Source organism: Coregonus clupeaformis, chromosome 1 (genome assembly GCF_020615455.1).
Source record: "Coregonus clupeaformis isolate EN_2021a chromosome 1, ASM2061545v1, whole genome shotgun sequence".
NCBI classification, from domain to species: domain Eukaryota; kingdom Metazoa; phylum Chordata; class Actinopteri; order Salmoniformes; family Salmonidae; genus Coregonus; species Coregonus clupeaformis.
This window is the reverse complement of record NC_059192.1, coordinates 1,571,155-1,643,243: the sequence shown is the minus strand read 5'-3', so window position 1 is coordinate 1,643,243 and position 72,089 is coordinate 1,571,155. Positions and strand designations below refer to the sequence as shown.

The 72,089-nt window shown below is 42.2% G+C and overlaps 1 protein-coding gene across 8 annotated transcripts; it reads right to left on the bottom strand.

The window, feature by feature from the left end:
- Nucleotides 1-17,137: 17,137 nt before the first annotated feature.
- On the bottom strand, nucleotides 17,138-65,455 carry LOC121568161 (kinesin light chain 1). Of its 8 annotated transcripts, none has more exons than XR_006001206.2 (16): nucleotides 65,377-65,455; nucleotides 50,156-50,427; nucleotides 49,492-49,722; nucleotides 46,698-46,779; nucleotides 43,888-44,116; nucleotides 40,180-40,267; nucleotides 39,177-39,278; nucleotides 36,967-37,140; nucleotides 33,536-33,635; nucleotides 29,028-29,080; nucleotides 28,788-28,855; nucleotides 28,237-28,345; nucleotides 27,372-27,380; nucleotides 26,645-26,803; nucleotides 25,948-26,017; nucleotides 17,138-19,373 (listed from the first exon to the last, which is right to left on the bottom strand). XR_006001206.2 is itself a non-coding variant. In XM_041878748.2 (15 exons), the coding sequence occupies exons 2-15, from the start codon at nucleotides 50,402-50,404 to the stop codon at nucleotides 19,368-19,370; spliced, it is 1,659 nt and encodes a 552-aa protein (XP_041734682.1). In that variant the 5' UTR covers nucleotides 50,405-50,427; nucleotides 65,377-65,455; the 3' UTR covers nucleotides 17,138-19,367. The 8 variants fall into 8 exon arrangements, 2 of the variants coding, with proteins under 2 accessions (XP_041734682.1, XP_041734691.1); XR_006001207.2 differs by having other exon boundaries at nucleotides 26,672-26,803; XR_006001203.2 differs by adding an exon at nucleotides 63,963-64,040 and having other exon boundaries at nucleotides 25,948-26,803; nucleotides 65,377-65,445.
- Nucleotides 65,456-72,089: the final 6,634 nt, after the last annotated feature.

Genomic DNA, 72,089 nt, shown 5'->3' with positions numbered 1-72,089 from the left:
AGGCGGGCCTCCCAAGAAAGGAAGAGGAAACATTAGCGCGTTCTGAGAGAAACGGGGGTGCCGATACGTTGGTTAAACTCGTAACCTCGATATCCCAGCCCTCTGTGAACGCAGCACGGGTCTGAACTGCACTGACTGAGGCATTAGCCGGAGACAGAGCGCAGTCCCCGAATAACGATTGCGTCATCATTCCATTACCTGGCTGTGACTACAGTCTGCTATGTTAGACCTTCACTACAGCACTCCTAGAAGTCTGTAATGTGAGGTCTTTATGAGGTAAAGCAAGACGGCGCCTTGTTACCTTTTCAACACCCGCCTCGTGTGTGTTCAACTACGCACCCTTGATGGGATGGGCTACACTCAGAGTGGTGAGAGAGAGAGTGAAGGAGCTTGAACGTTCTCGGATGTATCATGGAAAAGGTGCTCTCTTGTGACAAAGTCAATTGTCAACTCTTTATTCAACACATCAATAACAACAGTTCCCTCCATACCCTCAACAGAAGGGTGGGGGGGAATAGTGGGCACAGTCGTACCAGCTGCTGTGCCATCTCCCATTCTCGCCCCCTCGCCAGGTCATAGGCGCCGTCTCTTCTGGCCACCCTTCGGGTGCTTCCAAGAAGACGCTCTGACGACCTCTCTCGTCAACGGCACGGTCGGGACCTCTGGCTCCGCAGGAGGGGCGGGCCCACATCTCTGCTGCTGGAAGTCGCTGCATGGCGCCGGGCACGACGCCTCTCTGTAGACCCCTGTCTACTTGAGGCGGTGGAGCTTAACGGTCATTTCGGTGCAGGGCCGAGTCTTCCTGCCAGCGGCAGGTGTCTGGCCAGCTGCTTTCTCTCCTCGTCAAGCGTCATAAAACGCTCTGTCGCATCTTTGACGGCGACCCTAAGCAGGCCGTCGTCAGAGATGGGGGCGTTCAGTAACGCGGCTCTGTCTGTCTCTTTCATGGCTGTCATAGACAGCCAAAGGTGTCGTTCCACCACCACCAAAGTGGCCATGGACCTCCCCGCACACACAGCTGATGCCTGCGTTAAGTGGAGAATAGCGCCAGAAATTCTGGACGCCTCTTCCACTTCCTCCCCAGTGAGCTCAGACTTACCCGTTGTTAGGCGGGACAGAGAGGCTGCTAGGAGGGCAATATTATTCGCCGCTGCAACGGCCTGGGCTCCCAACACAAAGGACTTCTCAACCAGCTGTGCTGTGAGTCGGTCCTTCTGTGTGGGTAGAACGGCTTTCTTGGACGAGGGCCAGGGACTCGAACCCGGCACGAGATACGCAGCCAGGGCGCTCTCGAGCCTAGGGATTCCCCTTGAAAAGCCCTGCTGTCTGCCTTCTACTCTGGTGAATGGGAGGTACGCCTTAGCCAGTGAATGCGCCGCTAAAGGTGCCTCCCATGAGCCCACCACATACTTACCAAGCGAGGGCATGGTCGGTGCCAGAAGCTCCACCGCCCTCCTGGGCCTGGAATAAGGACCGCCCTCCATCATATCCACTGCCGGGTTGGAGGGAATCTGCAGGCGCTCGGCAGCCCTCTCGATGAGCCCTGGAAAGTCAGAGCGCAGAGAGGCTGTGGCATATGATGTGGCTGCTGAATTCTCAGAGCCCGCATCATCATCGCCCAGGGATGAAAAAGACCTCGCCCTTTCCAATGGAAATGGGGTCTTAAAATCATGAGTCAGAGGGATGGATTGTTCCGCTGGAATATCCATCGCTTCCTCAATATCCCTGTCATCTCCTGAGTCAGCGCCCTCAGATGATGCCTCATAACCTGAGGCTAACACTGATAGCACATCCTCAAGAGGAATATCCTCCCTAAAAAATGCCCAATGCTGCTTCCTCTCTTTCAATGAAAGGAGGGCGCAGCTGGCACATAGTGGAGGATCTATGAGGCCGTCCCTGGCGTGCTGTGACCCTAGACACACGAAACATAAGTCGTGGGGGTCAGCAGCCACCATAGAGGAACAGCGACATTGAGCTCTGAAAATAGCTTTGAGACGTCGATGATCTGGAAAATCGACGGCGTTTTCTCCGTCCTGAGTCTTCGTCTTCTTATCGGCTTCTTCATTCCAGTCCAGTCGCTGAAGATAATGGGAGGTTGATTGAGGGGAAGCGTCCCCTCTTATAGGGACACCTGTACTCCTATTGGCTGCAGGTGTGTGCATAATTTTGTCTCAGGCTGTTCGCTGCCTAGGCAGCGGGGTAAACAAATAGGAGCAGAGCTCCCCTATGGAGCGGAGCTCCATGATATAGAACTTGAAGATTTGAAATAGTTTATCTCCTGCTTCTCTCTTCAATACAGTTTTTAGTTGGCCATTCAACTGACTTGGCTACTCTTATGCAATTCCAAATAGCCAACATACAAAAAACACAATTTGTAAAAATATATTAATTATCATCTCATTGCATAGATACATTTTCATCATGTAATTGTCAAAATATTCCTAAAAACAGCAAGTTACAACGTTTCCCTTTGTTTACACTCCGTGTGAATGTTCGTTGGTCCTGTCGTCATCATGAGGACAGGCTAGCTTGACTGGAGCTAACTTTAGCCAACGTTAGCTTCTATGCTAACAGACTTTTAGAAATGTTTTAAACTATTAAAACGTCATCAACAAATAACAACAATTATATAATTACACTCCGCTTAACTTGGTGTTTCATATCTTATGCTTTATAACTCGCTCACCGTGATGATAACATTTAAAATATTTTGTTTATCTGGTGCTCTCTCTTCAGTTTTCAGGCTAGTGGGCGGCACCGCAGGGTGAAACACAGCTTCCCATTCATTTTCATTGGAAGGATAGCTACTCTAATGCCTCATGTACACTAGCACTCAGGGTGAAACACAGCTTCCCATTCATTTTCAATGGAAGGAAAGCGGTGAGAAGTGGAGAGGGCGGGGGACCTTTGGGCGGCATGAAGGTGGCGTGGGAGGCGGTGAAAAAGTGAAACTTTTCCCAACTTTATGCAAATCACCAGCGGTGACTGCTGGGTGATGACCAATCATATCCAGTGGTTCCCATGACGAACTTGACACTATGTGACCCAAGGCTGGAGACTTTCTTCAGCAAAGATGGCTGACAAAAATACTAGGATGGAAGCAAATGTAAGTAATTATAATGTCATAACTAATCATGCAAAAAATGTACAGTTGAGAGGGATATGTTAGTTAATGTAGAGACAAAAGATTATGCATATTTAGCAAGCTAGCTGACTAGCTAACATTAGCCAGCTAGCTGGCTAGCTTTATTGGCGTTGTGACATGAGTATGAAATTGTAATTCTGGTTGTTTAATGTTTTAGGGACTCCAGAAACAACCAGCAAACCAGGCTGTCCTCTTGTGAAACAGTGGATGTAAAGAATCTAGCTAGCTAAAGCATTTACTGCAAATTGAATGTACAATTTTGTAAGCTTGCCTTGCTGATATTTGCTATGCAATGCAGCTGAAGTAACGTAGTAAGGTAACTATTTTCTTGCTTATTGTGCAGTGGAGGATAAAAATACCTGTATGCCTATGGATGTGTAGCTAGCTATGTAGCCGATCGGTGTATGGACTCTAAAACTTTGGTATAAATATTAGTTCAGAACCTAGCTGTGAACCTCAGCTATCAGAGCAGGTTGTATCAACTTCAAAACAGTATGAATGACATTAATGAAGCCTATGGATTAGTAGAATATAATATAATGTTGTGCCAAGGATGCAATCGTATATACATGTAGTTATTACCATGCATGAGATCCCCACATTGTAGCCTGTACATTGAATATATTCACTGATCATGTACTCTACCTTGGCAAATAAAGGTGCAGTTCAGGTATGAATGTCTGTGAGATATTCTTTTTCAGTCATATCCAATACCAGGAGTATTAAACTCCAGTCTTTTAATTAACACTTTGTCTGCATGTATGTATTACAATTATACACTTCAACAGTGTTTACCAATCCTGGTACTGGAATCTAAAACAAAAATCCAGAAAATCACATTGTATGATTTTAAAGTAATTAATTTGCATTTTATTGCATGACATAAGTATTTGATACATCAGAAAAGCAGAACTTAATATTTGGTACAGATACCTTTGTTTGCAATTACAGAGATCATACGTTTCCTGTAGGTCTTGACCAGGTTTGCACACACTGCAGCAGGGATTTTGTCCCACTCCTCCATACAGACCTTCTCCAGATCCTTCAGGTTTCGGGGCTGTCACTGGGCTTTCAGCTCCCTCCAAAGATGTTCTATTGGGTTCAGGTCTGGAGACTGGCTAGGTGGCAGGGCTTGCAAACTATTACAGACTACAAAGGGAAGCACTGCCGCGAGCTGCCCAGTGACACGAGCCTACCAGACGAGCTAAATCACTTCAATGCTCGCTTCGAGGCAAGCAACACTGAAGCATGCATGAGAGCATCAGCTGTTCCGGATGACTATGTGATCACGCTCACCTTAGCCGATGTGAGTAAGACTTTTAAGCAGGTCAACATTCATAAGGCCGCAGGGCCAGACGGATTACCAGGACGCGTACTCCGAGCATGCGCTGACCAACTGGCAAGTGTCTTCACTGACATTTTCAACATGTCCCTGACTGAGTCTGTAATACGAACATGTTTCAAGCAGACCACCATAGTCACTGTGCCCAAGAACACTAAAATAACCTGCCTAAATGACTACCGACCCACAGCACTCACGTCTGTAGCCTTGAAGTGCTTTGAAAGGCTGGTCATGGCACACATCAACAACATTATCCCAGAAACCTTAGACCCACTCCAATTTGCATACCACCCCAACAGATGATGCAATCTCTATTGCACTCCACACTGCCCTTTCCCAACTGGACAAGAGGAACACCTACGTGAGAATGCTATTCATTGACTACAGCTCAGCGTTTAACACCATAGTGCCCTCAAAGCTCATCACTAAGCTAAGGACCCTGGGACTAAACACCTCCCTCTGCAACTGGATCCTGGACTTCCTGACGGGCCGCCCCCAGGTGGTAAGGGTAGGTAACAACACATCTGCCTCACTGATCCTCAACACGGGGGCCCCTCAGGGGTGCGTGCTCAGTCCCCTCCTGTACTCCCTGTTCACCCATGACTGCATGGCCAGGCACGACTCCAACACCATCATTAAGTTTGCCGATGACACAACAGTGGTAGGCCTGATCACCGACAACGATGAGACAGCCTATAGGGAGCAGGTCAGAGACCTGGCCGTGTGGTGCCAGGATAACAACCTCTCCCTCAACGTGATCAAGAAAAGGAGATGACTGTGGACTACAGGAAGAAAAAAAAAGAGGACTGAGCACGCCCCCATTCTCATCGATGGGGCTGTAGTGGAACAGGTTGAGAGCTTCAAGTTCCTTGGTGTCCACATCACCAACAAACTATCATGGTCCAAACACACCAAGACAGTCGTGAAGAGGGCACGACAAAGCCTATTCCCCCTCAGGAGACTGAAAAGATTTGGCATGGGTCCTCAGATCCTCAAAAAGTTATACAGCTGCACCATCGAGAGCATCCTGACTGGTTGCATCACTGCCTGGTATGGCAACTGCTCTGCCTCCAACCGCAAGGCACTACAGAGGGTAGTGCGTACGGCCTAGTACATCACTGGGGCCATCCAGGACCTCTATACCAGGCGGTGTCAGAGGAAGACCCTAAAAATTGTCAAAGACTCCAGCCACCCTAGTCATAAGCTGTTCTCTCTGCTACCGCATGGCAAGCGGTACCGGAGCGCCAGGTCTAGGTCCAAAAGGATTCTTAACAGCTTCTACCCCCAAGCCATAAGACTCCTGAACAGCTAATCATTGCTACCCTGATTATTTGGTATGATTTGATCTAACCAGAATTGTCATTACAAAAGTTACATTTTTGGCAAGCAATTATTATTTTAGCAATCAATTATTGTGATTCATCCTACATTATCCCTAACATCTTTACTCCCTAGCAACAGTTGTGGGAAACATACACATTCAACCCCTTTCCCCCACAAACAACCATAAACTCAGATGCTCAACAGTTGTTCCATCCCAGAGCCCAACTCAAGAAAGGACATGATTTACGAATGTATATACAGCTGTTTGAGAAGGCATGCAAAATTTAGCAAAAACTGGCAAAAACGGGGAGATTTCATTAACATTTTACATTTACATTTTAGCCTTTACATTTTAGCCTTTACATTTTAGCCTTTACATTAACCATTGTCAAATCCTAGATGATGGAGATCAAATACACACCCTTCCCCTGAAATACACACACACTGCCACTACCTGGGTGGGGGCACCCCACCGGAATCCCCACTGGCTAGGTACAAAGTCGTCAAGGTTCTCATTTGCAGCTTTGAGAATTTCCTTGTATATTTTGCTCTCCCATCAGGGGGATTTGGCTTTGTAGGACCAACCCTGCCAGGCAGGCTCAGAATCTTGAGGGGGCAGTGCTGCTTTAGTAGGTCTCTGACCGCATTAATCTTTCTGATTTGTCTGCGTATAGGCTACTTACAGTAGGCCCACAAAACAGATAAGGACTTCTCCTTACTGTATGGGTCGCTCAGGTGGGTGTATAGGGTTGGGGACCATTCCATCATGATAGGACAATAAATAAATAAACTATGTTTATAATTTATTTTAAAATGTATATCCCATATCTGCACAAAATTGAAAGCTCTCTCACAACCCCTGCTCACAAACACTCATGGGCTCTGGGATTTGCAACCATTATCCTTTTTCACTCACTTAACTCCACACTTTTCCAAACACAAAAACACACACCCCACCTTCCATCACAATACATCCGCACATAACCACATACTGTGCCTTCTGTGTCCTCTGTTTGCTGTGTTTTTATCTCTACTATGTATTATTTAGCTAATTATCCTTTCTTCTAATGCTGTCTTATCAATTCATGAAATTCTATAAATGGAAAGTCTAATACTAATTATTTTCCAACATTCCCTATCTAGAATGGTGTAGTGTAGTTATTTCTTTAACAATTGTTGTATTTTATTGCTTTTCTATAAAATAAAATATTACAATCCCTACCATGGCTAGTATTGGGTGTCCCATTATTCGACTCCTCTTTGGGAACTTTGTAATATTTAGAATAGCCATTGAGTAGTCTATGTGTCTCAGAACATTTGGTTATCAATATACAGTTTATCGACTACGAGAGCTACACGTTTCCCTTTTAATCTATTCTCCTTGAAGATTGGGTACAGAATTTTGCGCCGTTCTGCGATTTCCTTCGGGAACTGATAATTTATGCCTAATTTAGTGCCAGCAAGTCTTTTACCCAGGCTTTTAACCATTATTTTATCTTTAAAGAAAGCAAATTTGGCAACGATTGGGCACTCATATCTCTGTCCTCTCTGTCCCAAACGGTGTACACGTTCGAGTTGGATTTAGTTGACAGCTTCGCGTGGGATCTGAAGCCCTTAAAGAGGAACTCCCTTACTACACCCTCAGGAACTTCTCCTTCTTTCTCTTGGATACCAGTAAGTACCAGATTTTCTCTCATAGATCTAGTCTGTATGTCAAGTAAGGCTTCTCTCAGAAAGATGTTCTCCTTTTTAAGTTAATTAACGTCCGTTTCAATCTTATTGACTGTCCCTTTCAGCTTGTTTGTTTCTTTCTCTATTCACAGCTTTTTCGTCACTCATCTCAAGGCTCGCCTTCAACTCCTTTATATCTTCATTGACTAATTCAAGTATGCCCAGTTTGTCATTTATCGATTTTAACAGATCGGTTTCCACCCTTACCATTCCCAGTGGTGAAAAGCTTAAGTCGTCTGTGTCCGTCGAGGAGTCGCGTTTTCTTTTGGAGATTGGTTCTCTTTGTTTACTCTCCATTTGGGTGTTGCTTGTTTTCATAATATTTGTCGATACATTTCTCTAGCCTTATGATTTGTTTTGTGTTGTTATCCAGATTGAAGGTTATTACCCACCAGTATGTGAAGTGCTAATATTTAGTCAAATTTACAGATATTGAATATTAAGTTTTTATCTTGAGGTGATCTGCACTGCTGTGTTCAGTCTGCCATCTTGATTTATTTTGCTGAACCAATGTGTTTCTTCTTGATTGTGAATGTATTTGACTCTTGCAGTCAGGAATGAAAAAAGTTTTATTTCCAAATCCACTGTCATATATTCATGAAAATTCACAAGAGCCAGGGTATGTCCTCTGGTCATATTGAAGAAAGGGTGTGGGTCCAGTCATTACCATCCTAACCATTTGCATATCAGATACTCCTCTCTGATTGCTGCTGAGTTATATTTGTTTATGTTGTCCATTTAAGCTATCAAACAAACAGGTGTGCAGTGCAGGCAAGGCAGGCAGTGATTTGGATCAAGGATTAAGTTGGACACAACAACACAGAGGAACACTACAGTATATAAATCCAGGTATGAAATAATTTTTTCCCAATCAATTCATTTCATGGATTTCTTATCATGTATTTACAATATAATAATTTTTCTTAATACTGTAATTACATACATTCTTTAATATTAAAATCTCACTGTACATGGTTATCCAGTCTTGCGAATACGAGGCCATTAAAGCTCAGTTGTCCAAACTAAGTCCAGTGAAGATATGAACTCTTCTTACCACTCCTCTGTCATCTCTGACTATGAGGCACACACTGTATCCATGACGATTGCTGCCCAAGCAATCAACCTCATCCTGTTTCTTCCCACCAATGTCTACGGCCTGTGGCTGATCGTGACTGGAACGGGAGGGAAGATGGCCTAAGAGTTCTTCGCTCTCAACCCGACTGTGTCTGAGATGCTCTTCTGCCTGTCTGCTATCTTCATCTTTCTCAGCTTTCACGACCCTACAACTGAAGTTATGATTCCTGTTTCATAACTGTATATGTTTTGAACGCTACATGGCAGTGGTCCACCCTGTGGTCTTCCTGAAGTACAAACCCCTGAGATACAAGGTGGCATGTTCTGGGTTAGTCTGGTTGGTTGTGATTGGTGCCTGTTTGTTTCTTGTGCTTTATGGGAGGTGTACATTGAGCCTGAAACAGGATACTTGGGGGTTTGGCCATTGACCCAATTTTATTGCAAGGAATTCTAATTGGTCAGCCACATGCTAGGCTTGAGGCTATAAACTACATCCCGTCTCTTTGTTCAGTGGAGAAACATTGAGGACAGGGAAGAATGAACATCTACCATGTACTTTCCAGCATAACAACTATGATTTGTTCACTTTGAATAAATATATTCTCCCCCTGATTTGCTTTGGGGTCTGTGTTATTGAAGAATAACATCAACTGCTAACACTTGGTGCCGTGACCCGGATTAATTGGTCTTGACCAACAACAAGAAAAAACTAATCAACTGTGTGTTGATCCAGGGGAAATAGAGAGGGCTGTGCTCAACCCACTTCAGGATTCAGTTCTTTATCTCCTGATTGATGGCATATCATATTGCTGGGTGAGTCTAGACCTATATCATCTAAAAGAACGAAATCAGGTTAAAATAAGTGCATGCAATGAGTGATATGTACAGTATATGTGGTGTATCGGGGTTTGAGTCCTCTGTTAAAGGTTTGAGTCCTTTGTAAAAGCCATATCAGTTAAAATAAGCCATAAAGAGAGTGAAACCTTCTTGTTGCATAGAAGTGAGTTGCAAGATGAGTAGCAATTTTGGGTCATGTAAGCCTTGTAAGTCTTTTACAAGCTTTTGAAGTGAACAGACCTTTTAGGAGGTTTGAGTCCTCAACAAGCTTTTGAAGTGAATACAAGTTTAAGGAGGTTCGAGTCCTCAAAAAGCTTTTGAAGTGAACACAAGTTTTAGGAGGTTAAAGTCCTCAAAAATCCAGAAAATCACATTGTATGATTTTTAAGTAATTCATTTGCATTTTATTGCATGACATAAGTATTTGATACATCACAAAAGCAGAACTTAATATTTGGTACAGAAACTTTTGTTTGCAATTACAGAGATCATACGTTTCCTGTAGGTCTTGACCAGGTTTGCATACACTGCAGCAGGGATTTTGGCCCACTCCTCCATACAGACCTTCTCCAGATCCTTCAGGTTTCGGGGTTGTCGCTGGGCAATACGGACTTTCAGCTCCCTCCAAATATTTTATATTGGGTTCAGGTCTGGAGACTGGCTAGGCCACTCCAGGACCTTGAGATGCTTCTTATGGAGCCACTCCTTAGTTGCCCTGGCTGTGTGTTTCGGGTCGTTGTCATGGTTCGGGTTGTACTCATCCTTCTTCTTCCTCCAAACACGGCGAGTGGAGTTTAGACCAAAAAGCTCTATTTTTGTCTCATCAGACCACATGACCTTCTCCCATTCATCATCTGGATCATCCAGATGATCATTGGCAAACTTCATTGGCAAAGCCCCAGACCGAGGGTGATTGACCGTCATCTTGAACTTCTTCCATTTTCTAATAATTGCACCAACAGTTGTTGCCTTCTCACCAAGCTGCTTGCCTATTGTCCTGTAGCCCATCCCAGCCTTGTGCAGGTCTACAATTTTAACCCTGATTTCCTTACACAGTGCTCTGGTCTTGGCCATTGTGGAGAGGTTGGAGTCTGTTTGATTGAGTGTGTGGACAGGTGTCTTTTATACAGGTAACGAGTTCAAACAGGTGCAGTTAATACAGGTAATGAGTGGAGAACAGGAGGGCTTCTTAAAGAAAAACAAACAGGTCTGTGGGAGCCGGAATTCTTACTGGTTGGTAGGTGATCAAATACTTATGTCATGCAATAAAATGCAAATGAATTACTTAAAAATCATACAGATTTGTGTTTTAGATTCCATACACTGGATTTGTGTTTTAGATTCCGTCTCTCACAGTTGAAGTGTACCTATGATAAAAATTACAGACCTCTACATGCTTTGTAAGTAGGAAAACCTGCAAAATCGGCAGTGTATCAAATACTTGTTCTCCCCACTGTATATATACACACATATACACATATACATACATATACACATTTATACACACACATATATACACATAACTTCCGAATTCAACTGTATATGTGTGTATATATATATATATATATATATACAGTTGAAGTCCGAAGTTTATATACACTTAGGTTGGAGTCATTAAAACTAGTTTTAAGTGACCCCAAACTTTTGAACGGCAGTTATATTATACAATATATTATACAACTTTTAAAGTTTGTGTAATGCATCTTCAGTGAAAGAACCGCTTTTAAAAAAGGGCGGGACAGCTTCTCCGGATGTGAACATGAAAAATATATTAAATTCACTGGCTAGTGATATGAAGAACCATTTCAAAGTAGAGAAGTGTAGGCAGGAGATAAATAAATATTATGTCATTGTTGACAAAGATGCAATATGGAATCTGTCTGATATATAAAAAGCTTGGGAAAAAATACAGAGAATGTCTAACTCATTGACTGTCACGCGACGTGTATGCGGTCAGCGAAGTCAAATGCAGGACACAGAGCGGCTGGCAACGTACTTTTACTGAACACAGTAAATATAGTGCAAAAACAACAAACCTCCAAACAGGGAGGAAAACACAATAACCCGTACACCAAAGCAACTGCCGGAATGACAAAGAACAATCACACACAATACCCAATGAGAGACAGGGGGTAATATAGGGAATACAATATAATGGGAAACAGGTGTAAACAATAAAGACCAAACAAGACAAACACCGAAACATCGATCGGCAGTAGCTAGTACTCCGGGGACGACGAACGCCGAAGCCTGCCCGAGCAAGGAGGAGGAGCAGCCTCGGCTTAATCAGTGACAGTACCCCCCCACCCCCTGACGCGCGGCTCCAGCCGTGCGCCGACCCCGGCCTCGGGGACGGCCAGGAGGATGCGGAGCAGGGCGAGTCGGATGACTCCGGTGGAAATCCCTCAACAGGGAGGGATCTAGGATGTCCCTCCTAGGGACCCAGCACCGTTCCTCCGGACTGTACCCTCCCACTCCACGAGATACTGCAGACCCCCATCCGACGCCTCGAATCCAAGATGGACCGAACTGAGTACGCCGGAGCCCCTCGATGTCTAGTGGGGGTGGAGGAGCCTCTCGTACCTCATTCTCCTGGAGTGGACCAGCTACCACCGGCCTGAGGAGAGACACATGGAACGAGGGGTTAATGCGGTAATTAATGGGCAGTTGTAACCTATAACATACTTCGTTCAATCTCCTCAGGACTTTAAATGGCCCCCACAAACCGCCGACCCAGCTTCCCGGCAGGGCAGGCGAAGGGGCAGGTTTCGGGTCGAGAGCCAGACCCGATCTCCCGGTGCATACACCGGAGCCTCACTGCGGTGGCGATCGGTGCTTGCCTTTTGCCGCCTGATAGCCCGCTGCAGATGGACATGCGCAGCGTTCCATGTTTCTTCCGAGCGCCAACACCACTCATCCACCGCAGGGGCTTCGATCTGGCTCTGATGCCAGGGTGCTGAAAAAGGCGTAAGATTAGTGGAGGAGTGGCGGAGTGAGTTTTGGGTTATCTCTGCCCAGGGGATATACCCCCGACCACTCCTCCTGCCAGTCCTGGCAATAGGACCTCAGAAACCTACCCACATCCTGGTTTACTCTCTCCACCTGCCCATTACTCTCAGGGTGAAAACCTGAGGTAAGGCTAATCGAGACCCCCCAGACGTTCCATAAACGCCCTCCAGATTCTAGAGGTGAACTGGGGACCCCGAACAGACACTATATCCTCAGGCACCCCGTAGTGCCGGAAGACGTGAGTAAACAGGGCGTCGGCAGTTTGTAGGGCTGTAGGGAGACCTGGCATAGGGAATGAGACGGCAGGCCTTAGAAAACCGATCCACAACGACCAAGATCGTAGTGTTCCCCTGGGAGGGGGAAGGTCCGTGACAAAATCCACCGATAGGTGAGACCACGGCCGTTGTGGAACGGGTAGGGGTTGTAACTTCCCTCTGGGCAGGTGTCTAGGTGCCTTACACTGGGCGCACACCGAGCAGGAGGAAACGTAAACCCTCACGTCCCTAGCTAAAGTGGGCCACCAGTACTTCCCACTAAGGCAGTGCACTGTCCGACCAATACCAGGATGACCAGAGGAGGGTGTCGTGTGAGCCCATTATATCAATCGATCACGAACCTCGAGCGGCACGTACTTCCATCCCTCTGGACACTGTGGGGGAGTAGGGTCGGCACGTAACGCCCGCTCGATGTCCGCATCGACCTCCCACACCACCGGTGCCACCAGACAAGACTCCGGAAGTATGGGAGTGGGCTCAATGGACCTCTCCTCTGTGTCATATCGTCGGGACAGGGCGTCTGCCTTAGCGTTCTGTGACCCTGGTCTATAGGTAAGCTTAAATACAAATCGGGTAAGAAACATGGCCCACCTTTGTTGGCCCACACTTGTTTTATTTCCTCATCAATCTACACACAATACCCAATAATGATTAAGTAAAAATTTTTTTTTTTTTTTTATGTATAAAAATAAATTAACTGAAATATCACATTTACATAAGTATTCAGACCTTTCACTAAGTACTTTGTTGAAGCACGTTTGGCAGCGATTACAGCCTAGAGTCTTCTTGGGTATGACGCTACAAGCTTGGCACACCTGTATTTGGGGAGTTTCTCCCATTCTTCTCTGCAGATCCTCTCAAGCTCTGGCAGGTTGGATGGAGAGCGTTGCAGCACAGCTATTTTCAGGTCTCTCCAGAGATTTTAGATCGGATTCAAGTCCGGGCTCTGGCTGGGCCACTCAAGGACATTCAGAGACTTGTCCCGAAGCCACTCCTGTGTTGTCTTGGCTGTGTGCTTAGGGTTGTTGTCCTGCTGGAGGGTTCGCCCCAGTCAGAGGTCCTGAGCGCCTTGGAGCAGGTTTTCATCAAGGATCTCTCTGTACTTCGCCGCTGAAAAACATCCCCACAGCATGATGCTGCCACCACCATGTTTCACCGTAGGGATGGTGCCAGGTTTCCTCCAGACGTGACGCTTGGCATTCAGGCCAAAGAGTTCAATTTTGGTTTCATCAGACCAGAGAATCTTGTTGCTCATGGTCAGAGTCCTTTAGGTGCCTTTTGGCAAACTCCAAGCAGGCTGTCATGTGCCTTTTACTAAAGAGTGGCTTCCGTCTGGCCACTCTAGCATAAAGGCCTGATTGGTGGAGTGCTGCAGAGATGGTTGTCCTTCTGGAAGGTTCTCCCTTCTCCACAGAGGAACTCTGAAACTCTGTCAGTGACCATCGGGTTCTTGGTCACCTCCCTGACCAAGACCCTTCTCCCCCGATTGCTCCGTTTGGCCGGGCAGCCAGCACTAGGAAGAGTCTTGGTGGATCCAAACGTCTTCCAATGATGGAGGCCACTGTGTTATTGGGGACTTTCAATGCTGCAGACACAGGTGGACTCCAATCAAGTTGTAGACACATCTCAAGGATGATCAATGGAAACAGGATGGACCTGAGCTCAATTTCGAGTCTCATAGCAAATGGTCTGAATACTTATGTAAATAAGGTATTTTTGTTTTAATTTTTTTATGAATTTTCTAAAAATTATACAAACCTGTTTTCGCTTTGTCATTATGGGGTATTGTGTGTAGATTCATGAGGAAAATGTTTTATTTAATCCATTTTAGAATACGTTTTTAATTTAACAAAATGTGGAAAAAGTAAAGGGGTCTGAATACTTCCCGAATGCACTGTAGGTCAGTGATTCTGTAGTTCTTACCTGGTGCTGGTTCTGGAGGTCCATTGTCCTGTAGTTTCTTCACTAGTAGCTCTTTGCTCCTGCGCAGGACGTCCCTCAGTTTACTCAGGGAACCACTGCGCTGTAGCGCCCCACTGCCATCCTGCAGATACACCCACACATCAGTGACCATGTGGTCCTCTGGGGACCATGTGGTCCCCATGTGGTCCTCTGTAGCTCAATTGGTAGAGCATGGCGCTTGTAACGCCAGGGTAGTGTGTTCGATCCCCGGGACCACCCATAAGTAAAAATGTATGCGCACATGACTGTAAGTCGCTTTGGATAAAATCGTCTGCTAAATGGCATATTATTATTATTATTATTATTATTATATACACACCCTATACACGTATCCAAATTACAGAAATCAGACCTATCGATCAGTAGATCTGCAGACAACCACAGATCACTGAGCTAGCAGGCACTTTCCCAATAAATATGTAATAAATATATGCTATTTAGCAGATGCTTTTATCCAAAGCGACTTAGTCATGCATGCATACATTTTACGTATGGGTGGTCCTGGGAATCGAACCCACTCCCCTGGCGTTACAAGAAAAAGCTATTAAGTTTTATTGTGCCCTGTGCTGGACACTTGGATATACTGCCATCTCTATTTAGAACATTATGCAAAAACAAATACTTTTTGAGTGTGGATGGCCATATCAAATCAAATGTATTTATAAAGCTTTTTTTTACATCAGCAGATGTCACAAAGTGCTTATACAGAAACCTAGCATAAAACCCAAACTGCAAGCAATGCAGATGTAGAAGCACTGTGGCTAGGAAAAACTCCCTAAAAAGGGAGAGACCTAGAGAGGAACCAGGCTCTGAGAGGTGGCCAGTCCTCTTTTGGCTGTGCCAAGTGGAGATTATAAGAATACATGGCCACTTTAAGTGAGTTGGGTACACATTTTGACACCATCGATCACCACATTCTTTTGGAGAGATTGGACACCCTAATTGGTCTACACGGACAAGTTCTTGCCTGGTTTAGATCTTATCTGTCGGTCCAAAAATGATGCAGAAAAGCTAACCTACAAAGCATTACATGGACTTGCTCCTACCTATCTCTCCGATGTGGTCCTGCCGTACATACCTACACGTACGCTACAATCACAAGACGCAGGCCTCCTTATTGTCCCTAGAATTTTTAAGAAAACAGCTAGAGGCAGGGCTTTCTCTATAGAGCGCCATTTTTATGGAATATCCATGTGAGAGACGTAGACTCAGTCTCCACCTTTAAGTCTTTACTGAAGACTTATCTCTTCAGTAGGTCCTATGATTGAGTGTAGTCTGTCTCAGGGGTGCGAAAGTGAACGGCAAGACACTGGAGTGACAAACTGCCCTTGCTGTCTCTGCCTGGCTGGCTCCCCTCTCTCAAATGGGATTCTCTGCCTCTGACCCTATTACGGGGGCTGAGTCACTGGCTTACTAGTGCGCTTCCATGCCGTCCCTTGGAGGGGTGCGTCATGTCGTGCCAGGCTTTTTTCACTATACTCGACTTGAGTGGGTTGAGTCACTGATGTGATCTTCCTGTCAGGTCTTGCGCCACCTCGGGCTCATGCGGTGGAGGAGATATTTGTGGGCTATACTCAGCCTTGTCTCAGGGTAGTAAGTTGGTGATATCCCTCAAGTGGTGTGGGGGCTGTGCTTTGGCAAAGTGGGTGGGGTTATATCCTATATCTGGTTGGCCCTGTCCGGAGGTATTGTCGGACAGGGCCACTGTGTCCCCAGACCCCCGTCTCAGCCTCTAGTTTCGATGCTGCAATAGTCCATGTGCCAGGTGGCTAGGGTCAGTCTGTCCTATCTGGTGAAATTCTCCTGTCTTATCTGGTGTCCTGTGTGAACTTAAGTATGCTCCCTCTAATTCTCCCATCACGCTCTCTTGCTCTCTCTACCGCACCTGCTGTCTCAACCTCTGCTATGAAAAGCCAACTGACATTTACTCCTAAGGTGCTGACCTGTTGCACCCTCTATAACCAATGATTATTAGTTGACCTTGCTGGTCATCTATGAACGTTTGAACAGCTTGAAGAACGATCTGGCCTTAATGGCCATGTACTGTTACAATCTCCACCTGGCACAGCCAGAAGAGGACTGGCCACCCCTCAGAGCCTGGTTCCTCTCTAGGTTTCTCCCTTTCTAGGGAGTTTTTCCTAGCCACAGTGCTTCTACATCTGCATTGCTTGCCGTTTGGGGTTTTAGGCTGGGTTTCTGTATAAGCAATTTGTGACATCTGCTGATGTAAAAAAAAAAGCTTTATAAATACATTTGATTTGATGTGGCCATCCACACTCAAAGTATATGTTTCTGCATAATGTTCTAAATAGAAATGGCAGTATTTCAATGTGGCCAGCAGAGGGCACAATAAAACTTCATAGCTATATTTTTACACCACAACTTGCAGGCGAGGAAGCTTTTCATGATCTGGAAGAGGTGCAGAGAGAAATGACACACTTCACAAATGAAAAACTTTATTTGAGAATACCAACAAGTGTTGATGCAACAATCATCACAATGCAAGAAGAAATTGTAAATATTATGCAGTCCTACATTCTAAGATGCATAGAGTTTGCCATGAAGTTTACTTCTGCCCTAGGAAACGGAAGTTCACACAATATAATATAAATTACAGACAGGTAAAATAAATAACCAGCATTACAATATAACAACAATATTGTCAGAATTACGTGATGAACATTGTCGTTTCTCTCCCTCTTTTTCAGTGTTGCTTGTATTCTTAACAGTATGCTTCATGGTTAGGAATGGCAAATCAATGCAAAGGACATTACAAACGCTTATGTGATGAGCGCACTTATCATATCCATAAATATCATTAATACGCTTAAGTATAATGTGGAAATGATTACATTTAGTTAGTTGAACACTTAAGAAATTGTCCTTGAGGGAGCACTAACTATGGGTTTTGTAGTCCAAAAAAAGGCCTAGTCAAAATGGACAATGTTCACCTGTAATTAACTGTCTGATGTATGGAAGGCAACATATTCCATTAAAGCGTTCACACATAAATACACACCAATACTATGATTAATATGTTTTCTCAAACAGCAACAATAATTTGTCCTATACAATCTCAACACCAGCATATAATTCAAAGGCTATATATTGCGGGCAATGAAGAGCCCATCAAGTCACTAACATACCCTTGGTCTCAGAGGTTGAAAATCTAATTTGAAGACAACAGATGTGGCGTTGCGTCGACAAGGCTGTTTTGATAACGTAAATGTTAGTTTTGTCTTGATGTTAAAGTAGCCTTTAACCATTTGATCATGTGTCACTATTCCCTTTTTAAACGTAACCTGTGCACGGTAAACAATAGGCCAACGCTATGCATCAAAGAAGGGAGAGCAGTCTAGCCAATAAGAACTCAAGCCATAGGGTAATTGTGAAGGTCGCAATGACAGTTTGCTTTTGTCAAAAGGGTACATTAAAGCCACTATATTATTCACAGGCTGAAAATACTGCAGTGTGTATTAATCCATCAAGACAAACATGCAGCGGTTACTGTATGATACTATAACACCACATACCGGTAGTATAGTAAGTTAGAATACCACTGCTTTCTTCAGCCGTCAATACACAGCAAGCATAATAAAAGTGATGTAAACAAGAAAAAAACTTACAAAATAAAAACGAAATAGGAAGAATATATATTTAAAAAAGGACAAGTTTGAATCCACAACATCCCCACGCTTGTGAACTCAAAAGTAATCGGAGTTAGCCTACCTTATGTAATAAAACAAAGTCATTAGCATTTATTACAACACTTATTTAAAACTGCTCAGTTAATTGATCTCAGGCATATGGATACATTTCAAAATGATTCAATTAACTTTAAAGCAAATAAAACTGACTTTTTCAATAAGAAGATACTACTACGGCTAATATACAGGCACCTAGTTTGTCAACTGCAGACTCCAAGAAATGTTGTATTTGATCACATACTATTTTCACATGCCAGCTGCTTACAGTCCTGGGAAAGTGTGTGTATGTGTGTATGCGTGTGTATATGTGCTCTCGAAAGCAAAGCGACTCCAACACAAATACAGACTGAGGCCAATGCAAAGCAACAGTTAAATCCTGAAGGGAGACTTGAGATGCAGACAGTCAAACCTCAGCTATGTTGTGAAAGCAATGGGACAGGTGTCATGGTAACAGACTGGGGTTTTGGGCATATGTTAAAGGTGGCGGGAGCAGTTGCAGGTCACATGGACACAGATTCCCCATTGTCCAAAACCATTCTGGTATTTCTGCTTTTCTCTGTGTTCCCAACGGGACACAGTTTTTCCAAACTCAAACACTGACCCCTTCTATCATGTCATTATTAAATAAAGTAGAATACAGCTGAATATTACAGATGGATGTTAGAAGAAGGGAGAAAAGAGGAGAGAGTGTGATAGGCATGACATCGTGTTATGGGAATAGGAAGAGAAAATTCTGAAGAAGGAGCGAGACAGGATCAGTGAAAGAAAAGGATGAAAAGAGAGAGAGCGCAGGATCAGTGGGAAGAGAGAGAGAAAACCAAACATCCCAACGGTTGTCAGTAGAGGGACAGAGGTGACAACAAGGATCAGTCTTGCCGAGGACACCAGGAATGGTAGAGGAGCTTTTCATTTCGTGGTAGGGGAGAAGAGAGAGAAGGATGGGGCAATAATCTTGATGTGGCTTATGCCTGATGGAAAGAGAAAGAAACACAAAGAAACACAAAAAACATTTGATTAAAAACTCTGTGGTGGGGCATCTTCTAACTAAACCCTTTATTTAATCTATGCAGGTTATCCTAACATTAAGAGATGTGCCCTCGGCCAAATCTGCACTGCAGTATGGACTACTCTTGATTTCAAATAGAATAGATCTTTATTTGCATGGTACAGTGCATTCAGAAAGTATTCAGACCCCTTGACTTTTTCCACATTTTGTTACCCATCAATCTACACACAATACCCCATAATGACAAAGCAAAAACAGGTTGTTAGAATCTTTTGCAAATGTATTACAAAAAAATAAAAATATTACATTTACATAAGTATTCAGACCCTTTACTCAGTACTCTGTTGAAGCACCTTTGGCAGCGATTACAGCCTCGAGTCTTCTTGGGTATGACGCTACAAGATTGGCACACCTGTATTTGGAGAGTTTCTCCCATTCTTCTCTGCAGATCCTCTCAAGTACTGTCAGGTTGGATGGGGAGCATCGCTGCGCAGCTATTTTCAGGTCTCTCCAGAGATGTTCGATCGAGTTCAAGTCCGGGCTCTGGCTGGGCCACTCAAGGACATTCAGAGACTTGTCCCAAAGCCACTCCTGCGTTGTCTTGGCTGTGTGCTTGGGGACGTTGTGCTGTTGGAAGGTGAACCTTCGCCCCAGTCTGAGGTCCTGAGCACTCTGGAGCAGGTTTTCATCATGGATCTCTCTGTACTTTGCTCCGTTCATCTTTCTCTCAATATCCTGACTAGTCTCCTTGTCCCTGCCTCTGAAAAACATCCCCACAGCATGATGCTGCCACCACCATGCCTCACCGTAGGGATGGTGCCAGGTTTCCTCCAGACGTGACGCCTAGCATTCAGGCAAAGAGTTCAACCTTGGTTTCATCAGACCAGAGAATATTGTGTCTCATGATCAGAGTCCTTTATGTGCCTTTTGGCAAACTCCAAGCAGGCTGTCATGTGCCTTTTACTGAGGAGTGGCTTCCGTCAGGCCACTCTATCATAAAGGCCTGATTGGTGGAGTGCTGCAGAGATGGTTGTCCTTCTGGAAGGTTCTCCCACCTCCACAGAGGAACTCTGGAGCTCTGTCAGAGTGACCATCGGGTTCTTGGTCACCTCCCTAACCAAGGCCCTTCTCCCCCGATTGTTCAGTTTGGCCGGGCGGCCAGCTCTAGGAAGAGTCTTGGTGGTTCCAAACTTCTTCCATTTAAGAATGATGGAGGCCACTGTGTTCTTGGGGACCTTCAATGCTGCAATCAAGTTGTAGAAACATCAAGGATGATCAATGGAAACAGGATGAACCTGAGCTCAATTTCGAGTCTCATAGCAAAGGGTTTGAATACATATGTAAATAAGGTTTTTCTGATTTCAAAAATTTCTAAAAACCTGTTTTCGCTTTGTCATTATGGGGTATTGTGTGTAGATTGAGGGAAAACAATTATTTAATCAATTTTAGAATAAGGCTGTAACATAACAAAATGTGAAAAAAGGGAAGGGGTCTGAATACTTTCCGAATGCACTGTATATGTTTGAATAGAAAGGAAGCATGCATGCTTATGTTGAGACTTACTATGTGGCTCTGCCTTCCTGTTGAAGCTCAGAGATAATGTGTAAGCCTATGCGTTTATCGATTTACCATTGCAGCTTCACCATAAAAGAGGAAATGAATGACTAGCCATTGAATAAATTAAAAGTAGCCTTTCCTAACACATCAAATTCATCCATCGACCTAAATAGCCTGCAGCACCACGGCTATTTTGTTTGATGAATAAACAGTGACCCATTTTTGGATGGTGCTACAGCCTCCCTCCACCTCCAGTGCTGGTTAGTGCTGTTACTATTGTGCCTGAGTGCAGTCAGTCACTGTGACTCAGCTGTTTGCTGTACTGTGTATGTGGGCTCTGCTGGGCAGGCAGGCAGGCAGGGGTGAACCTGGCACACAGAGCCCAGCCAGTGACTGTGCACTGCAGACCGGAGGACATCTGCAAGCATCAGCACTGCAGCAGCACAGTCATAGAACTAACAATAAGGGGAGGCTTGGCAGAGAGAGGTGTCTGTACTGACTGATGATCTATGGATATAATACCTGAAAATGTATCCATCCCTCCATACAAATGTTATACTGCAGTGAAGAAACTTGCCGGGGCACAAGAGAGTAATATGTATTTAACAGTATGAAATATTAGGCTTGATCATATCAATGCAGGCTAACTAATTGTTATGAACATATCTTAAAAACCTGTAATGAATAAACATTTTGGTTTTAGGTACGTTAGAATAACATATGGTAGTCTATAAGAGATAACAGCGCACATTCTAACCCCACCCCAATACTACATTATAATAGATTAGTTATATTAGCTTGGATACTCTGGTCTGTTTTCTGACCATAACAACCCGCCCCAACCCCCAAGCTTTGGTCCAACCTTAGTAGAATGGCGGAATCAAAAGGAAGAGTAAAATCCACTGAATGAAGGAAAGGAACATTTGATTGACAGGCTGATTGGTTGCCATGGCAAGGATAATCATCAATAGGGTAGGTTAGTAGTGGCACAAACAGAAGGAAAAGGATGACATCCATAGACGATGCATTAGATTAGCTAACGCAAAAAGGAACCTACATTACAAGCACAGCACATACGCACATTCAATAATGCATTTTTCACAGGCACACAGAGACAAGTTCTACATAACCACAGTATACGACCACAACTGCTTCCATGCAACACAGCCAAAAACCACTACCATCCGTGTACCGCTCTATCACTTCAACACAGTGAGAAAGTAATGAATGAAATATTGGGTCCCACTTTATTTGAAGTGCATCATAAAGGCTTCATAAGCACTACATAGATGCTTCACAAATAATCTATAAACGTATATCATGCTCTATAAAGATTCACAATGTGGCCTAACTGTGTGACATAACCATCAATTTATTTGTTCACATTTATTAAATATTTTATAGAGCATGAAATACGGTTATAGATGATTTGTGACCCATTTATGCAGTGCTTATGAAGCCTATATGAATGTTTTATGAAGCCTTCATAAGATGCACTTCAAATAAAGCAGGACAAATATTGATTCTCTATTATTTTTTCATTGCAATATATGGATGTACAGAGAAACATTTTCTTCAATTTTCCCCCTTGCCATAATATTATTTTAACTGCCATGGCCATCACTATGATGATAAAGGTGGATCCTTTGTTTGAAATAACTTCCCGAGGCAGCTCTATTCATCGTCGGAGAAGAGGAAAAGTGGGGCCCTAGTCAGACTCAGGCATACCATCCACCGCTTCAGAGTATACTACTCACTAACGTTCAGTCCCTGGACAATAAAGTAGACGAGCTCAGGGCAAGGATCGCCTTCCAGAGAGACATCAGGGACTGTAACATACTCTGTTTTACAGAATCATGGCTCTCTCCAGATATATTGTCCCCATCCATTCAGCCAGTTCAGTTCTCCATCCATTGCACTGACAGGAAGAAAGAACTCCCTTGGAAAAAGAAAGGCGGAGGGGTTGTTTCATGATTAACAAATCATGGTGTGATTGTGGTAATGTACAGGAACTCCAGTCCTTTTGTTCTCCCGATCTGGAATACCTCACCATCAAATGCCGACCGCATTACCTCCCAAGATAATTTTCTTCGGTCATCGTTAATGCTGTGTATATTCCCCTCCAAGCAGTCACCGCAACGGCTCTCAAGGAACTACACTGGAATATGTACGAACTGTGAACCACATATCCTGAGGCCGCATTTATTGTAGCTGGGTCCTTTATTAAAGGCCATTTTTATTAACATGTATTTATTCAGGGTAGCCCAATTGAGACCAGGGTCTCATTCACAATGGTGCCCTGAGTACAAACATTTTCTTAAAAACAAGAAGAAAAATGTACATTACAAATAAAACAAGAATACAAGGCACAACCTCAACATCACAATTTCAACAAATAAACCACTACATTCAATCAATCCTCAATGAATTCATTCAACACCAGAGTCCTAAACTGCCCTAGCGGCACCAGGGAATCAAGATGAAAGGAGTTTTGTAGGTTATTCCAACAATGGGGGCACTAAAACTAAAGGAGGATTTACCTAAATTGGTCGAGACCAGAAGGACCTCAAGAGTTAACCAATCCTCTGAGCGGGTTTGGTAGCTCATTCTTTTATACATTAGAAACAAAGTTGTAAACAAAAAGGGAATAATGAAGTGATCTATGGGACTTTAATGAGGACCAGCCAACCTTTTGATACAGGATGCAGTGGTGAGTATTAAAACGGTTACCTGTGAAAAAGTGAAAGGTGCTATGGTAGACTGCATCCAAAGGTTTAAGAGTAATGGCTGCTGCAATCTGGCAAATGGTGTCACCATAGTCAAGAACTGGCAGGAAAGTTGACTGTACATTCTGCTTCCTGCTACTTAGGGAGAGGCAAGATATATTTCTAAAAAAGAAGCCAACTTTAAATCTGACTGCTCGTGAATTGTATTAATTAATTAATTAATTAATTAATTACTCTGCCATTTTTTAAAGTCATGCCCCCCTCCATCCTTGACTTTTCCTAAATAAGTCTATAACACACTGTCCATATTAGAATCTTAATATCACAAACAGAACTGGAGTTATAACCAGTTTTAGGATGGCATGTCATTTTTTTAAAAGGGTTTTCCCCCGTTGCCCCTCCTTCTCCCAACAGTAGCGACTGCTCCGCCCCTTCTTCCGGTTATAATCACCCCGAAAATTACCTCGAAGCTGAACTGAAACTATACTGAAACTAATTTCACATATACACTACCGTTCAAAAGTTTGGGGTAACTTAGAAATGTTTTTCATTAAAGTAACATAAAATTGATCAGAAATACAGCGGAAACATTGTTAATGTTGTAAATGGCTATTGTAGCTGGAAACGGCTAATTTTTTATGGAATATCTACATAGGCGTACAGAGGCCCATTATCAGCAACCATCAGTCCTGTGTTCCAATGGCATGTTGTGTTTGCTAATCCAAGTTTATCATTTTAAAAAGGTTAATTGATCATTTGAAAACCCTTTTGCAATTATGTTAGCACAGCTGAAAACTTTTGTGCTGATTAAAGAAGCAATAAAACTGGCCTTCTTGAGACTAGTTGAGTGTCTGGAGCATCAGCAATTGTGGGTTTGATTACAGGCTCAAAATGGCCAGAAACAAATAACTTTCTTCTGAAATGCATCAGTCTATTCTTGTTCTGAGAAATGAAGGCTATTCCATGTGAGAAATTGCCAAGAAACTGAAGATCTCGTACAATGCTGTGTACTACTCCCTTCATAGAACAGCACAAACTGGCTCTTACCCGAATAGAAAGAGGAGTGGGAGGCCTCGGTGCACAACTGAGCAGGACAAATACATTAGAGTGTCTAGTTTGAGAAACAGACGCCTCACAGGTCCTCAACTGGCAGCTTCATTAAATAGTACCCTCAAAACACCAGTCTATACGTCAACAGTGAAGAGGCGACTCCGGGATGCTGACCTTCTAGGCAGAGTTGCAAAGAAAAATACATATCTCAGACTGGCCAATAAAAAGAAAAGATTAAGATGGGCAAAAGACACAGACACTGGACAGAGGATAATTGGAGTAAAAAAGTGTTATGGACAGACAAATCGAAGTTTGAGGTGTTCGGATCACAAAGAAGAACATTTGTGAAATGCAGACCAAATGAAAAGAAGCTGGAGAAGTGCTTGATGCCATCTGTCAAGCATGGTGGAGGCAATGTGATGGTCTGGGGGTGCTTTGGTGGTGGTAAAGTGGGAGATTTGTACAGGGTAAAAGGGATCTTGAAGAAGGAAGGCTATCACTCCATTTTGCAACGCCATGCCATACCCTGTGGACGGCGCTTGATTGGAGCCATCATAGACGATTCAACAAATACACACTGTACCCTTTTTTAAAATATAAACTCCAGATCAGAAAAGGATTATAAGAACATATGCAGAAAATAACCGCAAGGATATGAGGACACATGAATCAGCCACAGCACAGCAGGTGGTTAATGGGTAATGTAGTGCATTTCAAACCAACTAAACACACACACAAACACACACAAATGTTTAACATGGCAGGCCCGTGTTAAAAGGTGAGCCTCGCAGGCTAGCAGTGGTGGAACATGCGTGTTTGAAGTGGGAGGGGGGTAGTGAAAGCTAGCTGGGTGCGTTAGTGAGAGGAGGCACAGACTCACAAACTGGGTCTCTCTTGGCAGTATCAGTAGGGTGCGTCCCAAATATCACCTTATTTCCCTATATAGTGCACTACTTTTGACCAGGGCCCATACGGTCACACAGTGCCGATTTAGGACGCAGCCTAGCAGTTAACTCTAATAGTTCCTATCAGCAAAATCCCTTCTCACTATCCCTCACTATTTTAGTCATTGCCATCGGCAGCCCTCCCACTGCAGCAGATCTGTAGCCTGACTAGCCTGGGCTGTAAATGCCCATCAAGTGCAGTAAGTGAAACTCTCCTTCCCATAAGGCTCGTAGAGGAGAGAAGGGGATTAAAACTCACGCCAGCATTACCAGTCCAGATGTCCTAACGGGAACAAGCAGCCAGTGTCTGACTGAGGGACATTTCACTGCTAAAATGAGAAATTATAATATACAAGCACCACATAAAAGTTAACACATACAAAGCCAGTATTTAAATGAACAGGAGTTACACAACAGGGTATGCCAAGACACTCAATCAGCTTTTTGCCTTTTCAAAAGGTATTTCCAGGTGACACTTTAGTGACGACAGGGCACTAATACATAGAGCTGGTGGACTGATACAGTATAGATACCTGGAATCCAATTTCTTATAGATGCATCTCCAGATCCAGGAGTGAACAGCCTTAATTTCCTTGCACACATACTTTAGTACTGATGACTGTGTTAGCATCCCAATTTTTCATGCATCACCCGAAATGTGCACTTCGGGTGTGAGTACCCCACCTCTCATGGATTTAACAATGGTGACAACTCCCTCCAGCTAATGCTTTCACAACAATCCTTTGAAATCCATGTACAGGTTTGCAAGTACCCACTTCGGAAAAAGTGTGGAGAATTGGTACACAACCACTGTGTGCACAGTGTTTAGGATTAGGGCTGCGGGTGTACTACTGTACCAGACCATTAGCTCAGCAGTGTACTCTGTATGACTGCTCTATCCATCACTAAGGCCACTGGAGTTTAGGGGACTGAATAAGTTGTGGATTTGTACTCACCCCGTTCCACTCTACGCCCATACTCACTTCCTCGCCGGTCTCGGAGCCGCTCTCGTACTTGACGCTGGACAGGCTGTCCCTGCTCCTCCGCCTCTCCCTGTCCCCCTCGCCATCATTTAAGATCTCCACCACACGCATCTGGTGGATGGGGTCTATGCCCTGGGGGAGGGATGAGTGCACACATGCACACAAACACGCGCAAGCAGACAGACACAAACAAGCACAAGCACACACACACACACACCCTTTAAAGACAACTAACCTTGAAGATGTCACGAGCTAGTGCATTCTAGTGCCGTATACCCAACTGTTATGGTCGTTGTCATGTTGACCATAGGAGTTGGCAAGGCAGCAAAACATATCTGAAGTCAGGCTATATTCTAGTACAGTGGTATTCAAACTTTTTCAGCAAGGACCCCTTTTTTTCCAAAACACATTCTTGCAACCCCACCCCAAATCTAAATTAGTATGTCTATTTTTACAACAACAAGTAACCTTCAATTCATTGCATTTCTTAACAAAATAAATAATAATAATAATAATCTGTACTCAAGTTTTTGTCACAACCCCGACTTTGAATACCATTGTTATAGTACATAGGGGCTGTGGAATTACAATTGGCAATAGGAGCCACCACAGAGACATGGACACTACAATGACAGTTACATGGGAGTGATGTTAGAAGGGAGACTCTAGTGAGACTACCTGTTAGAATTAAAACACTTACCGTGTTGCTCTGCATCCAAAGCAAGGTAGAGAAAGGAAAACATTGCATGAGATTCATTGTCCTAACCAAAAGTTAGACGCACAAATATCATACCCCCAAGACATGCTAATCTCTCACCATTACAATACCAGGGGAGGTTAGCATTTTGGGGGGAGATTGATATTTATGCCTCTAACTTTCTCACTCATCATTATCCACGATTCATTCAGGATTATCCGTAATGATGGTAGCATCCACATTAATGTAGAAGTGTTTAGAAACATATCATATTCTTATTTACAACAAAAGTGACTCCAAAATGACACAATACATCATTTACCATTTATTTCTATTGGGCACAAAATAATCTCAAACAAAACCAAAACAAACAGCAAATGCATCCAACAAATTTGTAGTCACAAGCTTGATGTAGTCATTGCGTATGGGACCAATGAATATGAATGTGTGACCAAATACTTAACCTTTTACTACTTTAATAGACATAAGTGAATTTGTACCATTTTTACATTTACATTTTAGTCATTTAGCAGACGCTCTTATCCAGAGCGACTTACAGTTAGTGAGTGCATACATTTAAATTGTTTATACTGGAATCGAACCCACAACCCTGGCGTTGCAAATGCCATGCTCTACCAACTGAGCTACATCCCTACACTTTTGGTCCCCTACAATGGGGGGACTATGTACAAAAAATGCTGTTATTTCAAAGCGGTTCACCCAATATGGATGAAAATACACTCAAACTAAAGCTGACAGTCTAAACTCCATAGTTATTGTATCATTTCAAATCCAATGTGCTGGAGTACAGAGCCAAAACAACAACAAAATTCACTGTCCCAATACTTTTGGAGCTCACTGTATGTACCTGCTTGCGGGACCTCATGGCACACTCCTCCAGGGTCTCTGCGGCCTCCAGCTTGCCCTGTCGGCGGTACAGAGCCCCCAGGTTTCTCAGAGTGGTGTTCACTGTAGGGCTGCAGGTAGACAGACACAGCAATGGTCACTCATACTGATAAAGGCAGATGACCATGTTCAAGATGACCAGTTCAATGACATATTTTATATTATTTGCATTATGTGTGTGTGTGTGTGTGTGTGTGTGTGTGTGTGTGTGTGTGTTTCTCACTTTTTGAAGATTATACATAGACATTGTTTGGGATTATAGCAAAACTTCTTCCCATTATGATAGTTTTGCTGCAAGGACTCATTTGGATAATACTTCAGGGTAAAATATTTTGAAAGAACTTAATGAATCTCTTAATAGCTCCATGCCAAATTGACACCATTAAATTGGCCTAATATCCTGAAGCTGTTGAAATACACAATCTTAGTGTCACAATGTCAATATGAATAGGGGCCAAACTACTGACTGACTAATGCTTTGTCTCAGCTACGTCAGCACAACTCGTGGCTCACCTGTTGACTTTGCAGGCCCTATACCAGCCTCCACACTCGCCGTACGGGGTGTTGTCTCTGTGCTTGCCCTGGAAGTAATTAAAGAGAGAAGGAGAGACGTTGAGTGGGAGTGGTAAAATGTGAGAGTGGAACTTCAGACAGGAACTACTACATTCCTGCTGGTATACAGATGTGTTATAGAGCTCCACCTAGTAAGACCTTAAGTACATGTGAGAACACAGGTAAATACACACAACCCACCTTGCTCATCTCCTCCCTCTCTTCCGCGTGCATCCAGATGGGTTTGTTCTCAGCTGCAGAAAACGAGACAGAAGAGGTGTTCTGTACAAAGATCGGTCAGGCTGACCAGACAGACAGACATACAGTGCATTCGGAAAGTATTCAGACCCGTTGACTTCTTCCACATTTTTTACATTACAGCCTTATTCCAAAATTGATTAAAAAAATACTAATTCTCATCAATCTACTCACAATAATCCATAATGACAAAGTAAAAATAGGTTTTTATAAATGCTTGCATATTTATAAAATATAAAAAAACTGAAATATCACATTTACATAAGTATTCAGAACCTTTACTCAGTACTTTGTTGAAGCACCTTTGGCAGCGATTACAGCCTTGAGTCTGGGTATGCAGCCACAAACTTGGCACACCTGTATTTGTGGAGTTTCTCCCATTCTTCTCTGCAGATCCTCTCAAGCTCTGGCAGGTTGGATGGGGAGCGTAGCTGCACAGATATTTTCAGGTCTCTCCAGAGATGTTCCATCGGGTTCAAGTCCGGTCTCTGGCTGGGCCACTCAGACATTGAGAGACTTGTCCCGAAGCCACTCCTGCGTTGTCTTGGCTGTGTGCTTAGTGTCGTTGTCCTGTTGGAAGGTGAACCTTCGCCCCCAGTCTGAGATCCTGAGCGCTCTGGAGCAGGTTTTCATCAAGGATCGCTCTGTACTTTGCTCCGTATATATTTTACCCCTCAATCCTGACTAGTCTCCCAGTCCCTGCCTCTGAAAAACATCCCCACAGCATGATGCTGCCACCACCATGCTTCACCTTAGGGATGGTGCCAGGTTTCCTCCAGACGTGACACTTGGCATTCAAGCCAAAGAGTTCAATCTTGGTTTCATCAGACCAGAGAATCTTGTTTCTCATGGTCGGAGAGTCCTTTAGGTGCCTTTTGGAATACTCCAAGCGGGCTGTCATGTGCCTTTAACTGAGGAGTGGCTTCCATCTGGCCACTCTACCATAAAGGCCTGATTGGTGGAGTGCTGCAGAGATGGTTGTCCTTCTGGAAGGTTCTCCCATCTCCACAGAGGAACTCTGGAGCTCTGTCAGTGACCATCAGCTTCTTGGTCACCTCCCTGACCAAGGCCCTTCTCCCCCCGATTGCTCATTTTGGCCAGGTGGCGAGCTAAGAACAGTCTTGGTGGTTCCAAACGTCTTCCATTTAAGAATGATGGAGGCCACTGTGTTCTTGGGGACCTTCAATGCTGCAGAAATGTTTTGGTACCCTTCCCTAGATCTGTGCCTAGACACAATCCTGTCTCGGATCTCTACGGACAATTATTTCGACGTCATAGCTTGGTTTTTGCTCTGTCATGCACTGTCAACTATGGGACCTTATATAGACAGGTGTGTGCCTTTCCAAATCATGTCCAATGAATTCAATTTACTACAGGTGGACTCCAATCAAGTTGTAGAAGTGTCTCAAGGATGATCAATGGAAACAGGATGCACCTGAGCTCAATTTGAGTCTCATAGCAGAGGGTCTGAATACTTATGTAAATAAGGTATTTTGGTTTTTATTTGTAATACATTTGCTTACATTTCTAAAAACCTGTTTTCGCTTTATCATTATGGGGTATTTTGTGTAGATTGATGACAAAATTATTTTATTCAATCAATTTTAGAATAAGGCTGTAACGTAACAAAATGTGGAAAAAGTCAAGGGGTCTGAATACTTTCCGAATGCCTTCAGAAAGTATTCACACCCCTTGACTTTTTCCACATTTTGTTGCGTTCCAGCCTGAATTTAAAATGGGTAAAATTGAGATTTTCTGTCACTGGCCTGCACACAATACCACATAAGCGGAATTTTGTTTTTAGAAACTTGAGTCAATAAGTATTCAACCCCTTTGATATGGCAAGCCTAAATACTTTTAGTAAAAATGTGCTTAACAAGTCACATAATAAGTTGCATGGACTCACTCTGTGTGCAATAATAGTGTTTAACATTATTTTTTAATGACTACCTCCTCTCTGTACCCCAACACATACAATTATCTGTAAGGTCCCTCAGTTGAGCAGTGAATTTCAAATCACTGATTCAACTACAAAAACCAGGGAGGTTTTCCAATGCCTCGCAAAGGGCACCTATTGGTAGATTTTAAAACAGTTACAGAGTTTAATGGCTGTGATAGGATAAAACTGAGGATGGATCAACAATATTGTAGTTACTCCACAATACTAACCTAATTGACAGTGAAAAGAAGGAAGCTTGTACAGAATACACATATTCCAAAACATGCATCTGGTTTGCAACAAGGCACTAAAGTAATACTGCAAAAAATGTGGCAAAGCATTTCACTTTTTGTCCTGAATACAAAGTTTTATGTTTGGGGCAAATCCAATACAACACATTACTGAGTACCATTCTCCATATTTTCAAGCATAGTGGTGGTTGCATCATATTATGGGTATGCTTGTAATCGTTAAGGACTAGGGAGTTTTTCAGGATAAAAAATAAACAGAATTGAGCTACGCACAGGCAGAATCCTAGAGGAAAACCTAGTTCAGTCTGTTTTCCACCAGACCCTGGGAGATGAATTTACCTTTCAGCATGACAATAACCTAAAACAAAAGGCCAAATCTACACTGGAGTTGCTTACCAAGAAGACCGTGAATGTTCCTGAGTGACCGAGTTACAGTTTTGACTTAAATCTGCTTGATGGCAAAGTCAATGGCAAGACTTGAAAATGGTTGTCTAGCAATGATCAACAACCAATTTGACAGCGCTTGAAGGATTTTGAAAAGAATATTGGGCAAATATTGTACAATCCAGGTGTGCAGAAGCTCTTAGAAACTTACCCAGAAAGACTCACAGCTGTAATTGCTGCCAAAGGTGATTCTAACATGTATTGACTCAGGGGTGTGAAGACTTATGTAAGTGAGATGTGTATTTCATTTAAAATAATTTTGCAATCATTTCTAAGCATGTTTTCACTTTCACATTATGGGGTATTGTGTGTAGACGGGTGAGAAAAAAACATATTTAATCAATTTTGAATTCAGGCTGTAACACAACTAAACGGGTATGAATACTTTCTGAATACTGTATATGCTCTGAGGACCAGGCAGTGCACCTCTCATTTCTATTCTTTAAAGTGTGTGATACATTATTCTTCAGACAGGTGGGATAAAAGTTTTCCTTTTAAGGTGTCATTGTTTCAAACCAATAGTTATTCTGATTAATTAATGATCAAGACTTGGGACTTTTCCTTTACAATTTCACAAGAAATTGACTGTTCTATTAATAACATTTCTCCTAGAGATAAAATGTGAACTGCTAAATACAGTTTCTCTTATTGAAACTGGACCAATTAAGTAAGGTATTTTACCCACATGCCAAGAGTTTAAGGATTAAGGTAGACTACAAATATGTGTTTGAGTTTTGAAACAGGATGGAGAAAGAAATGCAATGTACTGTGTGATTCAGTACTCTTAAATTGAGTGCTACTATGTTAATGATACTGTGTACATTTAAACACATTATCCCAAAAATACAAACTATGAATCCTGATGGGTTAAATGTGTATTCTTAAAACATTCATGCATTTCACACAAACCCATGCAGTATGATAATTGTGCATAATACAACACAAAAGCTCATCTGCCCCTTTAGAAATATTAAGCAAGAACAGTGTTTCAAATGATTGCGTTGAAAATGCTATGAATGCTACTCCCTAATGCCAGATCAACTGAGGAGAGATCAATTAACCTAAAAAAGGTATAAATCAATAAACTAATAAAACCCATAAACCCATGACAGCATCTTTGCCTTACCGCAATATAAAAATGCAGAGTGTTTAGAATGTGTTGAGACAGAGATCACAAATATACTTCATTTTAAGAATAAAAAGATAATATAACACACATCGTAAAATTGGTATACCGCAACAGCTCTGTCTAAACTTCAGGCGACCAACAGAAACAAAAGACCTGCCTTGTCTCAATTCATGAAAACGCTTCAAGGCAATTTTGAGAACCAACCAAACTATTTTAGTTTAGTCAGCTTGAGTGTTCCCCTGTGCCAAGTCGCACTCATTCAAAAAATGTTGTACCAATGTGACATTCTAAAGTAGGATATCGAAACCCTTGAGTTTATCCCAAAGGAATAAGAGCAAGGAAAGTGAACCTGTTAAACCAGGAAAAAGCCTTTTTATTTTCTTCAGAAAATCCTCTCATCCTGACTGGTGAGCCAGTCGTGCCTTGACGAACGAACAGCACCCTGTTTAGAACACTGTCCATTTTTTAACCCTGTGTCCGTCAGTGGCTCTGCTCGCTGGGGTAAGACAAGAGGCAAATCGAGAAGAAAGATAACATCTTTAAAGACATCTCCAATGTACTTTCTAAGGGAACCCTGCCCTACCACTACCACCTCCACCAGTTCTGCTCATATTATGACTATAGAAAACCATATTCCCCCTCTGAGGTGAGAGCTTAATTGAAAAGCATTGTACTGTACTGTTCTTACCATCGACAGATCCAAATTCTTTCTCGTGGGCACGGGTCAGAATCTCTTTGTACAGAATCTCAGCCTCCTTGTATTTGCCCTGTTTGAGAAAGCAGGATGCCTTTAGAGAAAAGAGAGAAGAGAATGTTGTATCAAACAAGGGTATTGAATCACACAGTTCCCTAAAAGAACTTGTCCAATCCATCCATGCACATATTTCCCAAGTGTAGTTCAGGGGCTCATGAACAATGATATAGCACTACTGCGCCTGCCTTTGGGTCTCAATACAGCCCCTCAATCATAAAGCAGACATGATTTGGCCGAGGAGTAGGGTTGATCCGAGCGTTCTGACCTCACAACGGCAGTCAAGCACCCAAGCTAACTGGCTTGCTAGCCACTTCCAGACACAAATGAAAGAACACCTCACTCTGACCATTTTACTCGCCCTAGCAGAGCTGGTTAGGCTGTTTTCATGTTATCCAGAGCTTTGGTGACTGTAACTGTGCTGCTGGCAACAATTTAATTACATTTTTTGCTGACGTTTACTGACACCAGCCATATTCAACGGGTGTTGAGGTATTTTATTTGCACCGGTTCTATGCACACTCACTGGACTCTACCCACACACTACCCTGACACTCCAACACATACACTACATACGCTGACACACAAAACATACAAACGCATATTGATGCCACACACACATACTTTCACGCTGCTGCTACCATGTTTATTATTTATCCTGATTGCCTAGTCATTTTTACCACTACCTACATGTACATATTACCTCTACTACCTCGTACACCTGCACATTGACTCGGTACCGGTACTCCTTGTATATCGTCTCGTCTCGTTATGTTTTTTTTATGGGGGGTAGATCAGCTTAATATTGCAGATAGATTGTATCTTCTATCAATGTAATTGTCTGCATCACTTCCAATCCCCCATGTTTTTTATATATATACTCCTTTATTACTTTTCAACCCAGTCATCCTTTCCCTACTTGGGGTAAATTAGTGAACAACAATGCCCAGGCCTCTACTTCCAGCCTATACTTACTATCTACACCTTATGGACAGTCAATTTTACAATAATTATTATTATTTTTATTTTTTTTGCTCCTGAACTTCTTCTACTCTCAACCTCTCCGATCATTTTCATGATGTCCATCCGGTTTGCTTCTATATGCCATATCTTTCTAACTGTGCTCTTTCCCAAAAGCTCCCAACATACAACCTATATACTTATTATGGACACAGTATGCTTACATTATTAGTTATCTTGTTGTTATTTGTTGTTATTTGTTATTAGTCCCATCCTTCAACTCCATTCAATACCTCCCATCTATCTTTTAACACCATCCATATTGGATTTCTATTTGCCATATATTTTTCAACCGTACTGTGATGTTTTACAAAAGTTCTGAACCTTTCTATTCTCATTGCTTCTACAGATTGTGAATTAAAAATAAAAAATTTTGCTAAAAGTATTATTATATTATTGATCGATTGACTATGACTTTTCAGATCACCCAGTAATGCTATCTGCAAGGTTAGCTCCAGGTAAATATTGCAATCCTTTAGCCATTCCTGGACCTGTGTCCAAAAACAAGCTACAAATGGACAGAACCAAAACAAATGATCTAATGATTCTGTCTCTTCACAGCAAAATCTGCAGAGCTGGGAAGATTGTATCCCCATATAAATAACATTCTATTGGTAGCAATAATTTTATATAATAATTTAAATTGAAAGATTCAAATTTTTGAATCCGGCGTCGTTTTGCGTATCAGTTCATAAACACTATGCCATGGGATCGGTACGTCAAAAATCTCTTCCCAACTATTTTGCAATCTATATGGGATGGCTGTCAATCCTTTGGTCCTTAAATGAAACTGATATACTTTCTTATTTATCACAGTTTTCCTTAACCAATTATGTTCTTTAATGCAAGGCCGACAGACAAGTTCCTTACTTTCTCCCCCTTCCACTTTCCTCTTCCACTTTTGCGGTAAGGCTGCAATTATTTGGTTGTAATTTTGGGTAGAGCAGACATTTCCATATGTTTTTGTTAGCTGCATGTGCGACATAACTCCACCAGTCCTACCGATGATATTATTTACGAAGATTATACCTTTTTTAAACATTCTGTCAAGAAAGAAAGGTTTTTTGTCAATTAGTATATTTGAATTTAACCACAATATTTGTTGCATTATTAGTTCTGTCGTTTCTGGAGGATTAAATTGAAATTGCAACCAACTTTCTATGGCTTGTTTTAGAAATAGTGATATTTGGGAGATGATTTCCTTTTCAAATAACTGAAAATGAGTTGTTGTAATCTGAATAAAGGGAAAAAGGCCTTTCTTGAACATTGGGTGAGACAATCTTACTAATTTGCTTGAGAACCAGTTCGGATTTAAGTATAACTTTTGTATGACTTAAGCTTTTAGTGATAGGTCTAATGCTTTAATATTTAATAATTTCTGTCCTCCGAATTCATATTAATTATATAAATAGGCCCTTTTAATTTTGTCTGGCTTGCCGTTCCAAATAAAATAGAATATTTTTTTCTCATATAATTTAAAAAAAAAAACTGTTCGCTAGGCGTAGGCAAGACCATAAGCAAATAGGTAAACTGGGATAATACTAAAGAGTTAATCAGGGTGATTTTTCCACAAATTGACAGGTATTTTCCTTTCCATGGTAGTAAGATCTTATCTATTTTTGCTAACTTTCTATTAAAATATATTGAAGTGAGATCATTTATTTCCTTTGGGATATGTATTCCAAGTATATCCACATCACCATCAGACCATTTTATTGGTAAACTACATGGTAATGTAAAAATTGTATTTTTTAGTGATCCAATACGTAATATAGTACATTTGTCATAATTTGGTTGTAATCCAGAGAGGTTAGAAAATGTATCTAGATCCTCTATGAGGATGTTACTTTGTGTTACTATTGCCTTTTTTGCATGTTTCTTACTTTTTAACTTCGCATTGTTGGGAAAGGGTTCATAAGTAAGCATTTCACGGTAAAGTATACACCTGTTGTATTCGGTGCATGTGACAAGTACAATTTGATTTTGAATTAATCTAGCGACACAGAAACCCTAACTAACCAAACATGCAAGTTCAAACTAATTCACACATGGCATATGTGGGTGTTTATTTATAGGTGAATGACTATGCACACAAGGGACAGTAGCTATTCTCACAAGCATGTGTGTGTGGGACCCACTAAACGTAGATAATTATGTTTTGTAAACAACACAGACCCTCTATAGGACATTACCCACATAGAGTGAGTTAGTATGAAAGCATGGCCATGTTAATTGGGGCACACAACGCAATAACAAAATAATAATCCATGAAGTCCCTCCCTGTTTGTCAGTTTTCTTCAGTTTGGTGCCTAATGAACACCACCCAGGTGTTGCCCAGAAGTACTCACCAGGTTGTTCTTTGTCTTTGCCACGTTGGGGTCGTCGGGACCAAGTCTGCACTCATAGATCTCCAGGGCGCGGCAGTAGTAGTACTCTACCTCTTCATACTTGCCCTGGTTCTGACACAGCAGGGCCAGGTTGTTCAGCTGCTTGGCCACATCTGGGTGATCCTTGCCCAGTACCTGAGAGGGACAAACACAAGTTATATCTGTATTTATATGTTTTTTACAATACAGTATTCCATGTATTTATCGATATGGTTGTATGAACTAATCACATCGTTGAATGGTCAAATAACATACATTTTACCAACAGTTATAAAACGGTGAAATAAAAACTGCCAAAACGTTAACAATCAGTAGCATTACTAAGCATATTATACAAGTATACTACATGCCCAAAAGTATGTGGACACCTGCTCGTTGAACGTCTCATTCCAAAATCATGGGCATTAATATGGAGTTGGTCCCCCCTTTGCGGCTATAACAGCCTCCACTTTTCTGGGAAGGCTTTCCACTAGATGTTAGAACATTGCTGCGGGGACTTGCTTCCATTCAGCAACAAGAGCATTAGTGAGTTCGGGCACTGATGTTGGGCGATTAGGCCTGGCTCGCAGTCGGCGCTCCAATTCATCCCAAAGGTGTTCAATGGGGTTGAGGTCAGGGCTCTGTACAGGCCAGTGAAGTTCTTCCACACCGATCTCGACAAACCATTTCTGTATGGACCTCGCTTTGTGCACGGGGGCATTGTCATGCTGAAACAGGAAAGGGCTTTCCCCAAACTGTTGCCACAAAGTTGGAAGCACAGAATCATCTAGAATGTCATTGTATGCTGTAGCGTTAAGATTTCCCTTCACTGGAACTAAGGAGCCTGAACCATGAAAAACAGCCCCAGACCATTATTCCTCCTCCACCAAAATTTACAGCTGGCACTACACATTTGGGCAGGTAGCGTTCTCCTGGCATCTTATCACTCCAGAGAACTTGTTTCCACTGCTCCAATGGTGGCGAGCTTTACACCACTCCAGCCGACGCTTGGCATTGCGCATGGTGATACTAGGCTTGTGTGCAGATGCTCGGCCATGGTAACCAATTTCATGAAGCTCCCGACGAACAGCTCTTGTGCTGACGTTGCTTCCAGAGGCAGTTTGGAACTCGGTGGCGAGTGTTGCAACCGAGGACAGGCGATTTTTACGCGCTACGCGCTTCAGCACTCGTCTGTCCCATTCTGTGAACTTGTGTGGCCTACCACTTCGTGGCTGAGCCGTTGTTGCTCCTAGACATTTCCACTTCACAATAACAGCACTTACAGTTGACCGGGGAAGCTCTAGCAGGGCAGAAATTTGACAAACTGACTTGTTGGAAAGGTGGCATCCAGTACGGTGCCACGTTGAAAGTCATGGAGCTCTTCAATAAGGCCATTCTACTGCCAATGTTTGTCTATGGAGATGGCATTCCTGTGTGTTCGATTTTATACACCTGTCAACAACGGGTGTGGCTGAAATAGCCGAATCCACTAATGTGAAGGGGTGTATAGTGTATCTTAGAGCTGCAGGCAGAGAGCATAGGTGGCGCACGGTAGGCAATCAAGCACTTTCTGTTTTGTTGTCTACCATTGAATTACCATTTTAGTACGTCTCAACCTTTGATTATGTTTTCTTTGTACATATGTCTATCTGCTTTATTAAACAATTTCTTTCAGCAGTTAACATGTCCACCCACTGTGTCAGGTGGAGTAAATCGAATAAAAGCCAGATCAATACGGAGCGTGCTGCTCGGGACTGAGGCACAAAACTTACCTACTATGTTCTGTCTGCACTGTTTTCTATTTTCTTCCAAACCTCCCTCTGTTCCCGTTCTTCTTCCTCCCCCTACCTCTCTCCCCTACCTCTCTACGTTATCACTTTTACTTAATGTGATCTCAATTAATCCCTGTAATTGCTTCAGACAAGATGACCCCTGATGTGAACTTCATTAGACGCATTAAGAACATAACTTGACCTTTTTTCTCCCGTTTATAGTGACAAGTGTAGCAATTGTTCCATTGAAATTTATTTTTATTACCCATTATTATAATTATCACATCATAGGAATTTCATTCAGCATTGATTCGAGAGTTTCTATCAGAACTGAGGCCTAGATAAGAGTGTGTTTTGAGGTGATTTGAGCAATCTTATGTCAGGAGTGTAATAGATAAGAGGTCCATGGATGTGGCCTACCTTTTCTCTTATCTCCAGGGCTCTCTTGCATAATGGCTCGGCCTCCTTGTACTTGCCCCTCTTCCCATAGAGCACGGCCAGGTTGTTGAGGGTGGCGGCAACCTGGATGACACGCACAAACCACACACACAGTGAGGATTTCACAACTTGGAGTTAGTGTCACTCTTATCTATGATGGCAGGTAGCCTAGCGGTTAAGAGTGTTGGGCCAGTAATGGAAAGGTCACTGGTTCGAATCCCAGAGCCGACTAGGTGAAAAATCTGTCGATGTACCCTTGAGCAAAAATATAGATATTTCTATCCATGTCATCAGGTGATGTATCAAGAACATAAAATGGATATTGCCCAATCTAACAAGCATCTGTCATCTTTTTGCCATTAGTCTCTAGGGCCTGGTATGTGTGAGATGGCTATAGCTAACACAGTATTTCATTAGTTTGTCCACATCGCCAGGGAGAGGCCGGGAGGGAGGGGCATGGACCCTAGTGCGGAGCTTCAAATTGCCTACTTCCAACCCTTATTCTTCAGTAAATACATATAGTCATCCTTTCTTTCCCTTGACTTCACCAGCAGAGTACGAGTCTGTGCCTAAACGGCACCCTATTCCCTACATAAAGTCCTGGTCAAAAGTAGTGCACTATATAAAGAATAGGGTGCCATTTGGGACACAAACTATTGTTATCCATCCACTCCCATGGATGTTGATGAAATGGTGTGATGTTGTTTTGGAAATGATTGGATTTAACGATTACATTAGTTCCAGGTTTAGGTGAAAGGGTATTGAACGGTTGTAATTGATGACTCGTGTAAGTGAGACCAGCGACAGAAATCCATACAAGGAATTGATTTGGATTAAGCAATAAATCCATACAGATACGCAGTGTGGGACGGTAAATACATTATTGCCTTCACAGAGACAGAGACATTCTGGCTATTATGAACTGATGACAAAAGAACAGCTGACACATAGTGTGGTTGTCATGACAACGAAGATCCTTGCTTACAGCGGGGTGGTCTTTACCGAGAGTCTTCTCCCGGATGGACAGAGCATCGTTGAGCAGATGGGCGGCCTCTTTGTATTTGTTCTGATCCCTGGAGAGAGAGAGATAGTCCAATATGATCTCAGCATACATGCACACTGCCAAGTCATACTGTGCCGTCTTCACCACATGCATAGAAATGAAGAAATTTAGCCAAAATAGAACATATGCACTGAACGATTAATACTACAAATGAGAGTTGTCACGATATCAACATTTTACTTACGATACCAGGCCAAGTATTATGATACCGAGTAGTATCGAGGAACCACAGGGGGGTATATTCAGTGGCCTAGCGTCCCGTGAATTTTTATATACAGTACCAGTCAAAAGTTAACACAACTACTCATTCAAGGGTTTTTCTTTATTTTTACTATTTTCTACATTGTAGAATAATAGTGACGACATCAAAACTATGAAATAACACATATGGAAATAACCAAAAAAGTGTTAAACAAATCAAAATATATTTGAGATTTGAGATTCTTCAAACTAGCCACCCTTTGCCTTGATGACAGCTTTATACACTCTTGGCATTCTCTCAACCAGCTTCATGAGGAATGTCTTTCCAACAGTCTTGAAGGATTTCCCACATATGCTGAGCGCTTTTAGCTGCTTTTCCTTCACTCTGCTGTCCAACTCATACCATCTCAATTGGGTTGAGGTCGGGTGACTGTGGAGATCAGGTCATCTGATGCAGCACTCCATCACTCTCCTTCTTGGTCAAATAGCCCTTACACAGCCTGGAGGTGTGTTGGGTCATTGTCCTGTTGAAAAACAAATTATAGTCCCACTAATCCCAAACCAGATTGGATGACGTATGATTGTAGAATGCTGTGGTAGCCATGTTGGTTAAGTGTGCCTTGAATTCTAAATAAATCACAGACAGTGTCACCAGCAAAGCACCACCACACCATAGTACCTCCTCCTCCATGCTTCACGGTGGGAACCACACATGCAGAGATCACCCGTTCACCTACTCTGCGTCTCACAAAGACACGGCGGATGGAACCAAAAATCTCAAATTTCGACTCCAGACCAAAGGACACATTTCCACCGGTCTAATGTCCATTGCTCGTGTTTCATGGCCCAAGTAAGTCTCTTCTTCTTATTGGTGTCCTTTAGTAGTGGTTTCTTTGTAGCAATTCAACCACGAAGGCCTGATTCACACGGTCTCCTCTGAACAGTTGATATTGAGATGTGTCTGTTACTTGAACTCTGTGAAGCATTTATTTTGGCTGCAATCTGAGGTGCAGTTAACTAATGAACTTATCCTCTGCAGCAGAGGTAACTCTGGGTCTTCCTTTCCTGTAGCGGTCCTCATGAGGGTCAATTTTATCATAGCGCTTGATGGTTTTTGCGACTGCATGTTCTTGAAATGTTCCGGATTGACTGACCTTCATGTTTTAAAGTAAAGATGGGACTGTCGTTTCTCTTTGCTTATTTGAGCTGTTCTTGTCATAATATGGACTTGGTCTTTTACCAAATAGGGCTATCTTCTGTATACCACCCCTACCTTGTCACAACACAACTGATTGGCTCAAACGCATTAAGGAAATAAATTAACTTAAATTAACTTTTAGCAAGGCACACCTGTTAATTAAAATGCATTCCAGGTGAATACCTCGAAGCTGGTTGAGAGAATGCCAAGAGTGTGTAAAGCTGTCATCAAGGCAAAGGGTGGCTATTTGAAGAATCTCAAATATAAAATATATATTTTGATTTGTTTACTATATGATTCCAAAGGTGTTATTTCATAGTTTTGATGTCTTCACTATTATTCTACAATGTAGAAAATAGTAAAAATAAAGAAAAACCCTTGAATGAGTAGGTGTGTCCAAACTTTTGACTGGTACTGTATACTGAACAAAAATATAAAACGCAGCATGTAAAGGGTTGGTCCCATGTTTCATGAGCTGAAATAAAAAGATCCCAGAAATGTTCCATAAGCACAAAAAGCTAATTTCTCTCAATTTTTTGGCACATTTGTTTACATCCCTGTTAAAGAGCATTTCTCCTTTGCCAAGATAATCCATCCACCTGACAGGTGTGGCATATCAAGAAGGTGATTAAACGGCATGATCATTACACAGGTGCATCTTGTGCTGGGGACAATAAAAGGCCACTCTAAAATGCAGTTTTGTCACACAACACAATGCCACAGATGTCTCAAGTTATGAGGGAGCGTGCAATTGGCATGCTGACTGCAGGAATGTCTACCGGAGCTGTTGCCAGAGAATTGAATGTTAATTTATCTACCATAAGCCGCCTCCAACGTCGTTTTAGAGAGTTTGTCAGTACATGGAACCACACCAGCCCTGGACCTCCACATCCGGCTTCTTTACCTGCGGGATAGTCTTAGACCAGCCACCTGGACAGCTGATGAAACTGTGGGTTTGCACAACCAAATAATTTCTGCACAAACTGTCAGAAACCATCTCAGGGAAGCTCATCTGCGTGCTAGTCGTCCTCACCAGGGACTTGACCTGACTGCAGTTCGGTGTCGTGACCGACTTCAGTGGGCAAATGCTCACCTTTGATGGCCACTGGCATGCTGGAGAGGTGGGCTCTTCACAGATGTATCCCAGTTTCAACTGTACTGGGCAGATGGCAGACAGCGTGTATGGAGTCGTGTGGGCGAGTGGTTTGATGATGTCAACGTTGTGAACATAGTGCCCCATGGTGGCGGTGGGGTTATGGTATGGGCAGGCATAAGCTCCTGACAACGAACCCAATTGCATTTTATTGATGGCAATTTGAATGCACAGAGATACTGTGACGAGATCCAGAGGTCCATTGTCAAGCCATTCATCCACCGCCCTCACCTCATGTTTCAGCATGATAATGCACGGCCCCATGTCGCAAGGGTCTGTACACAATTCCTGGAAGCTGAAAATGTCCCGGTTCTCCCATGGCCTGCATACTCACCAGACATGTCACCCAACATTGAGCATGTTTGGGATGCTCTGGATCAACGTGTACGACAGCGTGTTCTAGTTCCCGCCAATATCCAGCAACTTCGCACAGCCAATGAAGAGGAGTCGGACAACATTCCACAGGCCACAATCAACAGCATGATCAACTCTATGCGAAGCATGTGTCGCGCTGCATGAGGCAAATGGTCGTCACACCAGATACTGACTGGTTTTCTGATCCACGACCCTACTTTTTTTTTTTTTAAGGTATCTGTGGCCAACAGATGCATAACTGTATTCTCAGTCATATGAAATCCATAGATTAGGGCCTAAATAATTATTTTCAATTGACTGAAATGTAACAGAATTTATAAACATTTTATAACAGGTGCCAGCTGGTTCTTTAGATCGATAGGGACGAGAAATTTGGTAATATCATATGAAACGGTACTATGGTATTCAAAAATGTTGGTATCATAAGTTTCATGACGTTTTAGTACCGTGATATTACCGTGGTACCGGTGTACCGTGCAACACTACTACAAATTCTACAAACATGGTAACTATGAAAATCTAGCCAAGCACACCAAACAAAATAACAGGCAAATCATGCAGCATTGTCCCTATGTAAGCCAGGTAGGGTAAGATTCAGGGTCTTGTCCAATAACAAATAGTTGCAAAACACTTTAAATGTTGTCTACTGGGTGCCCTAATGAACACAAACCTAGTATAGATCAAGGAGGATGCCAGGCCTCACCTGTAGACCAGGGCCAGGATGTTGAGCATGGTGGCCACGTCAGGGTGGTCATGTCCGGAGGTCTTCTCCAGGTCCTCCAGGGCCTGTTTGCAGAGGGGCACGGCCACCTCGTAGCGGCCCTGCGAGGCATACTGGATCACCAGGTTGTGGAGGGTCCTCAGGCGGGCTGGGATCTCATAGCCTCCCTGCTGGGCTGCAGCCACCGCCGCACTATTGTGCTGGTGCTGCACTGTGGGGGTGGAGGAGGGAGAAAACACAGAGGGCAAAGGTCATGTCAACAGCAAGGACACTTGGTGACCTGTTTTTGGCAACAAACAGTGATACAATAATACATTACAAGCTAATATGGTTTTTCAACAATATCTAAGAGCACTCTAAGCAGGGTTCGTACAGACAGTGGAAAGTCAAATTCAAGGACTTTTTCAAGCACTAATATTTATTTTGAAGGAACATCAATTTGTAATAGTTCCTATTATGCAATTGTTCACCACCATATGGCAGTATGTCGCCACAACATCATGAATAAAACCAACTAACTTACTATTTATTAATCACTACCTCACCAAGTTCTACTCAATACGTGTTTCACTACTTATCTACTACATGAGTGGTCAGTCAGTACTGTACTGATGTTGTAGCCTATGAATGAAAGTTTACAACATAAGTGCACACAGGTCGAGAGACAAATTTGAGGTGACAGACAGTGGCACATGGACAGACCGTGACATTCAATACCGCTTTAAAACAGTCTTGCCTGCATCTAGCTGATATAGGGTGTAATCATTTGTCAAACAGTTACAAACAAGAGTTTCTATTGGACAAATTCAGGTATGTTTATCCCCGTTTTGTTCCGTTTGAGAAACGTTTTTTCATCAAAATCGGCGGAACGAATACACCCCTGATTACACGTAAACACAGTTCACTTTCATAGCAGCCACATTTTATTCCTTCTCAAATCTATGCGCTCTCCTCCTCTCACCTCTTCCCTTCGCTTCGGGACTTCAATGCACAACAAAACATATTAGCTAAAGTAACGTCATACTCAGCATAGCTAATAGAACTAACCCGTTAGTAAACCCGCTACAATCATGCAGTAACGTTACAGTGTACAGTCAGTAAGCAGTTACACCGGTGGGCCCCGGTGGCAATAAACTAGTAATACCAAAAGCTTACCTTGACTTGGAAGTGTTCCAATGTTGTGTTGGAAAGTCATAGCCAGCTAGCTAACATAGCATCCCTCTGTTTGAGCAGGGTGTTTCAGCAGGCTAAACTAACTAGATGCCTTTGCTTGCTAAGTAAGTGAAACTGGAACAAAATGACTATTTCTCATGCTTCTCCTTCATTTTGGAAGAAATTAATTTGTTAAAAACTGTTCAACTATTGTCTTTCTCTCTCTTTGAGTCAACCACTCACCACATTTTATACACTGCAGTGCTAGCTAGCTGTAGCTTATGCTTTCAGTACTAGATTCATTCTCTGATCCTTTGATTGGGTGGACAACATGTCAGTTCATGCTGCAAGAGCTCTGATAGGCTAAAGGACATCCTCCGGACGTTGTCATAATTACTGTATAAGTCTATGGAAGGGGGTGAGAACCATGAGCCTCCTAGGTTTTGTATTGTAGTCAATGTACCCAGAGGAGGACGGAAGCTAGCTGTCCTCCGGCTACACCATGGTGCTACCCTACAGAGTGCGGTTGAGGCTACTGTAGACCTTCTTTGCAAAATAGTGTGTTTTAATCAATTATTTGGTGACGTGATTATATTTAGTATAGTTTATCTAAAAAGGATCACTTTTGAAATGTTTTACCATTTACATTTTTATGAAATTCACTGAGGATGGTCCTCCCCTTCCTCCTCTGAGGAGCCTCCACTGGTGAACACACATTTCCTATTCGCATTACTAAACAATTTCAATGACTGTATTGTATTTTTTTAAAATCGGGGAATCTACTCCTTAATAGCTATGAAAAAGCGTCTTGCTTCCGACTGGCAGTTTAATGTCGCCGGTCAGGAGAAGGACGGGCGGGCTGTGTGAGGAAAACGGCACGTGAACGGCAGGAGCACGGCTGCCGCTTGATAAAGCAGAATATCGCGGGCGCCGCTTGAATGAAGCAAAAAAGCTCTGGAGAGAAAATGCCGCATAATGTAGAACTGGCGCCAGCGCAGGATATAGCGTAGTGTCTATCCCCCTTCAGGGCCAATTCACCCATGCTCACAATGTTAAAGTCTGACGCATCTTTTGCACCTTACACTGTGTGGGTTGGTTGAGTACAGTGATGTAGTGGTAAAAAGAAAAGTGGGTAAACTATACTGAACAAAAATATAAAACGCAACATGTAAAGTGTTGGTCCCAAGTTTCATGTGCTGAAATAACATTTTCCTGACACACAAAAGGTAGTTTTGAATATACATTTGTTCTGCATTTTAGCTATCGATGTGACATTTGGCGGCACCTAATCAGTCAGTTCTGTACATGCCTGGCTGAGTGGCAGTGTGGGTGGAATGAGCGAGCTCGCCTGGCAACCAGAGCTCGAAACACGTGAGGAATTAAATCTCAGCAGTCAGCCTGGAAATTAATTCATGAGACCAATACATTTTTCTAATATTTTTCATATTAACATATTTGATCATTTTCTGTTCTCCTCTCATTTTAATTCAAGTACTTTTCAAGTACCAACTTGAGAAAAGGTCTGATTTTCAAGTTTTTCCAGTACTTGAACTTAAGAGTGCCAAATTCAAGTACTTTAAGCACCTTGTGCGAACCCTGTCTAAGGGATGTAGTAATGATGTCAGTGGTATCCGTCTTACTGCCTTGGCCTTGCTCCTCTTCATTGTTGGGGAAGAGATCATCCAGAGAGTCCTTGGGGGGCTCGCCGTCCTTCTCCTCCTGCTGATAGACCACATCACACATCATTAGCCCAATCAACACAGACACAGGAATCCAATTGTGAGGCATGTGTGTGAGCAGCTGTTGGGGGCAGTTTCTTTATCAGCCATGTTGGAAAATTCAAAGCTTTGAGAATTCATATCTCTTCAATATATACTGATAACGTTACAGTGAACGTGGCAGATGTTCTGAAAACCAGAGCTATTTTTTATTAATAATAATCTCAAGATGGGTGGAAAAAAACCTCAACCATTAGGTTACGTTTTCAACTAATAACACGACCCAGAAGAGATGTTCAATTCTACATTTCAGAAGCGTCTTTCAAGAACCCTTGTGGGTAATGGAACACCCATATACAGTGAGGAAAAAAAGTATTTGATCCACTGCTGATTTTGTACGTTTGCCCACTGACAAAGAAATTATCAGTCTATAATTGTAATGGTAGGTTTATTTGAACAGTGAGAGACAGAATAAAAACAAAAAGATCCAGAAAAACGCATGTCAAAAATGTTATAAATTGATTTGCATTTTAATGAGGGAAATAAGTATTTGACCCCTCTTAATCAGAAAGATTTCTGGCTCCCAGGTGTCTTTTATACAGGTAACGAGCTGAGATTAGGAGCACACTCTTAAAGGGAGTGCTCCTAATCTCAGCTTGTTACCTGTATAAAAGACACCTGTCCACAGAAGCAATCAATCAATCAGATTCCAAACTCTCCACCATGGCCAAGACCAAAGAGCTCTCCAAAGATGTCAGGGACAAGATTGTAGACCTACACAAGGCTGGAATGGGCTACAAGACCATCGCCAAGCAGCTTGGTGAGAAGGTGACAACAGTTGGTGCGATTATTCGCAAATGGAAGAAACACAAAATAACTGTCAATCTCCCTCGGCCTGGGGCTCCATGCAAGATCTCACCTCGTGGAGTTGCAATGACATTGAGAACGGTGAGGAATCAGCCCAGAACTACACGGGAGGATCTTGTCAATGATCTCAAGGCAGCTGGGACCATAGTCACCAAGAAAATAATTGGTAACACACTACGCCGTGAAGGACTGAAATCCTGCAGCGCCCGCAAGGTCCCTCTGCTCAAGAAAGCACATATACAGGCCCGTTTAAAGTTTGCCAATGAACATCTGAATGATTCAGAGGAGAACTGGGTGAAAGTGTTGTGGTCAGATGAGACCAAAATCGAGCTCTTTGGCATCAACTCAACTCGCTGTGTTTGGAGGAGGAGGAATGCTGCCTATGACCCCAAGAACACCATCCCCACCGTCAAACATGGAGGTGGAAACATTATGCTTTGGGGGTGTTTTTCTGCTAAGGGGACAGGAGACAATAACACTGCATCAAAGGGACGATGGACGAGGCCATGTACCGTCAAATCTTGGGTGAGAACCTCCTTCCCTCAGCCAGGGCATTGAAAATGGGTCGTGGATTGGTATTCCAGCATGACAAATGACCCAAAACACACGCCCAATGCAACAAAGGAGTGGCTCAAGAAGAAGCACATTAAGGTCCTGGAGTGGCCTAGCCAGTCTCCAGACCTTAATCCCATAGAAAATCTGTGGAGGGAGCTGAAGGTTCGAGTTGCCAAACGTCAGCCTCGAAACCTTAATGACTTGGAGAAGATCTGCAAAGAGGAGTGGGACAAAATTCCTCCTGAGATGTGTGCAAACCTGGTGGCCAACTACAAGAAGCGTCTGACCTCTGTGATTGCCAATAAGGGTTTTGCCACCAAGTACTAAGTCAAGTTTTGCAGGGGTCAAATACTTATTTCCCTCATTAAAATGTAAATCAATTTCTAAAATGTTTGACATGCATTTTTCTGGATTTTGTTGTTGTTATTCTGTCTCTCACTGTTCAAATAAAACTACCATTCAAATTATAGACTGATCATGTCTTTGTAAGTGGGCAAACGTACAAAATCAGCAGGCGATCAAATACTTTTTTCCCCTCACTGTATATATAAGCATTTTCTTTGACAGGAAACCACTTAAAATACCTTAAAATGGAAAAGCTGATAGCCGGGCGAGGGCTGTGGTCCCAGAGAGGTGTAATCTGGAAAGGTTCCTGCCGAGTTAAGCAGCAGCCTTGCGTGGGCTATTACAGCTTCAGTGAGTGACTCAGGAGAAAGTCGGGGATTAATTTAGTGAGATGAAATGTTCAGAATGTTGCAGATATAAATGTAACGAATCGGACTGACATTATGGCCAATTCTATAGATTTCTTTTTTATATATCTGTTCTGGAAAATGCATTTCTATCTGAACATTTTGTAGTTTGAACAGAATACATAAATGCAGGGTCGTTTTCATTCGGGATCGAACTGAAGAAAACGGACTGAACAGGAAGGGACTACTGCTCATTTTCGTTTTCTGTTGCAAAGTGTTTTAAGTCCTTTAAAATGTTGTGTGACCTAATGAACGTGACCATGGGGGATTCATTTCAACCACTCAATCAATGAGGCCCTGACCAGTCCCTTTCCAGGAAGACCCTGCAGGTCATTTTTCCTTCCCGGTAAAGACATGACAGCCAAGTTAATCACATTCTAATTTCAGATTTCCTCTCTGGTTAGTTTGCTGCGCTTCAGAGAAAAGCTATTGCATACAGAATCAGATAAATAAGTTGTGTGTGTTCTATTCTTCATTATAATCGAAATTGAAACTGATCTGTTGAGTCTGCATTTTACCTATCACAAGTCTTAGACACTTACAGTGGGAGAGACGTCCTCGTCGTACTTCTTGAGCTGGTTCATGAACTCCAGGTGCTTCTTCTCCTCCTCCAGCTGAGCCACGCTCTGCTCGCTCTTCTGCAGCTTCTGCTGGGTGTTGGCCAGCTCGTCCCTCAGCCACTGGTTCTCCTGGCATAGCCGACGCACCTGGGCTCGCAGCTTCTGCTTCTCAGACTCCACCGCGTTCAGATGGTTGGACAGGGCCATCATCACCTGAGGAGAAGAGGTAAGGATATTTTAAATCAGACCACCGCACATCAGTAGCTGTCCATGGTTCTCTTTAGTTCTCTTTCATCCTAGTTCTCCCTGGTTCTTCAGATGGAGAAACAGCATAAGAGGAGTAAGAGAACAAGGGAATGGCAGAGAGGTCGGTGGTAAGTGTGAGAGAGAGAGCCTTATGAAAGACAGAGACACTAAAACACAACTAGCTGAGGTTAGGGTGAATCATGAGGACTGTTTTCCTAAGCTTGGTCTAATATAAAATAAGGAAGTTGCTGTGAAATATATACAGAAGTGGAAAACTCATATTAGTACCAACTGTTATACAGTCTTGCCAACGGTCATTGTCACAACAAACTAAGTTTGCAAGATAGCACTAAACAGATCTGGGACCAAGCTACTCAGATCCTCCATCAGGCTTACATACATGTGCTTCTCCCAGGCCCAGCTCGATCATCTCCACAGACTTGCGCAGCAGGCTGGACTTCTCGTGCACCAGGTTGGCCTCCTCATCTTTCTTCAGGCACTTGATGGTCTCCAGCAGGCTGTGCAGGATGGAGTTGTGCTCGTTCTTCAGCGCCTCCAGGCCCTGGATCACCAGCTTGGTGTTGGAGATTATCTCTTCCTGGGACAGCTTCTCCAGCTTCTCTTCCCTCGGGTACACCATCGTGGACATTGTCTAGTCTACCTTAGGAAGACCTGGAGGGAAAGGAAGGTTGAAACAGAGGAGGACAAGGGTGGGTTAATGTCTTGGAACAGAGAGGTAAAAATAGGGTTGCAAAATTCCTGTAACTTTCCCAAAATTCCCAGGTTCTACAGAAATCCCAGTTGGACGATTCCCAGAATCAGAAGTTTTATAACCCTAGGTAGAGAGAGGCCCACTCAATGTCATGTGAAAGGACATTTCAATTAAATAAACTATATTCATCCCAGAGGGGCAATTATTGCAGGGCATATTAGAAGACGAGTAAACAACACAACTGATTGGATTTCAAACACAGCTGCGTTCGTTTACTCTTGCTTTCATTTACACAGAGCCTATTAGCCTAACAGCTCCCATCAAGAGACATAGACAGGAGACTGTTTGGTTTGACTGAAGCTCCAGAGCCAAAGCACAGCAGCACCTGCTTTACATTCCCTGCTATCCATGTCAACGTTTCAAAGCCTCACCCTCTGGCCTAAATTACAACGGATATGATCTTCACACTACTGCTCAGTGCTCACTGTCCCCAGTCTCAGCAGTCACAGTGACACTAAAATACAATGGATTCCATCTTCACACTACTGCTTAAGGCTCCAGTCATCATGATAACACAGTAAGTATAAGACTGAGGATGTGTGACTGACAACTGTAAGTAGGACAAATGAGCCTAACTGAGATCTTCTGGACACACAAGAAGAGATTAGTCATAATGTCTGTGTTCAGATGGACCTACAAACAGTACTGTTAGGAGATCTGGAAAAACCACGATTAATCAATGGGAAATATGATTATACTCTTAGGTAAAGTAGGCCATTTCTTTTTACGGTAATCTCAGTAGAAATTTTACGAATAGAAAGCTTCAAGACCCTTGTAAGACATCGCAGTACAATAGAAGGATGTATTGCAAAACAAAATAGTAAAATAGTAAAATAGTAGTGTACTGAGAAAGATGGGTTAGTCTGTAGACATCTGAGGGTTGGAATTAAGATTGGAGTGGTTGATGGATTGACCAATACACTTGGAGTCCAGTGCGATAAGGAAAGAAACTTAGTTTACTGATTTTAAAAAATATATACATACAGTGGGGAGAACAAGTATTTGATACACTGCCGATTTTGCAGGTTTTCCTACTTACAAAGCATGTAGAGGTCTGTAATTTTTATCATAGGTACACTTCAACTGCGAGAGACGGATTCTAAAACAGAAATCCAGAAAATCACATTGTATGATTTTTAAGTAATTCATTAGCATTTTATTGCATGACATAAGTATTTGATCACCTACCAACCAGTAAGAATTCCGGCTCTCACAGACCTGTTAGTTTTTCTTTAAGAAGCCCTCCTGTTCTCCACTCATTACCTGTATTAACTGCACCTGTTTGAACTCGTTACCTGTATAAAAGACACCTGTCCACACACTCAATCAAACAGACTCCAACCTCTCCACAATGGCCAAGACCAGAGAGCTGTTTAAGGACATCAGGGATAAAATTGTAGACCTGCACAAGGCTGGGATGGGCTACAGGACAATAGGCAAGCAGCTTGGTGAGAAGGCAACAACTGTTGGCGCAATTATTAGAAAATGGAAGAAGTTCAAGATGACGGTCAATCACCCTCGGTCTGGGGCTCCATGCAAGATCTCACCTCGTGGGGCATCAATGATCATGAGGAAGGTGAGGGATCAGCCCAGAACTAAACGGAAGGACCTGGTCAATGACCTGAAGAGAGCTGGGACCACAGTCTCAATGAAAACCATTAGTAACACACTATGCCGTCATGGATTAAAATCCTGCAGCGCACGCAAGGTCCCCCTGCTCAAGCCAGCGCATGTCCAGGCCCGTCTGAAGTTTGCCAATGACCATCTGGATGATTCAGAGGAGGAATGGGAGAAGGTCATGTGGTCTGATGAGACAAAAATAGAGCTTTTTGGTCTAAACTCCACTCGCCGTGTTTGGAGGAAGAAGAAGGGTGAGTACAACCCCAAGAACACCATCCCAACCATGAAGCATGGAGGTGGAAACATCATTCTTTGGTGATGCTTTTCTGCAAAGGGGACAGGACGACTGCACCGTATTGAGGGGAGGATGGATGGGGCCATGTATCGCAAGATCTTGGCCAACAACCTCCTTCCCTCAGTAAAAGCATTGAAGATGGGTCGTGGCTGGGTCTTCCAGCATGATAACGACCTGAAACACACAGCCAGGGCAACTAAGGAGTGGCTCCATAAGAAGCATCTCAAGGTCCTGGAGTGGCCTAGCCAGTCTCCAGACCTGAACCCAATAGAAAATCTTTGGAGGGAGCTGAAAGTCTGTATTGCCCAGCGACAGCCCCGAAACCTGAAGGACCTGGAGAAGGTCTGTATGGAGGAGTGGGCCAAAATCCCTGCTGCAGTGTGTGCAAACCTGGTCAAGACCTACAGGAAACGTATGATCTCTGTAATATTTGGTTTCTGTACCAAATATTAAGTTCTGCTTTTCTGATGTATCAAATACTTATGTCATGCAATAAAATGCTAATTAATTACTTAAAAATCATACAATGTGATTATCTTGATTTTTGTTTTAGATTCAGTCTCTCACAGTTGAAGTGTACCTATGATAAAAATTACAGACCTCTACATGCTTGTAAGTAGGAAAACCTGCAAAATCGGCAGTGTAACAAATACTTGTTCTCCCCACTGTATGTATGTATGTATGTATGTATGTATGTATGTATGTATGTATGTATGTATGTATGTATGTATGTATGTATGTATGTATGTATGTATGTATGTATGTATGTATGTAGTACCAGTCAAAAGTTTGGACACACCTTACTCATTCAAGGATCTTTCTTTATTTTTACTATTTTCTACATTTACATTTTTTTTTTTGCAGACGCTCTTATCCAGAGCGACTTACATGAGCAATTAGGGTTAAGTGCCTTGCTCAAGGGCACATCGACAGATTTTTCACCTAGTCGGCTCGGGGATTAGAACCAGCGACCTTTCGGTTACTGGCACAACGCTCTTAACCACTAAGCTACCTGCCGTCAAGACATCAAAACTATGAAATAACACATACGGAATCATGTAGTAACCAAAAAAGTATTAAACAAATCAATATATATTTTATATTTGAGATTCTTCAAATAGCCACCCTTTGCCTTGATGACAGCTTTGCACACTCTTGGCATTCTCTCAACCAGCTTCATGAGGTAGTCACCTGGAATGCATTTCAATTAACAGGTTTGCCTTCATAAAAGTTAATTTGTGGAATTTCTTTCCTTCTTAATGCGTTTGAGCCAATCAGTTGTGTTGTGACAAGGTGGGGGGGTATACAGAAGATAGCCCTATTTGGTAAAAGACCAAGTCCATATTATGGCAAGAACAGCTCAAATAAGCAAAGAGAAACGACAGTCCATCATTACTAAGACATGAAGGTCAGTCACCATTCATTTTTTTTTATCTTTAACTCTGCATTGTTGGAAAATAACCCTTAAGTAAGCATTTCACTGTTAAGACGTCAGCACGCTTCAGTTCAGCTAGCGCCGAACTAGTGTTTGGTGCAGTATTTCTCAATGAAAAATTTGCACGAAAACGAGTCGTCTCTCGTTGAATGACAACAAAGACTATTGGAGAATCCTTACTGTTGATGATCAATCACCAAAGAAGAGGTGTAGACTTCAGCTACCGACTTTGGCTTGCCTCAAGAAAAACATGTGTGCCCAAACAGCCGAAAAAAACCTTACCAAATCCAAAACTAACAACAACGTCACAAAATGTAATCATAATATATGCACAAACTCTTCCGAACTGTTTCGGCTAGGAAGCATGTGGACACCTTTAGTCTACACCTGTTGTTTACGAAGCATGTGACAAATAACATTTGATTGATTTGATATGTACTCAGGCTTTTCTGAAATAAGCTAGCATCAGTTAGCTGCACATTCCAGCTCAGGCTTGACCCATGTTACAAAGGAAGGCCTAGATATTGATCATGCCGCTTACTAGAGCATGCTCGACCCGGGCTTGTAACTGTGTGTTCATGTCGCACATTGCTAGTCGTCGAACGCCAAACTCTTCATTGAGACAATGCTGAAACATCAATCCGTGGGCAATCAGTGGCCCAATTATATTTTTGCCAAAATAAAAATGAAAGACAGTTGAAGTGCAAATTCAGCAGGCTATGGTGTGAAATGGCCTATTAAAGTGCCGTCTTTCTTACGCATATCGTTGGTTTGTCCTCAACTCACCGCTCAAACACTTCATTCAGGATATATGGAGTTAGCCCGCCCGGAGCAGGTTAGTTCTGAAGGATTCTTTGCCATAGAAATGTACCTGACTAAAAGGTGAGCATCCTTCATGTCACCGGTTATTTGGAGTTGAACTCAGAGTTGACCAAAGTTAGCTCTCAATCTCCTCTATCTAGATTCGTAGTACACCACTCGGGTGAAAGCCAGCCTAATGATGGGATTAAAACATTGTTTTCACCTCTCAATTATTTTCCAAACAGTGCAGATGAAGGGAAGGAGACGAGAAGAGGAAGGATTTTAGACAATTGAGAAAGAGTTCATCCTAACTTCATCACTGCATCCTCCAACATCCCACCCTCAGCTCAAACACCAAAATAGACTCTCTTAGCACACTGATCTGAGAGGAAACAGACTCACTTGCTTTTGGCAAGAGCAATGACACAATGCATATAGCTTTACCATCGGTCTACCCAATAAAACAGTGTCAGGACTGGTGCATGCTGCCGCCTTGGGGTGCAGAACAGAAACGCGGGTCATGAGTCAGCTTGTTGTTGAGAAATTGCCAGTTTTTACATTCTGCTGCAATCGGGAAAGCTTCCCCCCCCGCCCAAATGTGAGTAAAGTCCTCATTAGGGTTGGGCGGTATCCAGATGTTCATATTGTCATACCGTCCTTCTCTCATCCCGGGAATTACGGTATTACCGGCTTAGTACACAAGGGGTATGTTGTAATTTTTCATGTTGTAATTTCTGCTCGGCATCAAACTAATTTTGTGCTTCAGTTGCACTTCTCCACTCGGATGAGAATTCACAAATGGGCATTCTAAAATCAGCAGACAGCGCTCTGACTGATGCGTAGTTACATTGCTCCAGTACTTTTCTCGGTGTAGCCAGCCTACTTTTTCAGACATGCGCCGAATACAACAGGTGTAGGAATTACCGTGAAATGCTTACTTACAGCCCTTAACCAACAATGCATTAATTTTTTTATAAAAAAGTAAAATAAAACAACAAAAAAGAGCAGAAGTAAAATAAAATAACAGTAGGGAGGCTATATACAGGGGGGGTACTGGTGCAAAGTCAATGTGCGGGGGCACCGGCTAGTTGAGGTAATATGTACATGTGGGTAGAGTTAAAGTGACTTTGCATAAATAATTAACAGAGTAGCAGCGTAAAAAGATGGGGTGGGGGTGGGGGGGGGCAGTGCAAGTAGTCCGGGTAGCCATGATTAGCTGTTCAGGAGTCTTATAGCTTGGGGGTAGAAGCTGTTGAGAAGCCTTTTGGACCTAGACTTGGTGCTCCGGTACCGCTTGCCGTGCGGTAGCAGAGAGAACAGTCTATGACTAGGGTGGCTGGAGTCTTTGACAATTTTTAGGGCCTTCCTCTGACACCGCCTGGTATAGAGGTCCTGGATGGCAGGAAGCTTGACCCCAGTGATGTACTGGGCCGTACGCACTACCCTCTGTAGTGCATTGCGGTCGGAGGCCGAGCCGTTGCCATACCAGGCAGTGATGCAACCAGTCAGGATGCTCTCGATGGTGCAGCTGTAGAACATTGAGGATCTGAGGACCCATGCCGAATCTTTTCAGTCTCCTGAGGGGGAATAGGCTTTGTTGTGCCCTCTTCACGACTGTCTTGGTGTGTTTGGACCATGATAGTTCGTTGGTGATGTGGACAGCAAGGAACTTGAAGCTCTCAACCTGTTCCACTACAGCCCCGTCGATGAGAATGGGGCCGTGCTCGGTCCTCTTTATTTTCCTGTAGTCCACAATCATCCCCTTTGTCTTGGTCACGTTGAGGGAGAGGTTGTTGTCCACTTGCTCTGACTGCTGAACACCACTAGATAATTTAATCATCCTCCGTTTCCTGCACAAACAAACACCCTCCTCCCCGTGTACCACGGCAAAACACAAAAAAACTTCAGCCAACTGGGCGGGTGTGGCGGAACATGGGACAGCTGAGAACGAAGTGCCCATGACACAGTTCCAATTCATCAATCATCTGCCCTGTGAGCCCGTCAGCACACTTTAGGGAGGCTTTTTCCACATGTGGCAGGTTTGAATGGGTCTGTTTGGTGAGGTAGGCTGGTAGAGGTAGGGACAGGAGCCAGACTATCATATAGCCTAGGCTGCCGTTATCATTGTGCTCCCTCTGTAGTCTGTAGTGCACACAGTGGCCTGACTGATAGAAAACAAATATGCTGTGCCTCTCTGCACACATCTTGTTCGTTTACAATCTAGTGATAGTTGGCTTCATCTGCACAGATATGAAGTTGTGAAAAAACAAAGACAGGCAAATGTAGCCCTGGACAGAACATATTTTCAAATGGATTTACCCAGTAGACTATCACTTTTTAACAACACCTCTTTTGATGTTAATGAAACCTTCCATACATAAATTAAATTTATTAAATTAAAATGTATTTAATAAAATGGGAACCACAAATCGTACCATAAAGATGGTTGGGAGGTCCACACATCAGAGAATGTTGACTTGAACAGGAATATCTGTTGTTTAAGCAATAAGGCACGAGAACCCGGGGATTATCGTGTGATAACTCCCGACTAAGGGCTGTTCTTAGGTCCGAGGCAAAGCCAAGGGCCAGGAAACAGCCCTTAGGAGGGAGTTATCACATGATAATTCCCGGGTTCTCATGACTTACTGCCTTATAAAACAGTTGCAAACATATTAAAAAAGATTTACAACATGTTTTCATTACATTCATTTTAAATTAGTTTTATTTCATCCTTCCACCAGATGATATAGTCCGGGCAAAAGCCAGTTGTTAGTTCTGAGGTTCTGAAGTTGATAATCAAACATGCTGGTAGTTAAGTCTATTCTCATGTTTTGACCCAGTCGTTCATTCTATTCATTCCACGTTGCTATGCTAAACAAATCATTGGCATGTAGCTAGCTAGAAGAGGTTTAATGATGACGAGAGACAAGAACTTCAATAAATGATTTAATAAATAATTGATAAATAGCCAACAAGAACTTCAGCAAATAATGATTTAATAAATAATGTATAAATAGACAATAAGTTAACCAGCTGACTGTTGAGTAAATAAGATAGTTACGGAGGATAGCTAGGCTAACTATACTTTTCCTTTGATAGCTAGCTAGCCAACTAACATTAAAGCAAACACAGTCACATCAACCAGCTGAAATGACAGTGAAGTATGCACTTTCATTTGTTTCACCTTTGTTTCTATTGCTATTTATTTGGATATATCCATTATAATGATCCAGATAAATGAATTCGCCTGGCTCAGAGAAGCTGTCAGTCTCGTCACATTCATATGCACGGCACAGTGGATGGCAAAAAAATAACTGCAACATGTTTCATAGGTTGGGATAGGCACACAGCAAGGCTTATATTAACCCCTGCTGTACCACACCAAATGCTAGCCTAGTAGCATGAGGAAATATTGTCTAGACACTTTTCCAGCTGAGATTACGTTTATGAATGCCTGGCTGGCCTGTAGGATAGTGGAAGTGCTTTGATAAATCTAATGGAACTGTTAACAGGCATTTTCCAGAGAATGCAGGGATTGTGATGCTATAACTCCCTGCTATCAACCAATCAGCATCCAGAAGCCAAACAACACGTTTTATCATATAAATTATACTGTCATATAGGAAACCTATTGAAATCATAGAAATATAAATAATAGAATAGACATGACAATTTAAATTGACATTCAACAGTGGGTGGACCGGCGGCCATCTTTGTGGTAGTAATTAGAAATAAAAATGTAAATTTCTATGGTGTATCAGAAAGATTCCAGTGGTCTGAATGGATAGGTCCAGTCTATGAATTCTTATTTCTATGATTGAAATGACACCCACCCTGTCTTGAAGACCATGTGTCTCAACCGATGAGGGGCGCAACACAAAAAACCTCAGATGATGTAAAGTAGGGTCTAAGCTACAACGTGAATATGAAAAAAAATTGGAGTTTCGTGTTTTTAGATAATTTCTGTTAAAACCTTTAAAAAATGTAATGCTTTATTAATGCTGCAATGTGTAACTTTTTGGTCGACCCAACTTAATTCACATAAAAATTTGAGTTATAGGTCTGTCATTCTCATTGAAAGCAAGTCTAAGAAGAAGTAGATCTGTTCTATGTGCACTATTTCTATGCTTCCTGTTCTTAAGGTTAGTTTGTCTTTTACTTTGGTTTTGTAAACCAGCTTCAAATACAATATTTTTGGTTATGGAAAATATATTTTGTTACGTTACAGCCTTATTCTAAAATGGATAAAACATGTTTTTCCCCCCCACCTCAATCTACACACAATACCTAATAATGACAAAGCAAAAACTGGTTTTTAGAAATGTTTGCAAATTTATAAAATAAAAAACGGAAATATAAAAGTTACATAAGTATTCAGACACTTTACTCAGTGCTTTGTTGAAGCACCTTTGGCAGCGATTACAGCCTCGAGATCCTGGCGCCAACTAAGATGGCGACCTCGCGAATAGCGGTATTTTTTTTTTTTATGTATTATTTTTTACATTATTAACTCAGAAAGTGTTTTGTATCATTACATACAGCCGGGAAAAACTATTGGATATCAGAGCGGCGGTAACTCACCAGCATTACGACCAGGAATCCGACTTTCCTGAAGCAGATCCTTTGTTTGCTCTCCCCAGGACAATTGAACTGATTCCAGCGGCTGACCCAAAACATTGCCGGCGGAGGAGAGGCACTGGGAGCGGCCTGCTGGTTCAACTTAGGAAGCACGCACACCACCCACCGCTTCCACGTATACTACTCGCTAATGTTCAGTCTCTGGTTAACAAGGTAGATGAATTCCGGGCAAGGATTTCTTTCCAGAGAGACATCAAGGCCTGTTACATACTTTGTTTCACAGAAACATGTCTCTCTGGGGATATTCTGTCGAAATTGGTCCAGCCAGATGGATTCTCAGTTCATCGCGCAGACTGGAATAAATATCTCTCCGGAAGCAGAAGGGCGGAGGTGTGTTTCATGATTAACGACTCATGGTGTAATTGTAGTCACATACAGGAACTCAAGTCCTTTTGTTCAACCGACCTAGAATACCTCACAATCAAATGCTGTCTGTATTACCTCCCAAGATAATTATCTTCAGTTATAGGTCACAGCCATGTATATCCCCCCTCAAGCCAATACCACGACGGCCCTCAAAGAACTTCACTGGACTTTATACAAACTGGAAACCACATATCCTGAGGCTGCATTTATTGTAGCAGGGGATTTTAACAAAGCAAATTTGAGGACTAGGCTGCCAAAGTTCTATCAACATATCGACTGTTGTACTCGCGATGCTAAAATCCTCGACCATTGCTATTCGAACTTCCGTGACGTTATAAGGCACTCCCCCGCCCTCCTTTCGGCAAATCTGACCACGACTCCATTTTGCTCCTCCCTTCATATAGGCAGAAACTCAAACAGGAAGTACCCGTGCTAAGCACTATTCAACGCTGGTCTGACCAATCGGAATCCACGCTTCAAGATTGTTTTGATCACGCGGACTGGGATGTGTTCCGGGTAGCTTCCGAAAATAATTTAGACGAATACACTGAAACGGTGACTGAGTTTATCAGGAAGTGTATAGGTGATGTTGTGCCCACAGTGACTATTAAAACCTACCCTAACCAGAAACCGTGGATAGATGGCAGCATCCGTGCAAAACTGAAAGCGCGAACCACCGCACTTCACCATGGCAAGGTGACTGGGAATATGGCAGAATACAAACAGTGTAGCTCCTCACTCCGCAAGGCAATTAAACTGGCAAAACGTCAGTATAGACACAAAGTGGAGTTGCAATTCTACAGCTCAGACACGAGACGTACGTGGCAAGGTCTACAGACAATCACGGACTACAAAAAGAAAAACAGCCACGTTGCCAACACCGACGTCTCGCTTCCAGACAACCTAAACACCTTCTTCGCCCGCTTTGAGGATAACACAGTGCCACCGACGAGGCCCACTACCAAGGACTGTGGCCTCTCCTTCTCTGTGGCCGACGTGAGTAAAGACATTTAAGCCCCCAGGTAGTGAAGGTAGGAAACATCTCCACTGCTGATCCTCAACACTGGGGCCCCACAAGGGTGCGTTCTCAGCCCCCTCCTGTACTCCCTGTTCACCCATGACTGCGTGGCCAAGCACGCCTCCAACTCAATCATCAACATTGCAGACGACACAACAGTAGTAGGCTTGATTACCAACAATGACTAGACCACCTACAAGGAGGAGGTGAGGGCTCTGGGAGTGTGGTGCCAGGAGAATAACCTCTCACTCAACATCAATAAAACAAAAGGAGATGATTGTGGACTTCAGGAAACGACGGGACCGCAGTGGAGAAGGTGGAAAGCTTCAACAGGGTGGTGCGGTCTGCCGAACGCATTACCAGGGGCAAACTACCCACCCTCCAAGATACATACAGCACCCGATGTCACAGGAAGGCCAAAAAGTTAATCAAGGACATCAACCATCCGAGCCACTGCCTGTTCACCTGCTATCATCCAGAAGGCGAGGTCAGTACAGGTACATCAAAGCTGGGACTGAGAGAATGAAAAACAGCTTCCATCTCAAGGCCATCAGACTGTTAAATAGCCATCACTAGCACATTAGAGGCTGCTGCTGCCTATTGGAATCACTGGCCACTTTAAGAAATGGAACACTTGTCACTTTAATAATGTTTACATATCTTACCCTACTCATCTCATATGTATATACTGTATTCTATTATATAATATTCTACTGTATCTTAGTCCATGCCGCTCTGTCATTGCTTGTCCATATATGTATATATTCTTAAATTCCATTCCTTACCAGATTTGTGTGTATTGGGTATATGTTGTGAAATTGTTAGATATTACTTGTTAGATATTACTGCACTGTCGGAGCTAGAAGCACAAGTATTTCTCTACACCAGCAATAACATCTGCTAAACACGTGTATGTGACAAATAAAATTTGATTTGAATTGAGTCTTCTTGGGTATGACGCTACAAGCTTGGCACACCTGTATTTGGGGAGTTTCTCCCATTCTTCTCTGCAGATCCTCTCAAGCTCTGTTAGGTTGGATGGGGAGCGTCGCTGCACAGCTATTTTCAGGTCTCTCCAGAGATGTTCGATCAGGTTCAAGTCCGGGATCTTGCTGGACCACTCAAGGAAATTGAGACTTGTCCCGAAACCACTCCTACGTTGTCTTGGCTGTGTGCTTTAATCTTTCCCTCGATCCTGACTAGTCTCCCAGTCCCTACTTCTGAAAAAAATCTGCACAGCATGATGTTGCCACCACCATGCTTCACCGTAGGGATGGTGCCAGGTTTCCTCCAGATGTGATGCTTGGCATTCAGGCCAAAGAATTCAATCTTGGTTTCATCAGACCAGATAATCTTGTTTCTCATGGTTTGAGAGTCCTTTAGGTGCCTTTTAGCAAACTCCAAGCGGGCTGTCATGTGCCTTTTACTGAGGAGTGGCTTCCGTCTGGCTCTCTACCGTAAAGGGCTGATTGGTGGAGTGCTGCAGAGATGGTTGTCTTTCTGGAAGGTTCTCCCATCTCCACAGAGGAACTCTAGAGCTCTGTCAGAGTGACCATAGGGTTCTTGGTCACCTCCCTGACCAAGGCCCTTCTCCCCTGCTTGATCAGTTTGAGGTGGTTCCAAACTTCCTCCATTTAAGAATGATGGAGGCCACTGTGTTCTTGGGACCTTCAATGCTGCAGACATTTTTTGGTACCCTTCCCCAGATCTGTGCCTCCACACAATTCTGTCTCGGAGCTCTACAGACAATCCCTTTGACCTCATGGCTTGGTTTTTGCTCTGACATGCACTGTTAACTGTGGGACCTTATATAGACAGGTGTGTGCCTTTCCAAATCATGTCCAATCAATTGAATTTACCACAGTCAAGTTGTAGAAACATCAAGGATGATCAATGGAAACAGGATGCACCTGACCTCAATTTCAAGTGTCATACCAAAGGGTCTGAATACATATGTAAATAAGTTTTTATTTTTATCAAGTTTATTTAATCAATTTTAGAATAAGGCTGTAATGTAACAAAATGTGGAAAAAGTCATGAGGTCTGAATACTTTCCTAATGCAGTCAAAAGTTGACACCTACTCATGCACGGGTTTTTGTTTATTTTTACTATTTTCTACATTGTAGAATAATAGTGAAGACATCAAAACTATGAAATAGCACATATGGAATCATGTAGTAACCAAAGAAAGTGTTAAACAAATCAAAATATATTTGATATTCTTCAAAGTAGCCACCAAATTACCTTGATGACAGCTTAGCACACTCTTGGCATTCCCTCAACCAGCTTCACCTGGAATGCTTTTCCAACAGTCTTGAAGGAATTCCCACATATGCTGAGCACTTCTTGGCTGCTTTTCCTTCACTCTGCGGTCCAACTCATCCCAAACCATCTCAATTGGGTTGAGGTCAGGTGATTGTGGAGGCCAGGTCATCTGATGCTGCACTCCATCACTCTCCTTCTTGGTCAAATAGCCCTTACACAGCCTGGAGGTGTTTTTGGGGTCATTGTCCTGTTGAAAAACAAATGATAGTCCAAATAAGCACAAACCAGATGGGATGGCGTATCGCTGCAGAATGCTGTGGTAGCCATGCTGGTTAAGTGTGCCTTGATTTCTAAATAAATCACAGACAATGTCACCAGCAAAGAACCACCACACCATCACACCTCCTCCTCCATGCTTCACGGTGGGAACCACACATGCGGAGATCATCCGTTCACCTACTCTGTGTCTCACAAAGACACAGCAGTTGGAATCAAAAATCTCAAATTTGGATTCATCAGACCAAAGGACAGATTTCCACCGTCTAATGTCCATTGCTCGTGTTTCTTGGCCCAAGCAAGTCTCTTCTTATTATTGGTGTCCTTTAGTAGTGGTTTCTTTGCAGCAATTCGACCATGAAGGCCTGATTCACGCAGTCTCCTCTGAACAGTTGATGTTGAGATGTGTCTGTTACTTCAACTCTGTGAAGCATTTATTTGGGCTGCAATTTCTGAGGCTGGTAACTAATGAACTTATCGTCTGCAGCAGAGGTAACTGTGGTGGTCCTCATGAGAGCCAGTTTCATCATTGCGCTTGATGGATTTTGCGACTGCACTTGAAGAAACGTACAAAGTTCTTGAAATGTTCCAGATTGACTGACCTTCATGTCTTAAAGTCATGATGGACTGTCGTTTCTCTTTGCTTATTTAAGCTATTCTTGCCATAATATGGACATGTTCTTTTACCAAATAGGGCCATCTTCTGTGTACCACCCCTACCTTGTCTCAGATCAGCACAGATGAAGGAGGACACAAGAATAGGAGGCCACTTTGGGCTAGAGATGCAGCCCAGATTTCCTACAGAGTTGATGGCAAAAGGACAGAGAATGAGTGATGCCCCTGATGTTGAAAAAGCCCCCCCCCCCTGCCTGACCATTTATTGAACATTAAACCTTATCCATAGAACATAACTGGTCATTCCACTCAATCTCTCATTGTGTAGCTAACGTTAGCTAGCTGGTTAGTGCCGAATAATAATGCCTTCTCCATAGAACTAGCTTGCTAGAATCATTAGGTAATTCTAAATACAAGGTCTTATCCATATAATTAGGAATTAGAACCCTTATCATTATGACACTAGAAGCATCCCCACTAATTCTGTTGATCACAGCCAGTTTGTTGCATTATGGGGATAAAAATTGTCTGACTTGCACCTACATGTCAACTGCATGAACTTCACAAAAATCATGTGATCAAAGATCACGAAGTTGACAGCAAGTTTTTGCAGTTGCTCTTCACCAACTTCATCCTGCAGCCATCACCTGCATTGTGGGAGGCTCTATTGTCAACCAATCATTCGTTTTTTTTTTTATTGACTCACGCCAACGTGACCAAAGACATGACTGAAATAGGAACCAACATTGCCTTGATTTATGTATACAGTGGACAAATTAATGTGATATGAGGCTCTCTCGCACTAATTGATCGTACACACATATCATTTAAGTTTGTGAGTGTTTGATATGGGGGTTGGACATGTACATTATAACGAAACACTTTTACAAACAAATGGCAACACTGTCATGTTGATCTGCGCCTTGCTGTTGGAAAACCACATTAATGTCTGACTTTCGGCCGTGTTCAAAATGATAAAGCCCGTAACGTATCATGGGTAAATTGTGACTGACATACAAATAATAATGAGTAGTTATTTATGATGCAAGGTTCTTCGTAGAACAGTCCGTCTGCCGTGCTGCAATGTCCAACAAGCCCACTGTCACTTCACTGCTAGTATGTTGACATGTCTCTAAATAAAGTAAACGTTAGCTAGCTAGCTAACTAACATGAGATGATATCGTCATAACGCGGAAAAATGTCTAGATAGCTAGTTAGCAGCCAGCCTTTTTTCTTCCATGAAAAGTAGATATACATAAGCATGCGTGCAAATTGGTCACGTTAGCTACGAAAACACTGCGAACTGCCACATTTCTTGCTAGCCAGCTGAAAGAGAAAGCTAACGTAGTTAAAAGCTAATGAACGTTAGCCAATTGTTTCCCCCCAATCTATTTGAGGACTGTAAATGACTAGCAAACACAAACATTAAGTTTCATGACATATTCTAATAATATAATAAAATTTGACAGTCACACGTTGACTTCAATTAAAATCAAATTAATATCTAACTTGGACTCACCGAGACGAGAGCTGGATCAGCCAGAGATATTAGCGATAGGAATCGCATTGGGCAATGACTGGAGGAACGTATAACGCCCCCACCAATCAGACTGTTGACCAATCACGTTCAGGTTGTCATGCTGCGTCACGTGGTTGCTAAGCTAATCGTCACGCATTCCGGGGCCTGGTCTCATAGAATAGACGTAACATAGTAAATGTAAATTCAGAACACTGATATGTTGCGTTACGTTTGGTATGGTTACATAAAACAGATGGGCTCCCGAATGGGGCAGTTACTTACAACAATATAACAACACATGCTCCACCGTTTCATCTATCATACACTCCAGACACAAACCATTCACATGCTTGCCAACCAGATGTAATGACGAGGTCAATGTGCAATGACCTAAGCACAATCGAGCAAACACCACCTCTTCCTTCCTAATCTGACCTTTGAATCTTGGTCCACTGACCTTTTTTTTTTTTTTTTAGGGGGTAGATCAGCTTTAATATTGCAGATAGATTGTAACTTCCATCAATGTAATTGTCTGCATCACTTCCAATCCCCCATATGTTTTTTCCCCCACAAATATATATATATATATATATATATATATATATATATATATATATATATATATATATATACATACATATATACACACATATACATTTCCTTTTTTAAAATATATTTCCCTTTATTACTTTCCAACCCCACCACCCCTTCCCTTATTTGAAGTAAACTAGTGAACAACAATGCTTAGGCCTCTACTTCCAGCTTATACATACTATATACATTTTATGGACACAGTCAATTTTACAATATTTCAATTTTGTTTGTTTTTACTCCTGAACTTCCTCTACCCTCAACCTCTCCGATCATTTTCATGATGTCCATCCGGTTTGCTTCTATATGCCATATCTTTCTAACTGTGCTCTTTCACAAAAGCTCTCAACCTATAACCTATATACTTATTATGGACAGACTATGCTTACATTATTAGTTATCTTGTTGTTATTAGTTGTTGTTAGTTGTTATTAGTCCCATCCTTCAACTGCATTCAACACCACCCATCTATCTCTTAACACCATCCATATTGGATTTCTATTTGCCATATATTTTTCAACTGTACTGTGATGTTTTACAAAAGTTCTGAACCCTTCTATTCTCATTGTTTCTACAGATTGTGAATTGAAAATAAACATTTTTGCTACAAGTATTATTATATTATTGATTGATTGACTATTACTTTTCAGATCACCCAGTAATGGTATCTGCAGGGTTAGCTCCAGGCAAATATTGCAATCATTTAGCCATTCCTGGACCTGTGTCCAAAAACAAGCTACAAATGGACAGTACCAAAACAAATGATCTAATGATTCTGTCTCTTCGCAGCAAAATCTGCAGAGCTGGGAAGATTGTATCCCCCATATAAATAACATTCTATTGGTAGCAAGAATTTTGTATAATAATTTAAATTGAAAAATTCTAAGTTTTGAATCCGGCGTCGTTTTGCGTATCAGTTCATAAACACTATGCCATGGGATCGGTACGTCAAAAATCTCTTCCCAACTATTTTCCAGTCTATATGGGATGGCTGTCAATCATTTGGTCCTTAAATGAAACTGGTATACTTTGTTATTTATCACAGTTTTATTTAACCAATTATGTTCTTTAATGCAAGGCCGACAGACAAGTTCCTTACATTTTCCCCCTTCCACTTTCCTCTTCCATTTTTGCGGTAATACTGCAATTATTTGGTTGTAATTTTGGGTAGACCAGACATTTCCATATGTTTTTGTTAGCTGCATGTGCGACATAACGCCACCAGTCCTACCGATGACATCATTTACAAAGATTATACCTTTTTTACAAATTTTGTCAAAAAAAATTGTTTTTTTTATCAATTAGTATATTTGAGTTTAACCACAATATTTGTTGCATTATTTGTTCTGTCGTTTCTGGAGGATTACATTGAAATTGCAACCAACTTTCTATGGCTTGTTTTAGAAATAGTGATATTTGGGAGATTATTTCCTTTTCAAATAACTGAAAGTGTGAGGTTGTAATCTGAATAAAGGGAAAAAGGCCAATCTTGAACATTGGGTGAGACAATCTTACTAATTTGCTAGAGAACCAGTTCGGATGGAAGTATAACTTCTGTATGACTGTAGCTTTTAGTGATAGGTCTAATGCTTTAATATTTAATAACTTCTGTCCTCCGAATTCATATTCATTATATAAATAGGCCCGTTTAATTTTGTCTCATATAATTGAAAAAACTGTTCGTTAGGCATAGGCAAGACCATAAGCAAATAGGTAAACTGGGATAATACTAAAGAGTTAATCAAGGTGATTTTTCCACAAATTGACAGGTATTTACCGTTCCATGGTAGCAAGATCTTATCTATTTTTGCTAATGTAGTGTCGAGTTAACGTTGCTAATTATGCTGTGAAACCAAGGAGTCCGCTTATACTGTACTTTGATTATACGTTTTATTTATATCACAAGATTTCAGCATAAGTTTACAGACGTCTGCAGCATCTGGAGAACAGTGTCCCAAAAGAATATGTCTGTTCTGATCTTCTTTGTCTCTACCCAGTACTTATATAATATTTACCAGGATATGGGTGGTTTCCCATACTGACCAATCACCTGTCTCCACCCAACAGACTTCCTCTGTTCTATGGGGTGTCACTCTAAAACGGATCCCTCTAAAACTGAATAAACATCCTCTCAGGTTCCACTTGAAAACATTAGCAAAGTCATAATTCTTCATACACTACATATTCCCCCCTTCGAGACAAATTAAGTCTTGAAAACAAACAGAATAGGATTATGACAAGTAACAATTTATCTTATTGAGTATCTTTAACAATAAACCAAAAACACATTTTTCTATGGAGTGTAAATATATTTCTATGAAATATGAACAAATCTTTATGGAGTGTGAATACATTTCTATGAAATATGAACAAATCTCTATGGAGTGTGAATACATTTCTATGAAATATGAACAAATCTCTATGGAGTGTGAGAGCGAAAAACCTGTCTGGCAGCCTTCTTTCCAAATATCCATCCATCAATCAAGACAGTAAAATTCTCTCACGGCCCCTCTGCCCCAGGCAACCACCTAAGTACTCCAGATCAATTCATAAATCTTTATCAATGCATTTGAAACTATGATGCAATTAAATACACATGAAAGCCCCAGCAAACAAAATACTATCCAAAATGTCCACACTCAGGCTGGTCGACCCATCGGACCCTACTATGGATTCTCTCTATCCCTGCCTAGACCCCATGTCCCTAAGCATTCACAAAATAAACAAAAACATCTGAGATCCCCACATGTATCCAATAACAGCAAATATAATTCTACAAAAATTAATACAGAAAGAATATGACACAAATTATGTATTACACATGCAAATATGTCTATATATCATTGCAGACACTGGAATGTAGTCCACTACACTTCATCTCCTCAGCAGGGTCGACTTCCAATGCATCGTTGATGATGGAATCGGAACATTTCCACACCTTCCTTGTTCCATCTCCTCCAGTCCCTTCATATCGTCCTTTCATATTGTCCTTGTTTGAGCATTTGAATCTCTACATATTCCCCCAAATGCTTATGGAAGAAAAGAAAAGACCAAACAGTATCTTTTGCAAAACAACACATTCAAATTAAAACATCAATATCAACTAAGAATATAAAAAATGATATATAAAATGATATATAAATGAATCACATTCTATTTCCCCCCTTTGATTCATAACAAAATACTAAAATCACACTAATATTGAAAAACATTTGAAAAATGATGAGATAATCAAATTGGATATTTATCCATCAATACTCCATCCAGTCCCACTTGTCCATCTTCATCCAGATCAGGAACAGTCAACAACGGCATCTGAGTGTTGTCTCCAGGCATCACAACTCCAACCCATCTCAATATCATAGCCTTCGCAAAGGTCAGTAACAAAGTACAAAAGCAAAACATCACACACAGTGCTATCAGAGCTGCTACTAAAATCTGAACCATCACTGCTCCCACTGGGCCTAACTGATCTTGCAACCAAGTCTTCGCTGACCATCCAGCTCCTTCAGATCTACCAAATGCATCCCTTATATTCTTCAATGCATCTATAACACTAGTGATATTATCGGAACTATCTGGGATCAAAGTATAACAATCATCCCCCGTCAAATTCATAGCCAAACATAAGCCACCTTGTTTTGCCAGAATATAGTCAAGAGCCATGTCATGTTTCAACAGCGTCAGTCTGTGACTTCTTTGAGTATTCGACAGAAGGTTAAACCCTCTTATCGTTTCATTTGCAAAACTCTGCAAAGTATAGGTAATATTATCAATGTGATCTGCCAAAAATGTTACACCATACCATGGAAAAAGTCCCAGTCCCCACTTCTCTCCTAGACTTATCCTCCAATGGTAGGCTTCCAGACTATGAAATTCCGCCATGTCCCTTTTCACCCTATTTCCAAACTTAGACTCAGATTTATCTGTGTCCGGTGCTTCCCCTCTTTCAATGGTAAAAACCTCATATGGAAGCTTCAACGTCGACATGTAACAACATCCTGTCCATCCATAGGGTAAGAATATATACGCTTTATCCCCACAAACCCACCAAATATCTCTAAAATTCCCAATAGTCACATTGCCAGGCAAAAGCTGATCTTTCACCATCAAAGTCCTGCTCTTCTTACTAACTGGAACATAAAAAGTTACATTATATTTCTCATTACTAACCTTAAGGTCATGCTTACCCAAAGTCATCATATAATCATCACAATCTGATATTCCCATAAACATACCCTTTCCATCATATGTTTTATTAGAACAAAAACAGCTTTTGAACTCTTGACTTGTACTTCCATCTATCACCACTAGTGTCACTACATTAACTCTCAGTCCTAACTCTAATCCCTCACTTTCAAACTGTTGATTATAAAAAATACACTTATAATCACCTTGATCTTCCTGCTGGGAATTGTAAATATAGATACCGCAATCACCCTCAATCTTCATTCTTCTCTCATCATTCAGCAACGCATACTTTCTCAATGCAACTGCTCCTAACAGATCTAAACTATGCCATATCTATCTTCCCACTGAACTCTAAAAAAACTTTCCCTTCACCACTGTTCTCTCTCTCTTCCTACTAACATTGAAGCTTAGCTTACTCTCCTAGAGTTCCTTCAACCCTAGTTTTCTTAACTTTTTTTAATCTGACTTTTCTCCTAACTTTTTCAAAAACCATTTCACTGATTTATCCACAAACTCCTTTCCCACTAAAGTGATCGGGAAGTCCCCACCTGCTTATGACTTCTTTACACACAGACTTGGCAAACGACTGAGCATCTTTTAGCCTAATTTGACATCTTATGCACCTCTTGGTGTAAGAATGTAACCAAGAATAACAGTCAGCCCCTGTAAACACTATTTTTCAGACAGATTGTCCTATAGGAAGGAGGACAATCTTTTCAAGCAAATATGATATTTATATTTTTTAGTATTTAGTATTTTAATTTGTCTCTGATTTTTATAGCAGAGCTCAATTGGTTCCTTAAAAGTAATCAACTGTTTTACTCCCTCAAATCCCTATCTTAATTAGTTAATTTTACATAGTGAGATGTGTAACCTCTTCAGGCTGAACACAGATAAAAGCTTTTCCGCTATTCACCATCACTTCTCATAGTCCTTTGTTTTCACTTCAATTGTTGGATCTTTTTCCTAATTGGTGCTATCAGCTGACACCCCCCTTTCCGATCTTCTAGGCACTCCAGAATCCTTGCTCCTTTAAGGGTTCACCTGTCCTCCAGATGATCTTCACTTGCTCCTGTATCTTCCTCTGAAATTATTTCTTTCCAGAAACTATCTATGGATATGAAACAACTTTTACCACTAGTTGTGGCTGGTACAATTGCATTTGACCTCGTTCAGTTGAAGCTGTGGCAGTGATTGTTGATTTGGTTCACCCTGATTCTGCATAACCAAAGCTTCTCTTCTCCTTCTTATTCTCCACCAGCTGTATTTGATTGAGTTTTCTGAGAGTTTCTTGGCCCTGTTCTTTCTGGTTGTGTTCCTTTTTCCTGTACAGATCCACTTGATGGGCTACATGATCTGTATAGACGCCTTTTGTCATGCTTCCAAGTCCAACCACCTCTGCCAGTTTGCTCCTTACTGGTGAGGCAGTCCCATCTGCAATTTAGCTCTCAAAATTGACTGCTCAATTTGACTCACATCTGGATCATTTCCAGTAATATTTCTCCACACTTGATGGACTCTTGACACATAGGCTCTTGGATTTTCTTGTTGTCCTAGTGGGTCAATCAGAATGTTATCAGGATGCACATTTGTTGGAAATGTATCTTTCAATGCTCTCCACAGACGATTCCTACTTGCAGCCAACAATTCAGGGTCGTTCACTGCAGTCCCCACATATCTATTGAGTCCCGCTCTCTGAAAAATGTCTTCCATACCTGGAATCCCAAGGAGATTAGCCAAAAGTCTCTTAATGTCTCCTATAGCAGACTGTGTTCCCACCATAATTTCTTCCAATTTTGAAATCCAAGGATAGGCTCCATCTTGAAGAGTAGGCAGCTTCTCAAGTATATCTGACATATCGGTATTTTGCAAAGGCTTATATTCTAAGTTTTGACCTCGAATGATCACTGGCATCATCTTCTTACTGGTGC

Coding starts and splice junctions, on each gene's coding strand:
- LOC121568161 (XM_041878748.2), bottom strand. CDS start 50,404: ATGTCCACGATGGTGTACCCGAGGGAAGAGAAGCTGGAGAAGCTGTCC. Junction 46,780..49,491: donor ACGAGGACGTCTCTCCCACT/GTAAGTGTCTAA, acceptor GTGGTCTATCAG/CAGGAGGAGAAGGACGGCGA. Junction 29,081..33,535: donor AGAATTTGGATCTGTCGATG/GTAAGAACAGTA, acceptor CGTTTTCTGCAG/CTGAGAACAAACCCATCTGG.